The sequence below is a fragment of the Myodes glareolus genome, chromosome 22 (assembly GCF_982192425.1).
Source record: "Myodes glareolus chromosome 22, mMyoGla1.1, whole genome shotgun sequence".
Classification (NCBI taxonomy): Eukaryota; Metazoa; Chordata; class Mammalia; order Rodentia; family Cricetidae; genus Myodes; species Myodes glareolus.
In genome coordinates, this window is record NC_142047.1 from 24,978,745 (window position 1) to 25,049,729 (window position 70,985).

Here is a 70,985-nt window from a genome sequence, read left to right on the forward strand (position 1 = left end):
CTCAGGAGACTCCAGGTCTTAGAAGATACAGCCTGAAGGGATCGGGATCAACTTCTTCATCCCTGCCTCCTCACAAGATGAAGGACTAGATCTCAGGGCACAGAGGTCGCCGAAGTCAGTGACCATTTACCTTGGCAGCCTAACAGCTCAGCTGTCCTTGGCATAATCTAGGCTTCATAAATGTAGCTGTTTGCTTTGTTTACAACCAGTTCCTGCTCTGTGATCCACGCAGCCTTGAACATGTGGCAAGTCTGCCTGGGTGCTATAAGGACAGGTAAACCATATGCTTAACTGGTTGCTGAGGAAGGAGAACACAGTGCCTTGTGCCTGGATCATTTTTTTTTAAATTTGAGTTTGTTTTCTTTTTTGTTTGTTTGTTTTTTGTTTTTGTCTTTTCAAGACAGGGTTTCTCTGTGTAGCCCTGGCTGTCCTGGAACTAGCTCTTGTAGACCAGGCTGGCCTCAAACTCACAGAGATCTGCCTGCTTCTGCCTCCCGAGTGCTGGGATTAAAGGTGTTGGCCACCACCGCCCGGCCATAGTCTCAATTTTCACATCTCAACTAAGACCTCATTTGCTCCAGGAAACCTTCCTGATGCCTTGAAAGATGGGGCACCCTCTATCCCCCGTCTCACCACACTGCAGCTGTTTCCTTAGAGTAGCAGCCTCTGGTGAGTGCAGACACTATCATTCTTTGCTACTCCCAGCTGTAGGCTCAAGGCCGTGCACACAGTAGGTACTCAATGAGCATTTGCTGAGAGACTGAAGACAGGTGCTCTAGAAGTCATTAGATGAGATCCGCCTCACACAGCTTGTTTTCCTAAGTCCCAAACATTCACTTCTCCGTGATGGAGCATCTTCCCCTTTGGGGAGGAAGAAGCCAGGAAGTTCCAGTTCACACTTAAAGCTTAACACTTGGATAGATCAGACCCTGTGGTTCGAAAGCTAGACTCCTGCAGAAACGCAGGCAGAGGGCAGGGGAAAGGAAGGGGTTCCAGAGAAGTAGAGGCAATGGGAAGGCAGAGTGGCCTCTGAGTCCGGAGTCGCTGCTTGGGGCAGCTGTCTGGGTTAATAAGGGTCCGTTCTTCTTGTTTCCCAGGGCGCACATGCCTCGGACTCCCTCCACCTCAGCCTTGCTGGTATCTGGAGCTAGGCAGGTCTTGGTCATGGGCTGCTCTTGCTCATTGTTCTGCAGCAGCGTGAGTTGCATGGTTTCTTCCCTCAAATTCAGGCCCACTTGGAACGCCCAAGGTGACCCTTGGTTAGGACAAGGACGTTCACAGGTGTAATCAGAACAGAATCTGGGCATGAAATACTTAGGGATTTGGAGTTGGCTCTTAGTGTAATGTTCTGTAATATTTCTAGTTTTTGATTAAAAAGGAAATGAAGGGCTGATGAGATGGCTTGGTGGGTAAAGGCTCTTGCCCCCGCCTGATGACTTGAGTCCAATCCTCAGGACCCACAAGCTGGAAGGAGAACACCAACTCCCGGAAGCTGTCCTCTGACCTCCACATGTGCACTGTGGCACACGCATTCATGAGCACAATTAATCACTTAAAGGAAACTTAAAAAATAAAATTGAAAAGGAAAAATAAACATGAAAAAATAAACTTATGAAAGTAGAGGACACAAAGAAACAGGGCAAGAGAGGAGGAGGTGTGTGATGTGGGGTGATGTAGCCAAAAGCCAAAGACCCCAAAGAGAGCAAGGAGCCACCAGAAGCCAGGAAAATTGGGAACAATTCTTCTCTAAAGGCTTCAGAGGGAGAAGAGCATTGACACCTTACTTTGGGACGTCTCAGAACTGTGAGAGAACCAAACCCTGCTGTCTAAAGGATTGTTTGTTATGAGCGTTCTAGGGAGTTAATAAGGACAGCAATTCTAGCACCACCTTCAGATGCCTGCGGCATCCTCAGATACTACAAAAGCAGCTCAGATATTTCCAGAAGTCTCCTGGGTGGTGGAGTTCCCACCTACTCACCCATTTCAGACCAAGGCAGTGAGAGGGCAGGTGGATTAAAGGAGGGGAGTGAGGTGAGCGAGGTTTAAATTTCAGCCCCGCCCAGAATGGCTACGTGACATTAAGCAAGTTGCTTAACTTTTCTGATCCTCAGTGTCCTCATGAGTGAAACAGGGCACATGGAGGCACCTGTATCTCGCAGAATCATCAATGCTGACGCAACAAGATGATGTACAGAATGTGTTCTTCACAGCATCGAACACACAGCTAGCATTGAACAAACAGTAATGATTGGTGTGCGTGCATTTATTAAGCAATAGTACTATTACCTAATGGGTAACAAATACACAAAGGGCTAACAATGACGATTTCCATTATTATTATTTAAATCCAGAAAGCTGAATCAGTCATGCAGTGACCTGTGCCGTGAGCGGTCTCCACACCCACCACCTCGGCAACGGCTCTTCCAGGTGAAGGAGATGCTGGGGTGTCCATCCTAGTTTCATGTTTTCTACATACTTTCCCTCACCCCATCCTAAGGATCATAGAAGTCTTGTGAGATTCATAGAGTAGTCACCGATTTTGCAGAGGTGGAAACCAAGAGGCAAAACCCTGGGAGGTTTACCCAAGCTGAGACAGACAGCCAAGCCATGGGTGGAACCCTGGCCTATTAAAACAATCTGCTCCTAGGGCTGGGGAGAAAGGTTCAGGGGGCTAAAGTACTTGCTACACAAGCATGAGGCTTTGAATTAGATCCCAAACGTCTGCATACGAAAGCTAGGCAAGGACACAGGAGGGTGCTGGTAATGCACAGGTCAATGCTGGGGGCAGAGGCAGAGAGAGCGAAAGAATAGCTGAGGCTTGCTTGTCAGGCTGCCTACCCAAAAATCAGCAAGGTCTGGGCACAGCGAGAGAACAGCACAGGGCACAGGCTGCGAGGAGGAAACAGGAGGGTCATGAGTTCAAGGTCATCCTTGGTTATATAGGGAATTCAAGGTCAATCTGGACTACGGGAGACCCTACCCCCAACAAAGCAAAAGCAAAAGTAGAAAAAGATGATTGGAGGCTGACCTGAAGGACAAGGGTATGAAGCAGCAGTCTATGCATTATTGCAGGGATGGGCTATGCATGCAATCACCTCTATATTCCCGGAGCGTCTTTAACACTAATCAACTTGCATGAGAGGTTGTCTGGGACTGAGAAGGAGCAGAAAGGAGGAGGCAGACTTGAAAGGAAATTGAATCAAAAAATAAATAAATAAAAGGCCAAGGGATGAGCCATGTGGTCATTTGAGGAAAGAGTGTCCTGTTGTCCTGGCAAGGGAACCGTCAGGGTAAAAGTCCAGAGGCAGGAACCTGCCTGGCCTGTTTGAGGGACCTGCCAGGGAACCCCGTGACCAGACAGAATTAAGTCAGGAGATCTAGGTAAGAACTGAGGCAGGAGAAGAAATAGCAAGGCCACTGAGAAGGGATTCTTCTTCAGTTCAACTGAGAATCTGGGCCAAGGAAGCATGACCCGCTTTATGTTTAACCTGAACCTTTGCTGAGGGGTGGATATACTGCATGATATGAAGGAAGAAGGGAAGCCTTTCCTCTCGTCCTCCCTCCCTCACATTCCCCCCCACTCCCCTCTCTCCCTTAGTCTTTTCTTTCCTCCTTTCTTACCTTCCTCTTCCCCCTGTCTTGTCCCTCCCTTCCTCCTCTCTTACAGCTTTATCAACACATTACAAGTGCACGGTGAGGGCAACAGCAGTCGGTTAGCTAAAAGATAATGGGGTTTAGACTGTGGTGGCTGCCTGCTGCAAGAAGACGTTACAAAGAACCAGAAGAATCTGGTGAGAGATCAGACGTGATGCTGAGGCAGGGGCATTCAAGGGCTGCTCTAGGATGACGCCCAGGTTTGCTAAACTGGGCTCATGGAAGGATGAAGTCATCGTCCGCTAAGATGAGAGAGAATGCGCCAAGAGTGGGTTTGCAGGGAGAGGGGGAAAAAAAGATCACGCTTTAGTGGGAACATGTGAAGTTCGACATGCCTGTCACACAGCCAGGAGGAGATGTTAAGTATGCAAGGGGAGGCTGAATGTGCAAGGCTGGAGTGGAGAAGAGAGCACCTTTACTGTATGATTGTATTGATTTATAATTGCTCTACAGCAAACTTACATACTAAAAACTACATGGTGTCTGTCTTTGGGTTTCTATTGCTGTGAAGAGACACCATGACCACAGCAACTTTTATAAAGGAAACATTTAATTGGGATGGCTGGCTTACAGTTTCAGAGGTTCAGTCCATTATTATCATGGCGGGGAGCATGGCGGGACGCAGGCAGACATTGTGCTGGAGAAGTAGCTGAGAGTTCTACATTTTGCAGGACTTTGAGAATCCTACCTCTTACAGAACTCAGACACTTGGCAGTATCTTGAGCATAGGAAACCTCAAAGTCTGCCCCCATAGTGACACACTTAAACAAGGCCACACCTACTCCAACAAAGCCGCACCTCCTAATAGTGCCCCTTCCTATGAGCTGTGGGGGTCAATTACATTCAGACTACCACAATGTCAAACTTGGTAAGTTCTAGTCTATTTATATCCATGGTGTATGTTCCTGTTCATTGTGTGGTCCTCTCTATCGTCCTGTCTCACTGTATACTCAGGTCCCAGGCAGCTACTGATCTGTTTCTGTCATTATAGATAGTATGTGTTTTCTAGAATTTCATAGAAGGAGTCTACCCAGCATGAATCTCCTGTTGTCTGACCTCTCTCACTCTCACTTACTTCTTTTTTTTTTCCTTCCAAAACAGTTTCTCTGTGTAGCTCTGGCTGTCCTGGAAATCACTCTGTAGACCAGGCTGACCTCGAACTCACAGAGATTCATCTGCCTCTGCCTCTTAAGTGCTGGGATTAAAGGTATGCGCCACCACCACCTGACTTGAAAAGTTTTAATGCTGTGTGAACATTCCTGTCTTTGGACTTGATGTCTTTAATGGACCTAGGTTCCTGTTTTTGGGTGAGCATCTCAGGGTGGCATGTCCGGGTCACATGGTAAAAAGTAGTTTAGATCCTGAAGAAACTGCTGAATGGCTTTCCAAGGGGATGTATCCTTCTACATTTGGACCAGCAGTGGGAATCTTCATCGACTGCTTGATCTTGTCAGGCTTCTGAAGTGCTGCGCACTCTACTAGTTTATTAGTAAGTTATAGCTTCCCTGCGCATTTCCATAAAGAGGAAAATGCAGAGCATCTGCTGCTATGTGGGTGGTCCATACATACATAGCTATGTGCTCCGTGTGGCAGTTGGGTCAAGAACAGACCAAATCTATGATGAGGTCCCATAGGTAGCAATGAGCTGACCTACGTTATTGTAACCATCCCAATATCATAGTGCAATACATTATTGGCATATTTGTCATGCTTTGGTGTGCTGCCAATGCATAACAATATAACAATATGACTGTGTATTATATATATTTAATAATGTTTTAATTCAATAACTGTTATGCTGGTTTAAGTAAAAAGTAGACCTTTTTCATTGTTAGAGTATATTCTTTCTGCTCACATAAGGAACTTTAGTGTAAAGCAGCACGCTCTGCTATGCCAGCAGCAGCTTCGTGGGCTTTGTGTTTACCCTGTCGCTGGGTTGCAACATTCTCTCTGGTGTTTGATTTAACATGGGGATGTTTAGCTCGTGGCCATGGGTGAGGCAGGCTGAACTATGAATATTTACAACCTTTAGCCCGGGAGTGCAGCAGGCCGCCTAAGTTTGTGTAAGTATACTCTATGGTGTTTGCCTAATGAGGCAATAGCCCAACAACACATTTTCCAGTGTTTCTTTACTGCTAAGCAACAAAAGACAATGTTCATCTATCTATCTCTCTGTCTGTCTGTCAGTCTATCTATCTATCTATCTATCTATCTATCTATCTATCTATCTATCTATCTATCTATTTATCTATCTGTCTGTCTATCTATCTATGTACCTATCTGTCTATTTTTGAGAGGGGGTCTCAGGTAGCCTAGGTTAACCAATAACGTACTATGTGCCTGAGGATGACCTTGAACTCCTGCCCCTCCTGTCTCCTTTACCAGTGGTGGGATTACATGTGTGTACCACCACACTCAGCTTGATTGTGCACATGTTTTTACATATTCTTTAAGCAGCGTTAGAATTTGATGTTGATCACTAATACAATCTAGGTACGAATATATACAGTATCTTTTCTCTCCCTCTTCCCCCTTAAACAGAAAAAAATCAAAATGTCCTTCATGGCCCTCTTGACCCTCTTATTGTTTTAAACAGACTGCAGCTTAGTCTTCTGAAACCCTTTGGACTGAAGTGTATCCACTAACAAATCTCAGGAAAGAATTCCTACAGATATTTCTGGTGGAGTCCAGGTAGTGAGGTAGTATCATGTTGATGGACTATAACTGGCTTTAAGATGACCAGGAAGGGGACGTCAGCAAACTGAAGGTCACTGGGAAACTATGTAGAGATAAACCCTGTCAACAAGGTATGGGCTTCTTCATTAAAGCTTCTGGAGAAGGCCACACATCACAGGGGACCCACTTACGGCTGCGGGTCAGGATGGCCTCTGTTCAAGTACCAATGACAGAGTACCTACCGGAGGTCTCCCCGCCTCTCTCTGGCTTGGACCACACTATAGTCAATCACGGAAGAGAGGCCTCCCCAAACTTCAACGCCAACTTCCAACTGCAGAGTTCTGGTTTCGACAGCTGTCACATTTGCTCTGGGTTTACTCCAGCTGGAGAATTTTGAAAACTTTTGACGGTTTAAAAGAGAACACCACCTGTGGAATCCTTGCAAAAACAAACAAACAAACAAACAAACAAACAAAAAAACCAAAAAAACCAAACCAAACCAAACCAAACAAAAAAGAACAACAACAACAAAAAAACCCTACCACCGTCTTATCCATAATTCGCCAGGGACAAGGCTTTCTCTGGAATTTTTCCTTCTTGACTCTAGCTGCACCGTTTTCTAAGTTCTAATGAAAGAAGGTTCTTTCCTTCCTCCCTCCCTTCCTTTTTTTCCTTTTATAGGGGCATCTTAGGGACACCATGCTACACTCCCAGCCAACATAAAGAATGAATTTCAGTATTAATGTATCATGCCAATTTAGTGACATATTAATTGTATGAATTAAGGTTTATGTTTTCCAAACTAACTACACCTTGAAACTCACACTGCTTTACATGTATTTAATTTTTTTAAAAGTGTTTTCCAATTACAAATCATAAAACATAACATCTTAACACCTTTAAGTGTATCGGAGAATGCCGTTGCTGTCGTCCTCCCAGGCTGCAGCTTGTTGGGTCGCCGTTATCTTGCTAACTACAAACCATTAAAGAGTGTGCAAAAGGTCTTCACCACACATCACCCCAGGATACTAAAGACGCACTTGTCTCGATCTCATAATTATTTTAAAACCAGACACGGTTTCTCTTTCTCTTCCAGCAATGAGAGACATTGCAAATATTACAAAAACTGCAGCTAGCATGTATGAGGCTGCACGTAGTGAACACGGACTATGCCATGGGTAGAGACTTCTAGCCTTCTGGATCTGGAGTTTCTGGCTGGAAGGATAAATAGAATTATTCATTACAGGGTCCTTGCAAAGATTTGATGAAATAGACTTAACATTGGCGCCAAGGACGGAGGAGGTGCTGAACAAACTCGAGTTGTTGTTGTGACTACCAATTTAGGAGTGATTCTTAGAGAAATGAGGTAGATCGCGCTCAGACATAGGGGTAGTCAGCAGCATTGCTCCACCTACGTTGCGCAGGGCGCAAGGAAGGGGCAGGACCACTGAAGCCCCGCCCCTATAAGCGGCGTTCAGTTGTCAAGGCAACGCGCCGCGGGGTCGCTGCCAGAGTGACGCAAGGAGTCTTGCTGAAGGCTCCCAGAGCACACTAGGCTGAGAAATGTCTGAGGAGGACTCCGACAACGCGGCCACCGACTCCCAGACGGAGAATGGCGAGCTGCCTGTCATCCAACTGTGCGGGCTGGTGGAGGAGCTCAGGTATCGGCACCGTGGGCCTCTGAGGCCTCAGCTGCAGCCCGCAGACCACCCAGGCCTACGCCCAACCCCGCGGGAGCGCAGCCCACTACGTGAAGAAGGAATTTCTTTGCCTGCTTACCCTTGCTTCTTGCCTAATCCTGAGCTGTCAAGCCTCTGATGGAGCCAGGACAAGGTGGTGGAGCAAGGGAGTCAGGTAGCCTTGCAAAGACCAGAGAGGATTTGGTGGCGGTAGAGCTTTGGCCTGGTGTGTCTCCCTGGTGCCGAGCAGCTGCTCTCCCGGTCTGCATCAAGTGGCCTCCTAAGCCCCTTTCCAAAGTTTGTATGACAAAATTAAATGGCAACTGGGTAGAAACGAAGCTATTGAAATGATTTGCTTGAGGCTTCGTGGGCTGAGTGAGGGTTTAAGCACAGAGGCTATGAGGAACCATTGGCCCAGCGCTCTGTCTTTTCTACAGCCTGTTTTCTACCTGCCGCAGCAAGTTAACTGAGTACGAAGACTCCATGATGGAGTTGAGGTTCCATGTACAATGTATTGATCTGAAACGACATCCTCTTTCTGGCAGCCTGAATAGGCGTTGCTTCTATCCGTCTATAAATAGTTAACACCAGAATCTAGAGATTAGTACTAATAGCTGCCATTTTGGGTGTCTGTCATATGCCACAGCCTTGTATGTGTATATCATATATATGTGTATGATACACACATATATCATATATGTGTATGTCATATGCCACAGCATAGGATTGTATGATACAACAATCCTAGGAGGTACACACTCTCTAAAGTTTCCTTCCTTAAGGTCCTGCAGCAGAGATTCAAATCCAGGGACCCATGGACTGCTCCACTGAGAATACAATATGTGCTTAAAAGGCAGGGTGCCTTGATTTCCCTCTCTTTCTCATTAGGCTTCTGTACTAATCTCAACTTCAGGAATTAGTTTAACAGCACACCTAGGCCCCAATGTCACTGTCTCTTCCACATGTGTATTTGTGTATGTACATACAGATAGAATGGGAAAGTTCAGGGATGTCGCTCAGTGGTAGAGTCCTATTGGTTCAACCCCAGTACTTCTCTCTCTGTCTCTGTCTCTCTCTCTTTCTCTCTCTCTCTCTCTTACACACACACACACACACACACACACACACACACACACACACACACATTAAAGTTGGGCATGGTGGCCCTCACCTTTAGTCCCAGCATCACTGAGGCAGGTGAATTTCTGTGATTTTAAGGTCAGGCTGGTTTACATAACACAAGTTCCAGGCTAGCCAGGACTACATGATGATGCCCTGGATCTTAGCTCCCTTTCTATTGCTGGGACAAAACACTATGACCAAGGCAACTCATAAAAGAAAGCATTTAATTTAGGGGCTCATGGCTCCAGAGGCTTAGAAGTTCATGATGTTCATGGTAGGGAGCATGGCAGCAGGCAGGCAGTCAGGCATGATGCTGAAGCAGTATCTGAAAGCTTATATCTGACCCACAAGCACAGGGCAGAGAGCATGCAGTAACTCGGAATGGCATGGGCTTTTGAAACATCTAAGCTCACCCCCAGTGACACACCCCCTCCAGTAGGGTCACATCTCCCAGTCCTTCCCAAACAGTGCCACCTGCTAGAGACTAATCATTCAAATACCTGAGCCTAAGCAGGGGGAGGGGGGAAGAGGCATTCTCGCTCAAACCACCATACATTGACTCTAAACAAATAAACATAAAAGGCAAGTTTCATATATGAGAAGTAGTACCTTGTATCTAAGTTGTATCTTGGCGTATATGAGCTAAGTAGATTTGCCATCTCTTGTTTGAAAGCCACAATTTAAAGACTTCTTCGTTTATGATAACCATCCAATGGGATCTCGAACCTGTTGGGTGGTGCCAGTGAAAGAACAGAGAAGCAAAAGCCACCATCTGAAGATGGGAGGGGGGTCTAGATAGCTTCCAGAAAGTTGTTTATTCAGGAGTACTTTTACAAACGAGTTAGATGATATCTGAAGACAGGGCCAGCAGTAACAGTCATCAATAGGACACCAGCACTCTGAAGTTTGTGGCTTGTTAGACACAATAACCAAGAGATCCAATACTCTGCCAGCAGTGCATGGCCAGAAGCTGTCCTCAGGCCATTGCGTTCCTCGCCCCTACCTTTTAAGAAAGGTGCTATTATTATACCCATTATAGGTGAAGAAAGGCAGATCCCAAGAAGCTACGTGTCTTACAGAAGGCTGTGTGTGACCAGTAATGTACTAAATACTGATTATTTTGGGGTGCTATTCATAGAATTTACTTAGGTACCCTGTATCTTGCAGCTATGGAAACTCTGCTCTCAAAACAGAAACAGAGATGTTTGAGAAATATTACTCTAGACTGGAACCCAGGGACCACCGGATACCACGGTTATCAGACCTTAAATTATCAGCAGCAGAATTTTCACAGGTACACAATGAAAGTTGAAAAATTATCTCATCCTGTTTGCCTCTGTCAATGCAAATCGTTGGTGTATCTGCCTTTGGTGTGCCTTCTTGGGTCAGGGGGTCATGGGACTTTCTCCCTGCCTTACTCAGGTTATTCCTTCTCTTGCAGTTTCCTTTCAGGTGAGGGAACCCCATCCACTTGGTAGCTGACTCTTCCAGAATACCTTAGTTTATCCGGAAGATTCCTTGAAGGCTGGTATGATAGGCAAGCACTCTAACCCCCAAGCTTCATTCCTAGTCCTTAGGTTTTTCTTTGAGACCTGGTCTTACTTTGTAGCCCAGGCTGACCTAAAACCCTGTAGCCTTCCTTTCTTGGCCTCTCAGCTGCTGGGATTACAGGTTTGTACTACCAGATTTATCTCAAAGGGCCAATCGATGGACGGTTATTTTTGGAGGATGAAAAAAAAAAAACCTTACTGTGAGATTCACACCTTATCTGAACCACTTTCTATGATCATTGACTTTGAGGGCCTAGAAAATTCATTATTCTTGTCTGTTTTGCTAAATACAGTGCCTAGATGGGTTGCTCTTCTGTGTCCATGCAGGAGCCCTGAACTCTAGGCCTTCCCTGGGCGATAACTGAGGTGTTTCTAAATTTCCTTTCCTGGGGAGATGTGAACTGTAACGATCCTATCTTCCTAGGTTCCAACACAAACCAAAGTATGAATCTACCACAGTTTGCCCTGAGGAGCCAGTGAGTCCATCTGGCTTGTTTACAGAGCATGGGTGACCCCAAAGAAGTTGCACTGCCAAGTCTTCACCCAGTATGCTCTCTTTAGCTGCATAGGTGGAGCCCCCGCTCTGTCCTGCTCTGTCCTCCCCAGTCTATGTACGCTTGTCTCTTCTGGACACCTCATGCAATTAAGGCCGAATTGCCTGGAAGTGACTGGGAGGAGTGGCCAGACACTCGAGTGAGGGTCCAGCGACCCTCTCTGTTCCTTCTGTGAGGGAACATCAACAGTCCACAGGCATGATTGTGACAGACTCTCCAAAGTGCATACAGCTGTTCTCTTGGATACAGCAACAGTTTGGTTAGTTCGTTACAATATTGGTCCGCAGCATTTCTATTTCTACCCTCGAGTTATTTCTGATATATTTCAACTCATTGTCAAGCATAAGCCTTGTGATAGTTAGTGCAGGGCCTTAGGATGACTCAGAAAAATGTCGTCTCAGGCCTAATGTCCAGCATCCTTTCACCGTGCCTTCTCCCTGCCTCCCCGCCTCCATCCAGAGCATCTTGTAAGTCTCAGAGCTCATTCTCATGACTCCCTAGGGCCGATTCATCTCCAGTTCCTCTCTGACCCCGCCTTGGTTTGGCTTGGGTTACAGTTCCGGAGCAGGCGTAAATCCAAGGCCCGCGCAGGTCTGGATCGTACATCAGGCCTCTCTGTAGTCCAGAAGCTTGAGCTCGTACAGAAGGAGCTAGAAGACACAAGAGAGGAAATACGACACATGCGGGCCAATGCAGAGCGAGACCTGCAACACCATGAGGTACTCGCTCCTCCCTGGGCTGCACCTCTTCACCTGGGGGGTGTCACGTCTTGCTGGTCCTTGAAAAGAAACCCAAGGATCTTTAAACTTGTTTCAATATAAAGTATCGAAAATGCTCCAGCATAGAGAACTGTCATCCCCAGCGACACCCAGCTATGACACTCATTGGCACAAGACCGCTCCCGTTCCCCTTTCCTCACTGGGATGTTAGGAAGTGAACTCTAGGTGTCTTGTCTACTGTAAGTATTTTATCATCTGTCTTTAAAATATGGTTCTTTTTCAAAGGCATAGCCACGGGCTGGAGAGATGGTTCAGTGGTTAAGAGCATTTGTTTGTTTTGGAGAGGACCAGGATTCAGTTCAATTCCCAGCACCACATGGTGGCTCATAACCATCTGTAACTCCAGTCCCTGGAGGTCTGACGCCCTCTTCTGATATTTGAGGGAACCAGGCACATATGTGGTCTACATACATACATGCAAGCAAAGCACTCATATACATAAAAATAATAAAATAAATAAATCTTTCAAAAAAACCCATAAACACAATGACTATTCAGACCCTCAAGTTTTTGCAATAATTCTTTAATAATACGAGGAGTTTAAGGTTTAAGTGAGTGAATCGTGTACAAATGCCCAAGTCAGTCTTCATATACTTCAGCCATGCATAGTCATGGGCATGACTTCTGAACTCCAACACAGCCTCCCCATTAAACCCGATAAAACCAGCCCTCCAGTGAAGAAATAATCCTGTTTATTTGGTTTCCCAGGCAATGAAGTTATTAGCTTGCCTTTAGCACAGGACTTGACAGGGCCGTGAAGAAGGATGCTCTTTGCTTCAGGCCAGGCCAGAGGAGCAGCACAGATGAGGTGAAAGTCAAGGAATTGATGTCGGCACCAGCTTGGCAGACTCTCATATTAAGGAGCCCTGTTTGGGAATCAGGTCAAGTAGGGTAATGAGGCCTGAGAACTGGGCAGGGGGTTTATCAAACCTTCTGTGTCTTAGAAAGCTGGATTCCCCTGGGGATAACTGAGCAGGAAAGCAACATGCTAAAAGCAGCATGCAAGGGACCTGGTGCTCCTACATGGGAAGACTAGAGTTTGGGATATCACCGAAGATGCTGTTTCCTGTTAGCAAACCAGGAAAGACTGGAATAGAATGATTTCCTGTGTGACCTTTCTCATGTTACCCTTTAAAAGTAGGTGTATATGCTTCAATGATGGATGAGGGTCATCTGTCTATGTGTTACTTTCATTGGTTAATAAAGAAACTGCCTCGGCCTTTGATAGGACAGCAGCTTAGATAGGCAGAGTAGACAGAACAGAATGCTGGGAGAAAGAAGCAGAGTCAGAGAGCTGCCTGCCATGAAGCTGCCAGGTCAGACATGCTGAATCTTTCCCGGTAAGCCACGACCTCGTGGTGACATACAGATTATTAGAAATGGGTTGAGACAAGATGTGAGAATTAGCCAATAAGAGGCTACAGATAATGGGCCAGGCAGTGTTTAAAAGAATACAGTTTCCATGCAATTATTTCGGGGTTAAACTAGCCGGGATCAGGGCAGGAACACAGCCCGCTCCTTCCTTTTACACTTCAATGTTCAAAGAAGACCGTATTTGTTATAAAATATTTTACTTTTTAAAGATTTATTTATTCTTATTTTTTAAGTGTGAATGATTGCCTGTGTGTATTTCTGTGCATTTCATGCATATGTGGTGCCCCTGGAGGCCAGAAGAGAGTGTCAGGTCCTCTGGAACTGGATTTACATGTGAGTGCTGGGAATATACCAAGGGTTCCCTGAAGGAGCAGTCAGTGCTCTTAACTGCTCTGCCATTCTCCAGTCCCATTATCCATCATCTTAAAATGTGCTATATTTTAATGTTCTATATCTTACATGCTGCTTTTAGCATGTTGCTTTCCTGCTCAGTTATCCCCAGTGGGATCCAGCTTTCTAAGACACAGAAGGTTTGATAACCCCCCTGCCCAGTTCTCAGGCCTCATTACCCTACTCGACCTGATTCCCAAACAGGACTCCTTAATATAAGAGTCTGCTAATATAATAATATAATATAATATAATATAATATAATATAATATAATATAATATAGGTAAGCTAAAGGAACATTTGAAAACACAGTGCTGCCATCTTAGCAGAAGTATCTACTCTCATTTGGATTTATTTCCTAGGGTTCAGATACATTTCTGTATACATATGAATTTCCTTTTAAGAGGTATTAAATTCTCTCATGAAGTATACCTTTTGCTTACCACTGTCTTTCTATGTCATTATCCATTTTTTCCTTATCTGCAGAGGACATGCTCCAAGTTGTCCCGTGGATTCCCAAAACCTTGGATAATGACAAACCATGTACTGTATTTTCCCCTACATACATATAGTAAAGTTTAACTTATACACTGGTTATAGTACAAGATTAACAATAACTAATATAGAATAAGACAACTTTAACAATAAACTTTAATAAAATGCCAGCATCATTTCTTTTGCGTTTTGGGGGCCTTTGTTAAGTAAAATAAGGGTTGCTAGAACACAAACACTGGAATCTGCCTTCTCCCCACAGTCAGTGGATAACCCCAGTGACTGCTGGTTGACTGACGTGAGCATAGCGTATAGAACAGCATACTCTGGAGAAAAGATGACTATGTGCCCCAGGTGGCACAGGATGGAAGATTTATGCTATATAGGACGATGCACAAACCTGAATTAGTTATTTCTTACACTTTCCATTTAATATCTTCAAACGGCTTTTCTGCAGACCCCGAGCATGCAGTTAAAAGCGACTTCTGTGCCTGTATATTCCTTTGTAGCATCTTTTCTTCAGGTTATGCATGCGTGTAAGAGCGCTTTATCATCTCCCTCACTAATTCACCATCTCTCTGGATTTAACTGAGACTCGTGCTTTGCTTTGTACCAGCTGGAGTTTTGGTGGTATTTGTTATTTTGAGGATGGGTCTCACTTTGTAGCCCAGGCTAGCCTCAAACTCACGGCAGTCCTCTTGCCTCATCCCCTCAGCTGCTTGGATCACAAGCGTACACCGCCACACCCAGGTTTTCCATATCTTTTATATGGCTTGACCTTTAGTGGATAATACTCCCAGTATGGGAATAGTCAGAGAGATCATTGGTCTTGTTTTCGTTGGCTTGCCAGCTTCTGTGGATGCTTTAACTTCCAAGGCATGCTTCAAAATAATAGTTGTCATAGAATCAGCTTCGTACTTTCTAAGCCCTAGAAGAAACACCCACCCTGAGACAGAGGCAGTGGGGACTTAGGTATCCTTCAAGGGTGTGCAGTTGGGAGTTTTTGGAAACCCTTCTCTCTTGGCTGACCCTTCCAGGCTATCATCGAGGAAGCTGAAATTCGATGGATTGAACTTCAGAGAGCAGTGCATGAATTTGAAAAAGATATTCTGAAAACCATATCCAAGAAGAAAGGGAGCATTCTGGCCACTCAGAAAGTGATGAAGTACATCGAGGACATGAACCGCCGGAGGGTGAGCTACTTGCAGAGCTTAGAATTCAAGAATCCATTCCTTTTCTTGTTGTTTGTTGGTTTTCTGAAACAGGATTTCTTTATGTAATGGCCCTGGATATCCTGGAAGTCACTTTTTAGGCCAGACTGACCTCGAACGCACGGAGATCCACCTGCCTCTGCATCCCAAGTACTGAGATTAAAGACTGTGCACACCTTTAATCCTAGTACTCAGGAGACAGAAGGAGGTTGATCTCTGTGAGTTCGAGGCCAGCCTGGTCTACATAGCAAGCTCCAGGACAGCTAGGACTATGTAGAGAGACCCTACTCCAAAAAAAAAAAAAAAAATCAATTCCTATGGCAGTGACACAGAAACGGCCCACATGCTGCAGCCTCTGCTCTGCCCTTAGTAATCACTGCTGTCATTATCTGGCTTCCCTGACAAGACAGCAATGCCCATGGGGTCAATAAACCACTCTAGAGACAGTTTCAGGGGCCATCATCCACTTAATCCCATGTGATCTCTAAGGAAGCCGTGATTGGTTAGCATATTACCTCGGATTGGATAGCGAGTGCTCTAAACACCAGGGAGGGTCTCTATGCCAAAGAAGACGCCTCTCTAGGCCAACTACCACCTGCTGCTTCAGGGTTCGGTGCTCTGGCTTCAGGAGCACGGTGAGCCATGCTTTGTATTTAGGAGAGCAGTGTACCAGGTAGGTTGGCCACCAGGTTATGCCTGCATTTTCTCCTACACTCCACCATAACATTTCCCACATATATAAAATACTTTTTAATCTCCAAGTATGTGTGTGTGTCTAAATTAAAAAAAAATTTATGTGTACAGGGTTCCTTTTTGTTTGTTTTGCCTAGGTATATTTATGTGTACCATGTGTATGGCCTGGTGCTTGTGTAGGCAAAAAGAGGGCATCAGATCTCCTGAAACTGGAATTATGAATGGTTGTGAGTCTCCTCGTGGGTGCTGGGAATCAAACCCGGGTCCTCTAGAGGAGCAGCCAGCACTCTTAAGTACGGAGCCATCTCTTCAACCTCTTACCCCCAAAGCACGTATTTTACATAAAGCAAAGCCTAAAGAAAACAGCAACCGACTGGGCAGGATGAGTATTTGTGTTTCCTCTTGCTTGTTATCTGTTTCACGATGAGTGTGTTTCCTCGAGAAAGGTGTGAGCTAGTCAGGTTGCTGCATAGGTGAGAGGTCCCTCTCAAGCGCTTTTCATCTCCTTCCTATAAGGTGGACTCAGACACGAGAGAGGAAGGGGACCTCTGAGGAGAGTATGCTTTCAATTGCAGAGAGCTGGTAGCGTGTTAAACTTTGGACCCTGGGGTAGTTGAGGGTCCTTAATCCTAACACACTATGAATGATAACACTGCAGCCTACCATATAAACATCAAAGAGTCCCAAGATTATTTTACCAGTAGAGTCCTCTATGGTAGCACAACACCCCAATAATGACAAATGCAGAAGTATTGTGACACTGGCATGGGGCCAACCCAGTTTCCTCTACATCTTGGCTTCTAGTGAAATGGCATCTCAGCACCTGTTTGAGCAGAGTCGAGAGGACTGAGAAGAAATGACCGAAGGCTAGGGCTCACGGTCTGGTTTGTAGGCCCAGATCTATTATTCAGAGCAACAGGGGTAAAGATGAGTAATTGATTAAAATGTTCTTTCTTCCTTTCTTTCTTTCTTTCTTTCTTTCTTTCTTTCTTTCTTCCTTCCTTCCTTCCTTCCTTCCTTCCTTCCTTCCTTTTTTCTTTCTTCTTCCTTCCTTCCTTTCTTTTTTTAGGATAATATGAAGGATAAATTATGTTTGAAAAACGTCTCTCTCAAAGTTCAGAAGAAAAAGATGCTTTTGCAGTTGAGACAGGTATGTGGTTTTCTTTCTTTCTTTTTTAAAAGGTAGCCTGAGTATTATTCCCACTCAGCAGCTCTCCCGCCCCTGACAGAGACTCCTGACCTAGTCACTGGGATCTTCGAACAACTTACTTTACACAGTAGAAGAACTTGGCAGTTGTTATTGATTTAGAGGTCTTAGGAAGGGAAGATGCTCTAGCTTCGTTTCTGAAATAAAGGAAAAGAAATTTAGGGTAGAAGAGATTTTTTTTTCAGCTTATAATTCCAGGTTACAGGCCATCATTGTGGAGAAGTGGCAGGGACTTCCAACAGCTCATCACTTCCACGTCCACAGTCAGGAGCAGAGAAAGATGAAGAAGTACGTGCTTGTTGGCTTGCTTGTGCTCCGCTGCCTTCTGCACTCTTAATACAGTTCAGGACCCCCTGCCTTGGGGATGGTGCCACCCACAGTGGGCTGGACCTTCCCATGTCAATTGGCCTAATTAAGACTCCCCCACGGGCCAGCCCAATGTAGACAAACCCTTGTTGAGACACTCTTCCCACGTGATACTAAGTGGTGTTAATTGGACATGTAAAGCAAACCCATGCAGTAGACAATCTTGGCTTACCTGGCTGCACCCAACACCACTTCCCTCCTCTTGAGAGAAAAGAAAGAGGGTGAAAGGAAATAGAATGAGCAGGGGTCATGAGCCAAGGAGCGCAAGCAACTTCTAGAAGCTGGGAAGAACAAAGAGATGCTCTTACCAAGAGCCTCCAGAAGGAATAGCATTATGATTGTAGCCCCAAACCTAGTCAGACCTTCAGCCTCCAGAATGGGGAAGTAATACATACACGTGTATGGTTTTAAGCCACTAGGTTTGTACCAACTTGTGGCAGCAACCAGAAGAAACCAATATAGCTAGTGGGCAGGCAAATTCGAGGCTTTCTGTAGAGAAATGGCCCATGTGGCTTTTTGAGGGATGTGGCTGGGTGGCATCATTTCACTGAGCAGGGGTAAGTGTGTCAACAGATGACGTCAAGATCTCCTAGTTAAAGGACAGGAGGGCTACTGTGGGGCACAGGTTCTGTAACATGGTCTGTGACTTCATCCTTTCATTGCCTGGTGTTTTTATCCTTATATCAAATACGGGCACTGATGACATATGCCTCAGAGGTAGCCATGGCAGTGATGTGGGACTGGGCAGGACAGAGTTCATGTCAGGCAACTATTGCTTGGTTGACTCAGGATCCAGAAAGACCTCGACAGACCGGAGCAGCCCTAATGTGACTAAGGAGAAATGCAAGACTCCCAAAATATCTGTGCAGGCACAGGCTTAGATGCAGACACTGTGACTATCAGCAGGGGTGCAGGCTGTCCTAGAAACACGAACCAGAGCAAGGAGGGACTGGCTCTGCTCTGTCCTTGCCTGGGGCAGCACTGCCAACATGAACTCCATAGTTGAAAGAAGCCCAGTTTGGCCATGGCAAGAGGAGGAGGGGCGGTTGGCTATCTGTGCTTAGGGCTGCCGTGGAAAGGCAGAGCCAGTGAGGGCTAGAAGAAGGATCGCTGTCCAGGGGCTGCCTGCAGGTAGTGAGCTCCTGGTCTCCAGGGCTTCAGGTTCAGGCACCATGATGGGAAACTTGGAGTAAGAGTATATGGATGACCTTTAACCTGTATGCCATTGCTGCACAGAGACAACAGAGATGTGAGCCCTATCCCTAAGAGCACAGGCCAATGGAGAGTAATGACCTGATAGGGTGGGGTGAACACAGCTCTGTTCCTCTGAAAGGGAACAGAGGTACGAGGGCCTAGGATTATGGTGTCAGAGGCTCAGTGGAGAGCAGGTTTGCCCTGGGAGCAGAAAACAGGCTATGCAGTGTTGCTGGGTGGATGGTATCTGGATGTAAGGAAATGGACCCCACAAACAAGAGGGCATGGGCCTGGACAGAAAGTGGGGGCACAGTTTAGAGAGGGACCCCATATACACGCCTACAAAACTGTTTACTCAAACAAGGGGAAGTTATGGGCAGCCATTTGTGGCTTTCCAGGTTTGGAAGTTGAATTTATTTATTTGCTTTAGAGACAAAGTCTTGCCACATAAACTTACTATGGCTTCACTCTTCCTCAGCCTCCCAAGTGCTGGGATTGCAGGGTTATGACACCAAGCCCAAATTAAAAATCACTTCCAAATGACTTGCTTTTTAGTTTGCCTTCATAGCTCTGTCCAAGTACCGTATTCCTTATGGGCAGTCTCCTAGGCCTGGCCCCAGGGCACCTGTGTGCTCTGTCCTTCCCTTTGGTACTAAACTGTTACGTTGCCATCTTTGGCTTTTCTCTGGTCCCCTGAGTCTGGAGGCATTGTGTTAACTTAATAACCGGCCCTAGTGCCTGCTGCCATGCCAATGCTCAGGATGGTTTTAGCGGATGGTGGCAGGTCTCTGAAATCCCACCTGACCTTGCCTCTGCTCTTTGGGAATTCCAGAAGGAGGAAGTGGGCGAGGCCCTGCACGACGTCGACTTTCAGCAGCTGAAAATCGAGAATGCTCAGTTTTTAGAGACGATTGAAGCAAGGAATCAGGAACTGATCCAGCTGAAGCTGGCCTCCGGAAACACCATGCAGGTCCTCAACATCTACAAAGTAAGGCCCACCCCAGGGCCAGGCACCCTGCCAGGCTTCCTCCAACCACCTGCCCCACCGCAGGGAGGTCCCTGTGGACACAAGCGACTCACCCAGACTGTAGGCGTTTCCTGTTGTCCCCTGACTTCTCTTGATTTGGCAAAGCTGGGTCTCATAAAATCCCCAGAATGCTCTCCCAGTCCTAACTGTCCACTAGTCCCACCTGGGTGCCTTCTCCTTTTGAAAATGTATGTCTATGCTCTGATCCCACCCTGACTGATTGAATTGGGGGTGAGGGCCGTGGGTCTGGCTTTGTTTTGAATTCCCTGGGCGACTTTTATGTGCAGTGTTTGAAAGTGAACCACATGCAGGCCCCGTTTAATTGAGGGATGCAGCCTGTACTTCCCTTAAAACAGTCTCAGCCATAAATCAGAAAACTACTAAATTATTCATCGTCTGAACGCAACACTTTGGGGAGAGAGAAGAGGCACTATTAATAATTAAGCAGGGACTATGGGTATGAATAGGGCCTATCCCCAGCAGACCAAGCCATCTGGTCACCCAGTGAGTGATGGAGTATTGCGGTGGCCAGCGAGATGAGCGAGTGGGCCTCATCCCCATCCTAGCTTTCTCAGAGGAACACGTGCAGGAGAGCACTGAATGATGGAGAACACTGTCAAACCAGCTCAGGAAAACTGGGCTGTCTTCTAGAAAGTCCATATGTGTGTGTGTGTGAGTGTGTACATACATATATATATGTATATATATGTAAAATGATATGATTGTTATATGTCATATATATAAAAATAATACATATGCATCACATTCTATTATTTTCAGTGTGCACGTGTGTGTTTGCGGGCAAGTATGCCGTGGCATGCATGTGGAGATCAGAGGACAGCATACAAGAGTCAGCTCTTGCCTACCATGTGAATTGCAGGGATCAAACCCAACTTGTCAGGCACGGTGGCAACCAGGTCTCCCTGCAGAGCCACCTCACCGGCCCTATGTAAAAGTATTACACCCAGTTATGCTTTTATGTCACCAGTAAAGCACACGTAGGGCTCTGCAGGCTTTTCTCGTGTTAGCAGAAGGAACTATAGAGTGTGCAAAATGTTGCCTCTGGCGCTGCGAAGCTGAACATATATGCTATCTGGTCCTTCACAGAAAGGGTTTCCTGGCTCTTGGCCTTGCCCAGCACAGTGGTGGATGTAGCCTAGGTAGCTCGCATGTGAGCTTCATTTGACCCACAACAATGTGATTAGCAATTTGAATCTGTTCAAATTCCTGACTATTGCCAGGCATAATAACATGTGGGTGGGGTGGGGAGGGCAGCTTGGGCAACATTGGGAGACCTTGCCTCCAAACAAACAAAACCTCCCCAAAATCCTCCAACAAAAGGAAAAGCAAAGTGAATTTGAATGTATTAGACAGATTTACGTTGGCTCAACATTTTTCTTTAGAAATCACAAAAACCTAAAGAAAAGATGCTGAGTTTTGTTAAGCATCAAGTCATAAATAAGAACCAGGGGTACTGCCAGGCTAGCGTGGGTCCTGCTCGACCTCCTCTATCCTGCACAGAGCATGCAGAGTGACCGAGCCAGCTTCCTGATGCCCATGTGGGACTGCTCACGTTTAGCTTGTGCCATCTGAACAACTACTTCAAGCTGAGACCAGTCTGGGTGAATTCTGATCCTCGATCCTGGATGGCTGATCACCCTGGGCCTCGACCTTATCCCCTGGAGACGGTTCAGTGGCATGGGGCCTGCCTCAGCTTGTGGGATTTGGGCAGTGGAGCTGCAGTTTCCATGGTGAAGCTGTCAGGTTGCAGAACCTGGGCTCCACGGGCTGGGCTTAAGGTCGCAGTGTAGACTGCTGGCCAATGGGAGCAGCGGCACAGCGGGCCAGTCAGAGCACTGCCTGTGAACCTGTCTCATGAGAAGGTGTGAGCAAAGGTGGAGCTGAAGAGATGCACCGCGGAGCCTGAGGGTGGGCCCACGTAAGGAACTGTGGGAAAAGCTACCTCGCTTCTGTTGGCTTTGCCCATATCCCAGTTCTCAGCTCTTGTAGGGGAAATGGAGGCAGAACAATGGTCACTTGGGACCACTGGGACTGATGGTGATGATTTGTCATCTGGTATAGGACCATCTGCCAGAGACAAGGTGCACATCTCACCTCTGGATGAGCTTTGTGTGGTCTGTGCAGTGTGCCCAGCAATAGAAAACAAGGCCAGCCCAGAGCAGGTGCCCAGTGAACAGTGCTGACTGGCAGCAGTTTGGATGTGGTTTTGGTGGTCATGGGAGGGTGAAAGGAGGAGCCGTTTGGCACACGTCTCAGGCAGCCAAGCATGAGACCTTGTTGAAAACATTTGGATTAACTCCCCACTCTTGTCAAAAGTAACAGTGCCATGCATGCCAGGTGCAAGACCAATCGCTCAGGACACAGCTCTGATGCCAGTTAGGCAGACACACTGTTTTCTGTGACTTTCCTAGGTGAGCCTGAGTGTGAACAGTGCCGGTGTTTTCTCTGACTCCAGGCCCTCAGGCCTGGCTGGTGGGTCCACTGCTGTGAATCACCCTTGACTGACTTAAGTGCCCTGGTGCCCTGAGGAGAACAGAATTCTAAGAAGTTCCCAGCCCCATAGCAAAGGAGCACACCCCTTGTAATGCAAATCCAGACTGGGAATGCGATGGCTTAGGCGTGAAGTCATTTCTGAGATGCCCCTATGTGGCCCAGGGGACACTAAGATGAGGTGTCCGGGAGGCCTGATTCATCTCAGGAGCCACCGAAAGCAGATTTTCTTTGCAAAAAGAAGCCCAAGATGTGAAGCGTAAGTGAAGTTTGGGGGCCGGAATTCCTCCATCACTGCTTTGAAGATAGAAGAGGCTACATGGAAGGAATCTTAGTGGCCTCTAGGATTGAATGAACTACTGATAGCCAGGAAAAAAAAAACACAAAAAACACAAAAACAGTGCCCTGACTTCAAGGAAATAACCAACAACCACTGGGCCTAAGAGAGGTCCTCGAGACCCAGACACAAGCCAAGGACCTGGTCAGCTCCTAGATTTCAGTTTGGTGGGCCCATGGACAGAGAGGGTACTGCATTGTGCCCAAACTACGCCCCTGGGTAAACAGAGAGGAGTGGTTGTTGGTTTCAGAATCTGAAGTGTTTTGCTACCCTGGAAAGCTGGGTCTGTCTTTTCTGTAGTGACCTCAAGTGGCTGGCATCACCACTGAGTGTCACTTATGTGACTTGCATCCCCTGGCCCAGCAGAGCACAGCCCCTTCCCTCCCCTATCCACCCAACAATATGACCTCTTCTTCCAGCTCCTCTGGGACCCTCCTTCCCCTGACATTTTCCTTGCCTTCTCTTCCTTCCTCACAGAGCTAAGTGTGATTTTGTCTGTCAATGATCTATCCTCCTTGCTGTTGCGGGACACCCTCACCCCGACACATCTACTGTGTGCCCATCGGCACAGCTGCAGTCTTGGAATTCTTGCCGTGATTTTCGGCCTCCCTACCTCCCTTGGCATTGGTTGCGAATGAGCTTCCCAGAGGCAAGGCCTAGAATGTTTCACTAACTCGCCAGTGCCTGGGGCTGGGTGGGTCAGTTCTTGGGGTGTGCCTACTCCTCATCCAGGCAGAGCACATTCCAGCATTTTTGGAGACTTCTCAGCAGGGTAGGGTGCAGGGAGAGCTTTTGGAGACTTCCCGGTAGGATAGAAGAAGGCTCAGGAAGAAGGTTCCAGAGGAGGTCAATCTAATCAGGAGCCTGGGGGGAACTGAAGGGCAAATAATGTCGTGGGCATCCATGAGGCAGTGACTACAGAATTCTCTGACACCAGCAGGCCCAGCTCCTTTAGGCAGGGGTGTGTAGTGGAGCTCAGAGGTCAAGGAATCACACCACACCCATTCAAATCCTGGCTCTTTTAGTTTTAAGTGGGTTTGGACCCACCTCCTGTGGGGGTTCCTCTCTCTGCGCCCTCATGAGGTAGTCACGGCAGCTGCTGAGTGATCTGTACCTGTCAGGCACAATGCTCTGCTCCCTACCAGGATGTCCCCTTACAACCTAGAAAGGAGACCATATCAGTGTAAGAGAAGTTTGGCTGTTAAAAGTTTTTCTTTGGAACCAGTGGGGCAAGAGCTGAGTCCTGTTGTTGGATCACTCTGCATCTCCAGCAGACGCCAGGATCCCAAGGTCCTCTCCCTCTCTCCAGCCAGCTCTGAGACACCAGATCTGGACACGTCTGGGAAGGGTGGTCCCCAGCTGATAGGAATCTATGTAGACGGAATGATGGCCTCACTTTGTTCCCATCTCCGAGAGCTTCTCTTAGCGCCTGCCATTCTGGTGTGTTTCAGAACAAGCTTCATCGGGCAATGGAGATATACAACAGTCTGGACAAGGAGATCTTGCAGAGGAATGAGCTGCTTGGAAAAATTGAAAAAGAAACCATACAGGCGGAGGAGGTAGGAGGGCACAGCGCGCTGTTTCTGATGTCTGCCGTCTGTCCACAAAGGTCACTGTCCTTCGATCCTTGGTTAATCCAGACCACAAAAATCAAAACAGCTCTGAGCCACGATAGCAGTCACTGGCTTTATAGCTCAGGGATGTTATATTTACCACTGGGTGAGGTTCCAGGGTCTACTCACAAGGAAAACAGTCCACAGCACATGCCAGAGTACAACCTCCCAATTCTAAAGTTCTGTATCTATGACCTTACAAAATACATAAGGTGGGGGCTGGAGAGATGGCTCAGGGGTTAAGAGCATTGACTGCTCTTCCAGAGGACCCGGGTTCAGTTCCCACACCCACATGGCAACTCACAACTGTCTGTAACCCCAGCGCTAGGAGAATGGATTAGATTGCCATTGAAACATAAAGTCCTCTCTTTGGCGTCCTGGCCTTCATGGTTTAGTCCTATTTACTTTTCTCATTAACTTCTGTTTTTCAGTGCCAGGGATGGAACCCAGGGCTTTACACACGTTATACAAGGGTTACACCCCTAGCCTGTCTTAACTTCTTTTCTTTTGCTGTGATAAAACACCATGACCAAGGCATCTTACAAAAGAAAGCATTTAATTTAGGGCTTATGATTTCAGAGAGCTGAGAGTCCGTGATGGTGGAGCAAAGGCACAGCGGCAGGGACAGCTGAGAGTCTACATCTCCATCCAGAAATCGGAGACACACACACGCACACACACACACACACACACACACACACACACACACACAGAGAGAGAGAGAGAGAGAGAGAGAGAGAGAGAGAGAGAGAGAGAGAGAGAGAGGTCCTGGGAATGGTGTCTTTTGAAACCTCAAAGCCTGCCCCCCCCACCCCCCAGTGACAACTCCTCCAATAAGGCCACATCTCCTAATCTTTTCCAAACAGTTTCACCAACTGGAGACCAGGTATTCTAATATATGAACCTATGGGACCATTCTTAGTCAAATCGTCGCATGGCCCTTTGCTTACCTTTTTTATTTTATTTTATTTTTGAAATAGGGTCTCACTATGTAGCCCTGGTTGGCCTGTAATTCCTTATGTAGACCAGCTGGCCTCAAATTCACAGATGTGCCTGCCTCTGTGTCGTGAGTTCTAGGTTTAAAGATGCGGTATTATCATGCCTCATTCCTTTGTTGGCTTGTTTTGTGTTTTGTTTTTTTGACACAGGGTTTCTCCGTGCAGTACTGCCTGTCCTGGAACTCATTCTGTAGAACAGGCTGAACTCGAACTCAGAGATCCACCTGCCTCTGCCTCCTGAGTGCTGGGCTTAAAGGGATGTGACACCGTTGCCCCAGCACCTCTCTCTCTCTCTCTCTCTCTCTCTCTCTCTCGATGCCGCGAAGTACACGAAGTAGGTGGCAGTGCCTTAACCGTAACCATCATTGTCAATGGGAGTGCTAACCTTCTCTCCTTTCATACCACACATCTCTTTTTGTTTTTAATAGCACACTGAGTCCAGTTTGTGCTGACCAACATGCTCCTAGGTATGGGCTCATCCACTGGAGTGTGGTGAACCTACCAGGAGCTACACTGCTTCTCACTTCCCTAGAAGCCATCAGCTATAAACAGCTTCTTGTTAGGGTTGAAGTCTCAGGAGCCCCTGCCTCCAGGCTAGAGCAATGGCTGCTTCACTTCTGCAGGCTTTGTGCAGGCAACCACAGGTCCCGGGAGTTCATGCGTGTGGTGCCCCAGCGTGTCCAGCAGTCCTTGTTCTGTCCTGGCCTTCCTAATCTCTGACTCCTCAATCTTTCCTCCCCTCTTCCACGGCAGTCCCTGAGCCTTGGGTGTGGAGGGATGTGGAGGTTCCATCTGTGGCTGAGCCTTCCACTAACCCTTATTTTCTGTACTTTATATCCGGGTTTCCTAAGTGGGTTCCAGGGATTGGATTCAAGTCTTCAGACTCGCATGGAAAACCGTTTTGCCCACTAAGTCACCACACTGGCCCTTCTATACGTTCTCGCCATCACACTGCCCTTCTATGCGTTCTCAACATCACAGTGGCCTTCTGTACATTTTCACCTTTACCCTGGCCTTCTATACGTCCTCACCACCACACTGGCCTTCTATACGTTCTGGCCAACACATCACTCTTTCTTTCAATGGCCCTCCAAGTTGGTTGAAGTCATGTGCCTTATTATGGATTTTATTTGAAGTTCTCTGATGACTAATGACACGGAGCCCCTTTTCCTGCTGTGGCCACTTGCCTGTTATTTTGGAGAAATGTGTTTTCTTGTCCTTTGCGTCATTTTTAATTGAGTTTTCTTTAAAAATTGAGTTGTAAGAATTCTCGGCGTATCCTAGATTCATTCTCTTATCACATATGCTATTCTGTGGTATTTAGTTAATTTTCATTATTTTTATTCTATGCATGTGAGAGTGTTTGTCTGCATATATGTGTGTGTACCAGGTACCTGCCTGGTGCCCAGAGCAACTAGAAGACAGAGTGGGGTCCCTCTGAACTAGAGTTACAGATGGTTGTGAGCCACCATGTGGGTGCTGGGAATTGAGCCCAGATCCTTTGGAAAAGTAGCCAGTACTCTTAACCACTGAGCTATCTCTGTAGGCTTCTCTCAGTCTTTAAAAAACAACAAAAACCCTTTTATTGACTCTTTGTGGATTTCACATCATACATCCGATCCCTCTTATCTCCCCATTCCCTAGCATTTGCCCTCTGCCCTTGCAACCTCCCCCCTAAAACAAAGCAAAAATTAAAACAAAAATGAAAAACCAAACAAAACAAAGAACCAAAACCAAAATAAAAATAAAAACAAAAGCAAAAGGCAGAATCTCATTGTGGAAGCTGTGGTGCTGTGCTGTGAGTCACACAGCTCACCCTTTAGTCCGTTGTCTTTCCTTGTGTGCACTGCTGAGCCATGGGAATGGTTTGAGGTCTCTGCTTTCTGCTACACCACCCACGGGTAATGGGCTCTCACTGTTCTTTCAACTTGTTAGTGGTGTTGTTTATAGCGCAGATTTTACATTTTTTGTGAAGTCCAATTCATGTTTTCTTTTATAGTGTGTTGTGAGGTTGAAGGCACTAAGATCTAGCCAGGCATGGTGACGATCTGCCCTACTCTGCTCAACTTATAGAGCCTGATTCTTACATCTAAGTTTGGAGATAATTGTTTAAATGGTATGAGGAGAGGATTCAAGAGCTGATAGAAAAGAGATAAAGTTTGGTGGTAAAACGTGTGCTACTAACCATATTTGACCACATATGGTCTCCTGGTCACTCTCTGTGCATTTGAGCTGCCCTCTGAAATTACTTCTCTCTCAACACGGCATTCTTCCCAACCTGTGTCCTCTGTACTGCCACTGTTCAAATTATTACATTTTCCTTTTATAGGGCATAGACTCCAAACACAATTATGTGTGTGTTTCCTATATGCTTGCGTTTTAATTAGCTAAGAGACCTGTGACAAGTGCTAATGGCTGACATGATTGTTTGTTTTAATGACGCCTTCCAGTCCTCTGCTGTCTCTGTTTTCAGTCTGAGCAATTTCCTTTAGTATTTAGTATAAGGCAGACATGCTAGCTTTCTCTGGATTTTCCTTGATGTAGGAATCTTTTTTATTACTCCTTCATTTAAAAAATAGCCCCATGCTAGGCATAGTGGCGTACAGCTTTAATCCCAGCACTCAGGAAGCAGAGACAGGCAGATCTCCATGAGTCAGAGGCCAGCCTGATCTACATAGACATTTACAGGACAGTCAGGGTGACATAGAGAGACCCTGTCTCAAAATAAAACAATAACAAAAAATAAATAGCTCTTATTTTGTAAATTTTATATTTTGGGGAAATTACAATATTGTCTTTTATACCCCATATTTGTTTTCTCCTATTTTAACATTTAGTATCAGCATGCTTGTTACAATTATGAACAGTATCATTTCATTATTATTGACTAAAGTCCACGTTTTTATGTATACTTCCTTTGTTTTTGCTTGATGCCCTCTGATTGTTGCAGATCCCATCTAAGATATATTTATACTCAAATGTCATATCACACTAGGCTTCTTTTGGACATCCTAGTTTTAGAAGATGCTGTGTGCTTCATCTTGGACAAGTCTCATTCCATATATCAAGGAGTCCTGATCCCATTTAATTGATAATGGCTTTAGAAAGCAAGCGCCCAGGGCTGGGGCGACGGCTCAGGCAGTAAAGCACCCACTGTGCAAACACGAGGACTTGCGTTTGGATCCCCAGCACCCTTATGTGCACAGTGGTACAAATCTGGAACCTCAGTGCTGGTGGGCAATGGCTGAAGACAAGAAAATCCCTGGAGATCATGGGCTGGCCAACTTATCAAATGGACGAGAGAACCTGTCTCAAAAAATATGGTGGGATGTAAGCAAGAAAGACATCCAATATTGATCTCTGCTTCCATATGCACCTGCTTGAAAATATGGACACACACACTAACACACGTAGAACACACATGTACACTTACATACACACACAACTCATTGACAGTTTTTCTTTCTCCCACACTTATGTTGTATCCCATTGTCATGTGGCCTCTGTTGTTTCTGATGAGAAGTCAGCTGTCGATCTCACCAAGCTTGTGCACAGGATGGACTTTTTTTTCTTGCCATCTCAAGCTCCTCCCTTTGCCTTATCAATGTTATGAGAGTGCTGTGTTTGGGTTAGGTTTCTTTGCACTTAATCCTCATTGGAGCTTATTAAAATATCTGAATGTTTAATGTTTTTTAAAATAAAAAATTGGGAGATTCTCATCCATGGAACCTTTGAGTAGCTTCTCTGTGCCTCTCTCCCCGTCCCCTTCTGTCATTACCACCGCATATGCCGCACTCGGTGCTATCCACATTTCCTGGAAATGCTTAGCTTTTCTGTGTTCACTTCCTCTCTTCAGATTGCATAACCTTTATCAATCCATCTTCAGGTTCAGTACTTGGTTCTTCTAACAGCTTGAACCTACTGCTGTTTCTCCCAGATAATGCAAGGTTTCCTTTCCATTGTATTGCAAAGGTCTCCAGGTGCCCCGCTTCCTAAAGATTTATTTTTCTTAAATTATACATACGTGTGTATGTCTGCCTGTGGGCATTGCGGTCAGTGCAGGTGCCGACAGAGGCTGGAGTTGGCAGAGCTCCTTGGCGCTGGAGCTACAGGTGGTTGTGAGTTGCCTGAATGAGATGCTAGAAGCTAAGTTACGTCCTCGTGGAGGTCAGTATAGTGCTCTGAGCCACTGAGCCATGGTCTAGCCCCAGACTCCCCATTCAAAAATTAATGATGTACCAGGCATGGTGGCTCATGCTATAAATTCCAGCACCCAGGAGGCAGAGGTTGGTGGATCAACTTAGGTTGAGGCCAGCCTGATCAACATAGTGAGTTCCAGGATAGCCAGAGCCATATAGTGAGACCCTGTCAAAAAACAAACAAACAAACAAACAAACAAACAAAAACAGCGATGATGATGCTGTCATCTTTTTATTAATATCTCTAATTAATTAAATGCTCTCATACATTTGCAGCTTGATTTCTAATTGGTCTTAATAGTAAAAACCCAGAGTCAGATATTATGGGGTGAGAACGAAAAGATCAGAGAAGCAGAGCAGCCAGCCACTGGTTTTTACCTCTATGGAATCCTCAGACAGAATGGGTGATCCTTCTCTACAAGTCCTCAGACTGAATGCTTTGAGCTCCTGTCTCCTCCCACCTTATATTCCTCTCTCCCCCCAGCCATATCATTTTCCAGCTGCACCTCCCTAGTGCCGGGATTAAAGGTGTGAGCCACCATTGCTTGGCTCTGTTTCTCTATTAGACCAAGTCAATCTTCTGGAGCCCAGGGTGCCCTTGAACTCACAGTCTGCCTCTGTCTCCTGGGTGCTGGGATTAAAGGTGTGTGCCACCACTGTCTGGCCTCTGTGACTAACTAGAATGGCTAGCTCCACACTCTGATCTTCAGGCAAGCTTTATTTGTTAAAACACAAACAAAATCTCACCACATATTTTATTGACTTAAATCTGTTTGCAAAGAGTTTTTGAGGGTCTGGAGAGATGGCTCAGTGGTCTAGGTCAGTGACTGCTCTTCCAGAGGTCCTAAGTTCAATTCCCAGCACTCACAAGGCGACTCACACTGTCTGTGATGGGATCTAGTGTCTCCTTCTGGTGTACATGCAGACAAAGCACCCATATGTATAAAATGTGTAAATAAACCTTTTTCTTAGGAAAAAAAAAAGATTTTTTGGGGGGAGGCAGACAGAATTTTGCAGCCCAGGGTGGCTTCAAATTCCTGATCCCCCTACTTTAGCCTCTGAGTGCTGAGTCTGGAAGGGCTGCATAGCCACACCCAGCTCTCCATGAAGTCTCTAACTATGATTTACTTTGGATAATTGAATCGCCGCTTTGAAACTGTGCATTTAGTCCACCATCTGGACTCCTCCAGGGACAGTTTATGTTGCCTGGTTTTCTTTCCTTTTTTTCCCTTCTGTGTGGGTCGAATTCTCCTGTTTCTTTGCCCATCTCATAGTTTTCAGAAAACTGCACATTTTAGGTACTACAGCAGCTCCTGTCATGGTGCTGTCGTTGTTCGGTGATTTGGCTGGACCGAGTCAGTAGATTCTGCTTCCCCTATTGTTGCCAGTGGGCACAGCCTTGTCATGGCCAGTCTGACAAGCAGATTGTTTGGTTGCTGTGTCAGCTGAGTTCTCCTTGGTCTTTCATCTTCCTGCTAAAACCTCTTCTGCTGGTGTCTCACCAGCTGCTAGCCCCGGTTAGTTACTGCCCAGTCTCTCTATCGCTTTCAGCAATACTGCAAGGTACTGTCTTACATACTGATCCACTCTCATGCCTGGCCTCTTTCCAGCAAGGTATTGTCAGTTTTTGAGGCTTGCTCTAGACACAGGGAGGCTCTTCTTGGTCTGTTTGTCTAGTTCTGTTAAACATCTGCCTGGTCAACTGTTTTGTTTGTTGCCGCTTGTATTATTGAATCTCTGGCTAGTTTTATATCTACTTGATGCAAAGCTGGAGTCATTTTGGAAGGGACCTCAACTGAAAAAATGTCTCTACCATATTGGCCTATGGGTGCCAATATGCGGTGGTGCATTTTCTTGATGTATTATTGATGCAGAAGTTCCCAACTCACTGTGGGCAGTGCCACCCCTGGGCTGGTGGTCCTGGGTACTATAAGAAAGTAGGCTGGGCAGCTCAGTGGTTAAGAGAAAGCACTGCTCTTGTAGAAGACCTGAGTTTGGTTCCTGGTATCCACATCCAGATGCTCACCTGTAACTTCAGCTGTAAGAGAGTCAATTCTTCTGAGGATACTGTATGCATATGCACATACACATGCCCATATACATATAATAATAACATCTAAAAAATACATAGAGGGAGGGAGAAGGAAAGAAAGAAAGAAAGAAAGAAAGAAAGAAAGAAAGAAAGAAGAAAGAGAAGAAAAGAAAGGAAGAGGGCTGGAGAGATGGCTCAGAGGTTAAGAGCACTGACTGCTCTTCCAGAGGTCCTGAGTTCAATTCCCAGCAACCACATGGTAGCTCACTACCATCTGTAATGAGGTCTGGCACCCTCTTCTGGCATGCAGGCAGAAATGGAAGGAATGTTGTATACATAATAAATAAATTTAAAAAAAAGTTAAAAAAAAAAGAAAGAAAGAAAAGGCAAGGAAAGAAGGAAGGAAGGAAACAAGCAAGCAGGCTGAGCAAGCCATTAGAAACAACGCAGTAAGCTGTTTCTGCTTAAGTTCCTGCCCTGACTTTCCAGGATGACAGATTAAAAACTGCAAAATGAACCAGGCGGTGGTGGCACATGCCTTTAATCCTAGCACTCAGGAGGCAGAGGCAGGTAGATCTCTGAGTTCAAGGCCAGCCTGCTCTACAGAGTGAGTTCTAAGACTGGCCCCAAAGCTACAAAGAGAAACCCTGACTCGGAAAAAGAAAAGAAAAGAAAAAGAAAGCTGGAAGCTGAAATAAACCCTTTTCTTCCCCTGTTGCTTTTGGCCATGATGTTTATTAGAGCAACAGAAGCCAACTAAGCTCTAGCGTGGCTAACCCAAAGATCGCCATTGTTTCCTACAAAGTGCTCAGCCATGAGCCCATCTGCCAAATAAAGTCAGTCCCTTAGGCCGCTGACCAGTAGATAAATGGACATAGAATGGGAACAGTAGATCACCTTTCGTGTAGTGGCATCCCTGATGTACAGGTGGGATGTTCTACAGGTACTGTGGTCCTTGGCCTTCACAGCATGACCTCGCAGCTGTAATACATTCTGATGCTTCCTTACCCTCCCCTTCCCTTCCAAGACAGGGTTTCACTATGTAGTCTAGGCTATTCTTAAATGCTCAATCCTTCTGCCTCAGCCTGCTGAGTTTTGGGGTTACAGGTGAAACTCAGATATGATGAGAGAATCCTGAGTATTCTCATTTTCCTTATGAGAAAGCAAGTGTGCTGTGCTTCTGGGCTCAGCCTTCGATGCTACCACAGTGGCTGCCTGTGGGAATCGGGCTGGATTACCACCTTCTTTGTTCCGTTTTCTTTGTTGTTTTTGTTTTTGACCTTTGTTTTGTTTTTCAAGACAGGATTTATCTGTTTAACAGGGCTGACTGTCTTGGAACTCACTTTCTAGGCCAGACTGGCTTCAAAGTCACAGAGATCCACCTGCCTCTACTTCCCAAATGCTGGGATTAAAGGCGTGCGCCACCACCAACCATCTTGGATTATCACCTTCATAAAACATGTTAATAGTTAATTGTTTTTATTAGTTTGTGTCACAGTGGATCAAAACAGTGCTTCTCAACTTGGCAACTGGAAACCAATCCCATGAGCTTGTTAGAGTTCAGAGTGACAAGATGGGTCTGGGGTTGTCAGCTCTGCATTTCCCACCAGGTCCCAGTGCCAGACACAGAAGGAGCCCAAAGGCGATCCTCAGCGAGGAGGTGACCTATGACACGATAGCTTCTCAGTTGGACGTACCAAGGAGTAGCTCGCCTCCCCCACTTGTGAGGGTCATTATGTGCTACATACAGGCCTCAAACATGTATGTTCCCAAGGATGAATTCAAATTCCAAATTCTCCCGTGTCTACCTCCCAAGTGCTAGGATTACATATGTACTTAATGCCACTGAACTATGTACTTAAAATGGTTAAAATAGAAAGTTTCATTATGTATATTTTACAATACAGGAAGATAGGAAATGAATTGAGGCTGGTGAAATCACAGTGTGTATAGCTATATAATCTCACGCATGAAAGCACCATAAGAAGATCTAAACAAGAGGAAGCACAGTCCTTAGTAAAGGAGAGAAACGAAATAGAGAAGAAAAGAAAGGGATGAAAACCGTAGTGTCTGGTATTTCTGAACTGGATGGAAACATCCTGATCTGCTAGGAAAACCCACATTCTTGAGAGGGCCCCACGCTCTGTGACCGTCACTATCAATTTTGGAACTGTATTGAAATTGAAGCTCCCAGAACTTCATGGACTAATGGGTCCTTCCCAACAGGACAGAGCCAAAGCCCATACCCTGAACAATAGGTTACGGAAGCAGCTGGCAGAGTTCCGGGCTCCCCAGGTGATGATGTACGTCAAGGAGAAGATCTTGAATGGGGAACTGGAGAAGACCATCAAGATGTGGGAGAGGAAGGTGGAGATCGCAGAGGTGAGTCTGTTGTCCCCAGGCAGGACTGAGTCGCTGACCTGGCCTTGGTGACAGGGGATCGCCAAGTATCTCAAACCACCAACATCTTCCTTCAGGATTTGTTTATCGGGCTGAGGTTATAAGGATGTTGGACGTGTTGTGTGCATGAGAAATCTCTGCAGTTGTTTCAACTGTTCAACCAAAATGAATGGTGCATCCCCCCCCCCCCCCCCCCGCCAACTAAGCTCCCACTTTTAATGGTTAAGAACAATGTCCTTTAGGGTCTGGGAGAGAGAGATTCTTGTTACCCAAGTGTGTTTAGTCGCTTGCTTCTGCGATGAATTCTAGAATCTTGTGAATGCCTCCATACTGTGGGTATTTAGTAACTACTACTTCTTCCATGGAGAAGGCAGTTTTTAAGCAAAGGAGAAGCTGCACACTTGGTGGCAGGCCCCTTTAGTCCCACGCTTGGAGGCAGAGGCAGGCAGATCTGTGTTTGAGGCCAGGTCTCCATAGTTAGTACATAGTTCTACAATGTACTCAAAACTACAGAGTGAGGTCCTGTTTTAGAGAGGAGAGGAGAGAAGAGGAGAGGAGAGGAGAGGAGAGAAGAGGAGAGGAGAGGAGAGAAGAGGAGAGAAGAGGAGAGAAGAGGAGAGGAGAGGAGAAGGAAAAAAGAGAAAATAATGGGTTTTTAATGGCTCTCAGAACACAAGTCCATGCATTTACATAGTTACTATGGGTCTCTATGAGTCGACGTGCGTGTAGATCTCATGGTGGTCTGCACACGCAGGGTATAGATTAAAACCTGTGTGAGCTGCTGGGGAAACTGAGATCTTTCTACATCTAGACCCCAGTTCCATTTCCCTCGTGTGGTCGTTGGTGACAGGGAGGATGCGAGGGCCCTAACTTGGCATACAGTATACCTGAAAGTGAGCAGAGACTCCAACAGGGGCCTGCACCATCTCGCTGTGGGCAAAAATACGCTCTTTAAAACAATCTTTTGGGTTATTTTTTTTCTGCTGCTGCTTTTTTCTTTTTTAATTTTTTTCTTTCTCTCTCTTTTTTTCCTTGGGAGACAGTGTGCCAGGGTATCCCAGTCTATTGTCCCCTAATTCTGCCTAATATGTAGCTAAGGATAAGCTTGAACTTTGACCCCCTCTCCCACCTCCTAAGTCCATCACTACTCCAATGTATAGCGGGTGCTGTGGATTAGACGCAGGGCTTTGATCATGCTGGGCGCGCACTATAGCAACTGAGCTACATCCCGGGCCCTAGAAAGGTCTTCTGGGTCTCCATTGCTCTATGATGTCTGCCCGTAGGGTGCACCACGGGACCTTGGCCCCTCACAGGGTCATCCGCATGGCCAGCAGTTTGTAGATGGCGGTGGTCAATAGCACAGACACACACACACCATTTTTCCCAAGTAACCTTCTCCCACCCCCACCCCCCTTTTTTGTTTTGTAGATGTCTTTAAAGGGGTACCGAAAAGCCTGGAATAAAATGAAAACATCGGATGAGGAGCTACAGACGATCCGGCCCCCAGGGAAATAGCCAAGAGCAGCCCATAGCTCGCAGACCCAGAAGTGACCTATTAAAGTACTCTAGTGTTTTCCAGTAGTGGGGTTCTCTCACTGTTTCCTGTGCCCAAATAGTGTTTATCCCCCCCTCACCCGTCACTACTAAGCCACCAGCAGGGCCACATCTACCCATGGGAACATCTTCCCAGCCTGGTCCCTGGAGCCATAACACTGAAAGAACCACAGGGCACTCTAACGGTTTGATACTTGTTAGCCCACATTTAGTTCACAAGCGTAAACGAAGTGACCTTCCCACATATGGGAGTGGGACAGAGCAGGGAGAGCCAGCCCAGTGATGCTGTGGGCCTGCCTGTGGTCTCCCAAGTGGCACCTATCAAAAGCGGACCCCAGAACAGGACCGTGGACGCCTAGCCCCGGGCGCTCCGAGCTTCTTGTCTGTGGGGAGATTAGCTGCTAGCTAGACACCGCTGCCCAAGAAACAAGCACGAGGGACATCAAGATCCTTTCTTGGGGCCAACACAGCCTGCTCTGGCCAGCTACAACCCCTTCCTCCCCCGCCTCCCCCCCGTAGTAGTCGTAGTACATGGGTTCAATGGCCACTTTTGCAGGCCAGCCTGATTCCTGAAGACCATTTGCCCTGAAGTTCTCCCCATTGTCTGTTGACTGGTTGTGCACAGTGGACAATTTTGGTCCTTGGGAATGGGATTGGGGCCGTTCAGCATGGCCATGTACAGAATACGCATTCTTTGTCCGGGCAATATTTGATTCGTCAAAAAGGAACTCAGGGGGCAACTTCTCCCAGGACTGGAGCGAGGACAGGGAAGTGCCAGCCTTCCTCGCCTTGGCCATGATCCAATCACTGTAGTCTTCCACACTGGTATACAGAAACATGCCAGGGCACGAGTCGCCTCCATAGGTCATGATTCCTTTGAGGACCCAGAGATTCAGCTTCTTTACTTGGCACATCACAGGGCTTCCTGGTTCCCCCTGCAATAAAGGACAGAGGGCTTAGGTTTGAGAAAACCTTCTTTTTCCGTAGATGCCAGAGGTCTGTTTTAGAAGGTTTTGTATTGATTCTCTCTGGAAACGGGCAAATTATAGTCTACCATTTCAAATTTAGACAGCCACCACCAACCACACCATGGGGATACTACTAGTCTCTCCTCTCCTCTTCTCTCCTCTCCCTCTTTCCTGTTTGCTTGTTTGAGACCTGCTCACAGATGACCTTGAACTCTGACCCCCCCTCCACTCAACCTCCTCATGCTGGGAGTACTACAACTGCTTTTTTTTAATGCAGAACTGGGGATCAAATCCCTGAAGCCAGGGCTTTATTTAAGGCAAGCACCCACCAGCTGAGCTACCTCCCCAGTCCAATTTTTCTTTGCATTATGCAAATTATTTGTGGCCTTGGCACCCAGATTGCCTGTAACTTCCTGGTTCATTTTTCACTGTCTTGGGTTTGCTAGCACTCTGATCTGGGGCTGTTGTGGGTCTCCCGTTCCCTAACCCACGCCCCAGCCGCTAGTAACTCCTGCTCACCAGCCCCGCCGTCCTGCCGCCTTCCCTTTTCCTGAGTAGTCCCCTGGGTCTCAGGCGCACACACCTTAACTCACGCAAGGTGAGAAGGCAGAGGCTTAGCACTCTGGACTGGATTTGGAACCTGCGCAGGTGACCTGATCCAATAGTGCCTGTAGCACATGCGGCGCAGGTACTGGGCACGCAGCGTGCAGTCAGTCAAGTATTAGGTATGACCGTCGCGAGGGCTCACAAAGGCTCTAACTTTTCTGTAGGGAGTTGAGGGAATGCAGAAAGTCCCAAGGTAACTACTAGGTTTCGTTTATTCCACGCCAGCCCCACCCCCCTTTCAAGCGCCAAACCTCCACTCGTACCTCCTGGTCCATCTGGGTCCGAGATAGGGGCGGACTATTCACCCTCCTGGATTGTATGGCCCCCTCGACTGGAAAAGCCAGGCAAGCTGGCCAACGGTACGTTACTCTTGCTGTTTGGACTGAGCGAGCAGTGAGCAGTGTGGCAAGTGATAACAGCAAACAGTTTGCACAAATTCAAGGGTGAGCAGCAGAGAGGCAAAGGTTGACCTTATCAGCCCCTTCTCATCTGCAGCCCCCCCCCCCCGGGGAATGGCCTGCCTGGCGTGTCCCCTCCCTGGATACCTCCCCTTGCTCAGGACGTGTGGGTAGAGCAGAGGTGAGGGTGAAGGGTAGGAGGAAGGGGTGCACTGAGAGCACGGCAGAGCTGAGGGGTGTGCTTTAAGACACTGTCACGCCTGGGTAGTCGTGAGAAGGCCCACGCCGGTTCCTGGGCGACGCAATGTGTGCGTGATTCTGTGCTTCACCCCAGGGAAAGGGCACACAGCAGCCCCGCATTTTCTTTTTTCTTTTCTTTTCTTTCCTTTTCTTTTCTTTCTTTCTTTCTTTCTTTCTTTCTTTCTTTCTTTCTTTCTTTTTTTTTTTTTTGTAGTCTGCTGTGTCACCTCACTCTGCCAGTTGGCAGAGGGTTCAAATGTTGTTTAGAGTTTTGACTGGTCACTTGGGATTGCTGAACGACCATTGCCCGTGACACACTCAGGCTGCCTGGGGCGTAGTGAAGAAGGGATAGTCTCCACCCTTTCACGGGTCCCACCCCAACTTGGTCATCCTTGTGCTCGAGGAGGAAAATGGATGGGATTTAGGACACACAGTTTGATGTTTCTGACACAGTTGTGGGTACTGATGACCCCATCGAATGGTTTTGCTACTAACCCCTGGTACAGAAATAACCTCGTTTTTTGTTTTTTTTTCTTTTGTCCCTGCCCCTACTTCTTCCCCACCTGACAGAGCTGTGATTTCTGGTTTCTGAAGTAAAGGGATCAGAGGCCACCAACCCAGGGCCTTCGAGGCAGCTCTGTCTTACCTCCTGGTGTCTGGGGCAGCTGCCACACAGAGGAGCCCCTTTCACTGAGTGGTCCTCTCCCTTGACACCCCACAAAACCTCTAAGGGTTGTAAAAACTGAAAGGGGAAAGGTAAGGAGCAGTTCCACTGGGCCAGAGGGACCCGGTAGTCCGATTCAGAAGCTGGAAGTGTCTTCTCTGCCTGAGAAGTGCGGTGTTCAGGATCCAAACGCCAGAGCCCATTTCCACGAGGGGAAGCTTTCCAAATACTGAAGTCACCAATAGATATTTTGTGAGCAGAATTCAGTTCAAAAGCTAAGGGTTAGTGGCTCAGGATGGCTCCGGATACAGTACACGCTGAACCAGAGTGAGGGCAAGAACTTGGGTACTGAGAGTCCATGTGGGCTCAGGAGGCTGACGGGGACACACAGCCAGACTAGCGGTATCAAGGGACCACACTGTAGGGTTCTGAGGACTTTCTGCCAACTGTTATTCCTACCAGAGACACGAACCCGTGGCACCGGCCCTACCGTTCACTCCCCATTCTGTAAGGAAGAGCTCCCAAGACCCCTTGGTGCAGCCAATGATCAATGATTACTTTCAAGAGCTAGCTTCTACTGTGTCTTCTTACCAGGCAAACTTTGTATTCCTTATTCGTGTGACTGGCACATTCTGTTTTCTGGTCTCTTTGTAAAGGACACAGGTCAATGTCTTTCACGGAGATTCTCCTCAGGATACTCATTGTCATGTGATTTCCTGTCTGGACCATGCAACAGAGAGCCCAAGAATTACTAACAAGAAGGCAGTCCTGAGTCAACCCACTAGCAACTCGCATAGCCAACCAGGAATCAACAGAAAATGTCCCTATACGTCCCTTTTACCCATAGAAATCAGAACTTGTGTCTGAGTTTTTACTGGAAACTATCTTTGCTTTGAATTGAAATCTGCAAGCAAGCAGAGAACAATTCACCCTTCCTTCACACTTAAAGAACATACATTTTCGCCGGGTGGTGGTGGTGCACACCTTTAATCCCAGCACTCGGGAGGCAGAGGCAGGCGGATCTCTGTAAGTTCGAGGCCAGCCTGGTCTACAAGAGCTAGTTCCAGGACAAGCTCCAAAGCTACAGAGAAACCCTGTCTCGAAAAACCAAAAAAAAAAAAAAAAATTAAAAAAAAATACATTCTCTTGTTTCATTCTTGTCCGAAATGGGTGGCTTAGGTAAGAATGTGCTCAGCCCGAGTCCCCTTACTCCTCCCAGTGCTTGGTAGGCAGCATGCTGCCTGTATACTTCCTGGGTATAGAACTAAAAACAAAAAATATGGCCTGTGGAATATGGTACAAAAAAAGACCCCAGAAAGGCAGCCACTAGGAATCAGCTATAAAACCTCAAGTGTTCTGAACGATTAGGATAGGCCCTAGAGACGTTCCTCTGAGTCCCCCACCCCCACACACTGCCAGCACACACACAGCCTCCTCTAGGGGAAAGAATGCATTAACTGCAGACGTGGGGTTCCATCCCGCCACCCAGCAGTTCTTCAAGGTTGGTGGTTTCTGTAGCCTTTTGTCCAGGAAGCAGATGGCCTTGACCATGTCATCGAAGTGTATGGCAGATTCTGTCCTCAGGAGGGCTATGTCATTGCTGCTGGAGCTGTTAATGAAGTTCTCGTGGGGGATGATGGTGCTGACTGGGTACTCAGTGTGATCAACCTTTCTGGGGTCCATGTTCGCTATACCGACAACAGCAATGACCTTCTTCCTAGAGGGACAGACAGCAAAGGCCTTTTGAGAAGTCGAGGCAGCCACGAAGCTTCACACTTCCCTCATCTCTCATTTTTTCTTTTCTTTTTTCTTTTTATATACATTGGTGTTTTGGCCATGGGTGTCCAGTTCCCCGGAACTGGCTTTACAGACAGTTGTGAGCCAGCATGTGGGTGCTGGGAATTGAACTCAGGTCCTCTAGAAGAGCAGTCAGTGCTCTTAACCACTGACTCATCTCTCCAGCCTCATTTCTCATTTTTTATGTTTTTATTTCTCAAACTGGCATTCTCATCCAACTCAATCCCTGGGTATTTTGTCTTTGTTTTTAACGTGTGTGTGTGTGTGTGTGTGTGTGTGTGTGCGTGTGTGTGTGTGTGAACACACATGTGCATGTGTGTGTGTGAATGTGTGCCACTTGTGCCTGCCAGAGTCAGAACGTATTGGGTTCCTTAGAGTTGGGGTTAGCAATGGTTGTGAGCTCCTCGATGGTGCTGGGAACTGATCTTGGACTCTCTGGAAGAGCAGGGAGTGCTCTAACTGCTGAGCCATCTCTCCAGTCTCTAGTTTAGTTTTTACTCATACCTTTGAACTCAGTCTCCAGGGAATCTCTTCTGAATTTCTAGGTTGTGCTCTCTCTTGTGAGCCCAATATCTTGGGGGGATTCTTCTGTTCTGATAACCATTTATCTTATCATGCAAAGATCGTTTGTTCACATGTTTTTGGGTGACTTTTCTGTATGAATAGGTTTTTTTTTAAAAAAAAAAAAACATAGCTCAGTGGTTAAGAGCACTGCCTGCTCTTTCAAAGGTCCTGAGTTCAATTCCCAACAACCACATAGTGGCTCACAACTATCTGTAATGAGAGCTAGTGCCCTCTTGAGGAAGAGACCTGATCAGCTGTCCTCATCAACTTAGACCATGAAACCCAATATGAACAAGTTCAACAGAACTGCCATATACGGACTGCCCATACATGCTTCAGCATTGCCAGGGCATAAATTTCATTCATTCATTTAATTTCAATACAAAATATGTAGTCATGACTCTCACTCACTGCCTCAACACCTAACATCATTTTTTGTTGTTTTTTTTTGTTTGTTTTGGTTTGTTTTTGTTTTTTTGAGATGGGGTTTCCCGTGTAACAGTCCTGGCTGTCCTGAAACTTGCTTTGTATAACTGGGTGGTCTCAAATTCACAAAGATCCACATGCCTCTGCCTCCTGAGTGCTGGGATTAAAGGTTGACACTTCCACTTCCCAGTCACTTGGTCCAGCATCTCGCCTCACATACTCTGTGAGTGCATTTAGGGAGGATATGGCTTTATAGCAGCAGGAGTAAGTTGGGTGTTCTCTACCTCTCCCCTCGGGACTCATCCAAGAAATGATACCAATGTAAGGCAGATGCATACACCCTAAAACCATAAAGAGGACTCAGCACTCCGCCATCTGAGCAAGGGCTGGCGCACCCAGCAAAAGACAACCGGGAGTGGCAGGTGACACCTGCTGACGCTGAGCTCAGCAGCAGGCGGGTGAGAAGGCTCTCAGCAGAAAGACAGATAAGAGAGCAAGTCCTCTTCCAGCAGGAGGAGAATGGAAAACAATGAAAGACTTAGAAAGTGGGCTGGGAACAGTGACCAATGAGACAGAAGTCAGCTGAGTTGTCTTGTGTGTCTGCTTTCATTTTCTTTTGTATGTGTGCGGGACATGCATGTGTGTGCACATGTACGAAGGCCTGAGGTTGATGCTGGGAAGTGAAGGAAGCTGGTCCTTCACTTTCTTCATCAAGGTGTGAGCTCACGCCCAGAGCCCTCACACAGTCTCCCTAGGCGAGAAGAGTTAGGTCGGGCAGAGCTGTGTGGAGCTGGTGAGGGAACAATCTGTGCTTTGCCTCAGAGGCACATAGACCCTACTTCATCTTACCCCGCCCCCCGCCCCAGTGTCAGTCCTGGCACCAATGAAACCCAGCTGGAGCCAGGATGCCAAAGTAAATGCGCTGTCACCCACACCAGAAGACAGTGTTGATCACTAGTCACAGATGGGAGGATCTGGCATAGCAGGACATGCAGTCCAACGAAGATGAAAGCATTCTAAGGTTGAGCAAACGCTTCATTGTCTAACCCATGAAACTCATGAAGATGAATGAGGGTAATGGCAGAAGCTGGGATCGCAGGGTGAGCCAGGCATCTCCTGGGTAGATAAGCATTCATAACCATGCTGCTTAAAATCGGAGTCACCTCAGACGTATTTAATACCAGAAGCCAGGGTGGCAGTGGGAGGGGCAGAATGATGCCTACAGAGTCTTCCATGGTCACGGAATGTGAGTCATAAATAGGACAAAAATTGGGAGTGAGGGGGTTCTACAGAAATATCTTGCCATGATCTCAAAAAATGGGACCGCAGTTGGTAGCAAGGCCTTTATTTTCATATTTGGAGATAGAGGTACCTAGGGCCTAATCCAGTAGGACCAGTGTCCCCTTCCCTTTTAAAAAAAAAACTTTTCTTCTTTTCATATGTGTGTGTGTGTATATATATATATATGTATGTATGTATATATATACATATATATATACATATGTGGTGTGTATGTGTGTGTGTGTGTGTGTGTGTGTGTGTGTGTGTTGGAATGAGGTTGATGTCAGGAATCTTCCACGTCTCTCTTCTGTCTTACTCTCACACAGAGGAAAGTAGCCATGTGAACACACACCTAGAAGGCTTCTGTCCATACATCCAGAAGGCAGCAAACCTGCTGACCCTCTAACCTTGGACTCTCTGGGCTAAATCATCCAATTTATGATATTGTGTTATGGAAACCTAAGCTGACTAGGCGAGAGACTCCGGAGGGAAAAGGTAACCATCAATATCAGCCAGCTATAAACCCTGACCTACAACAGCAATCTGCCTGCAAAATATAATGCTGCAATAGTGGCACAGATATCATGGGAGTAACCAACTACTTTGGGGTTGCTGAATTTAAGGCCAATTCCATGAGTTAGAACCCATGCCATACACAGTGGCCAAGAACCTGAGACTAGATAGGTCATGGGCCTAGGGGGAAACCTAGTATAACTATTCTGCTAAAGGAACATAGAAATAAAATGACTCCTGATGGCATATTCATAGATCTGTGCCTTGATCAACACATTAGAGAAGAGTTTTCTTGTAGTAGGTGGGAGTTAAGACAGAGACCCACGACTGGACAATGTGCAGAGAATAAGAGACTTAGGAACATTCATTCCCAAATGGGATGTGTTCATTAACCCCCTCCTCTCAAGGCTCAGGGGTCTATGAGGAAGAGGAAGCAGAAAGATCAATAGTGATATTTTATTTATGTTTTACTAAATAAAGCTTGATCAGAAAGGCAAAGTTAAGCCACTAGAAGTCAGGGAGTGGTGGCGCACACCTTTAATTCCAGGATTTGGGAGACAGAGGCAGATAGATCAAGGCCACCCTGGGCTACACAAGATCAATGTAGAAATAAATCCAGGTGATAGTGGTCTACACCTTTAATTCCAGTACTAGAGAGAGCATAAAATGAGAGGAGAGAGAGGCTTAGTTCGCTTAATCTGTGGTAGCCCAGCCTTGGTAGAGGAAAGACTTCTCTAGTGGCTTGGATGCTTTGCTTTTCTGGTTTTTGAGTTGAACCCCTATTTCTGTCTCTGGTTTTTCATTATTTGCACTACAAGATTGTAAGAGTCAGAGATAATGGACGACTCCAAGGAACCAATGTCTTCCAGATACAACAGAACAGGAGCACATACGAAGTCACAGAGACGGTGACACCACACACAAGACTTGTAGGTTCCAGTCAGACAGGATCCCAACACTGAGAGGAGGGAGTGGACACAGAAAATCCAAGGTTAGAGTGTTAGCAGGCTTGTTTCCTTCTGGACTTACAGCCCTAACCAACCGCTAATCAGTTGGTACCTGCTGGCAAAGGGGAAATCAGTGTATCAACCACACTCCAGGAAGGCCCCATGCCCAGGAGTAGTTAGCCAACACAAAACCAGATCAGTGATGATAATTTTGTAGACTTTTGGTTTCATTTTGTTTTGGTTGGCATTTTTTTATCTTATTGATTCTTTGCTTGTTTGTTTTGATTTTTGTTTTTGAAAGAGAGAAAGAACAAAGTTGAGTAGGTAGAGAGGCAGAGAGGAGTTGGAGGAAGGGGGAAAACATGATTAAAATGTATTTTATGAAAATATTTAATAAAAAAATAAAATGCCACAGGAAGTCTATTATTTTATATGCATACTAGAAGAATAATAAATTTAAAAATACACAAAACAAGTATTAAAAATTCAGCAGCTAAAGAATATTCTAACAGGAGTTTACATTATAATTTCTTTAGCTGATTAAACTATTCTTTCAGGCTGGGGAGACAGCTCGGTGAATAAAGCACTCACTATGCAAGCATGAGGACCGGGGTTTGGATCCCTAGGATCCACATAAAAGCCAAGTGTCCTGCCTGCTATTCTAGCACCCAGGAGGCAGAGATAGGGAACTCTGGGCAAAGCCCAGCCAAATCAGTGAGCTTCAGGTTCAGTGAGGGACCCTGTGCCAGTAGAGAGCAATGGAGGAAGATATCCAATGTCACCCCAACACATGCACACATACACATCACACGCCTGTGCACATTACACATGCACATGCAAAACCATCACAGGCTTTATCTTTCGCATCTATTATAGTAGAAATTAAGCTAGAAAAGGTTAAAGCACAAGAATGTGCAAGACCATGCATACATCTGGCCATCAGGGTGATGACATCACAAAACTGAAACTTTCTATACTTTCTTTATATATGCAATGGATATCATACTCTTTCACATACAGCATGCATAAGGAATTATATTATCACTGCTTATCTGTGATAACTGGAAATTCACTTTTCTTTGGCTGCTTTTTTGTTTTGTTTGTGTTTGTTTTTGAGGCGGAGTCTCATATAGCCAGGCTGGCTTTAAACTCAACATATAGCTAAGGGTAAAGAAACTTGAATTCTTGACCCTGCTGCCTCCACCTTCCAAGTGGTGGGCTCCCAGACCTGTGTCAAAATCCCACTTAGATATTTACTTTTATATTCTAGCATTTTCTGTGTAATTAGTGAACAACTTTGTGCGGGATAATTTCTTCCCCAGAGGTTGAAATTATCCCCTTACTGCCAATCCTCGAAAGTTAAGGTCGGCTATTGGACTAGAAGTGAAGTTTATGAAAATATTTTAGAATGTTTGCCAAATATTTTCTTTAATCATATTTATGATTGTTTTCTTTCTTAGCTGTAAGAATTTGAGCTTATGGTATATAATTTGGAGAACACAGACAAGAACAATTGGAGAACAAAGTCATGCTCTGAGCACCCAGAGAAAAGCATCTAGAGGCATATCTGATTTCCTTCAGTTTTTCTCTGGGTTCTTCTGTCTGTAGCAGTAACATTTACAAGGCCCAAGGAATCCTGCTGACTTCCTTAACTTATCCCGGAAGGACACCTGGTGGATAGAATTAAAGAATCCGCATCTCTGTAGTTGCGGCAAAATCCCAAATGAACTTGCTAGATACAACACATGACGCCTTGCTTTTCACTGGTGCCACTTCTGGGTCCTCATAGTAAAGTCCCAAGAGCCGCTGGTGACCTCAGGACCTTGACTCAGGCGAGCACACCCGGAGGTGTGTAGCCCCCACTAGTCCCCAAGGCCTGCAGCGGACCCTCCCAGCCCTTCCTCTGGGGCACTAGCCTGTCCTGGAGAGCGGAGGCGCTGCTGAGGATCCAGAACTCGCTGAGAATGCAGCCGAATGTCAGGTGGGTGTACTCTTGGTCCTGTATGGACACCACCCAGGGGAACTCGGTGCTGCTCACGAGGTTCTCCTTGGACTCGTCCTTGATGTTGGCTTTCTGGATGCCGCAAACTGCAGGGGGAGCAAACGCCTCACTATGTGGCACCTGGGGGTCCGGCCATTTCCCAGCCCTCGAGACTCCTGCTCTGCGGGCTGTTTTGCTTGTGGTTGACTCTACAACCCTGATGCTTTTGTCCCTCCCCGGAGATCATCCACATAAAAGACGCTTGCTAATACCTCGGAATCCTTTCAAAGTCTTACTAGACCCTGCTTCTGGCACTCTTCGGCCGAGCGCAGTACCTCTTGGTGGGCCTTGTCTGGCATTTTTCATACAAAAGTGGGTGGCAACAGGACCTGTAGGCATCCTTGTCTAGGCCTGTTCTTAAGGAAAAAAAAAACTGCTGCTTGCTTTCCCAGGTCTCCTCTCACAGTGTGAGATGCAGTTTTCCAGCTTTGTGATGGCATCACCCTGACGGCCAGATGTATGCATGGATTTGTATATTCTTGCCCTTTAACCTTTTCTAGTTTCATTTCCACAACAATAAAGATAAAGAAAGATAAAGCCTGCGTGGGTACCTCTAATCACCAACTTGATGCAACTTAAAATCACTTGGGAAGAGAGTTTGGTTCATTTGTTTGTTTGTTTTCAAAGCGATTTATTTATTTTTGCTTTACGTGCATTGATGTTCTGTCTGCATGTATGTCTGCATAAGGGTGTCAGATCCCCTGGAACGGGAGATACAGACTGTTATGTGCTTTCATGTGGGTGCTGGGAATTGAACCCAGGTTGTTTGGAAGAACAGCCAGGGCTCTTAACCACTGAGCCATCTCTCCATCCCTGGGAAGAGAGTCTCAAAGAAGAATTATCTAGATAAGATTGGATTGATAGCATGTCTTAATTGCTAGTTGATATAAGAACAACCATTCTGCTTTGGACAGCACCAAGAGGGGGTCTTTAACTGTGTAAGAGTGAAGAAGCCCCGGGGGTGCTGGAATATGCCTTGAATTCCAGTACTCAGGAGGCAGAGCTGGGGGGCCTCTATGAGTTTGAGGCCAGCCTGGTCTACATGGAGAGTTCTAGCCACTCAGGAGCACATAGCAAGACCCTGTCCAAAGCAACAACAGCAATACAATGAAAGCAAAGAAAACCAGCTGAGTGAGCAAGCAGGCAGCATTCGAGCGTGCGCTCCTCTCCCCCTGCTCTTGACTCTGGTGTGATGTGGCTAGCTGCTTGAGCCCCTCAGGAGAGGTCTTTAGAATCTAAACTAGGACAATGCCCCCAAAGCAAAAGTGGTTTAGGGGTCCCCAAGAACTCAAGAACTCAACAGGTCTTGAGCATGGCCAGCATTTTTACTCCTTGGAACAACTCACCCGTAATCCCGGAGGTGGGCACTGCTAAAGTGGGTGGGAGCTCCAGCTTTAGGGCAGTGCTCTAGACACACCCTCCGCCTCGGATTCATGCTCCCCTTTCCCTGCATCCTCTGCATCCCCGGCAAGCAGGTGGCACTCATGGCTCCTCACACCCGATCTGTTTTGCTTGTCAGTGTGTCTCTAGGAGCTAGCGGGTGCCTAGTGTCTAGGTGGTGCTTGATAAGTTATCTGGTGCGTGAGTGAAATGACTCTACTGCTATCTACTCCCCGGCCTCCTGTCATGAAGGAGTTAAGTCCTGGCGTGGGAAGGTTGTCTCAGGTCCCCTTCCCAGTCCTGCTCATTCTCTGCCTTCCAGACTGTCCGGCGCTGAGCACCTTCTGGGAACCCTGGACTTTGCTCCTAGGGAGAGTCCCGTGGTGTTTAAATGATATCCCTCTTCTGCCAGCCTGAGTTTGGAGGGACCTGCATTGTTCTTAAAGTTGTATACTCATGCAAGCGTAGAGACTATTAGAACAGGAAAGGTCATGGAGGTAGAGAAGGGAGGATGAGGCAAGGTCAGAAACTGACTTCCTTACAGTGCTGGGTGGGGGTGAGCTGAGCCCCAATTTGCCAGGCATCCTAAATAAGAAGATGGCAACTTCATGAACTATGTTGCTCCCCAAAACTACTGACTCCCTCCGTTGGCCCATGTCCTCCCTCAGCGGTTTATATACTTTGTTCTGTTGAATTCCAATGCCCATGGGACTCCTTAGCTCCTGACGGAGCCAGGGTGTAGAGGTTCTCCACCCTAAGAGCATCTGCCATCTATCAGAATCTCCTGTCATCGCACCCAGGGTACCCTGACATAGATTTGGGAGGAGCCTAGAAGCAGACTTGAAAGTCGAGTCAGTCTGTTAGTATGCTATGAGATCTCAGGCAAGCCACTGTCCTCTCTGGTGCCGTTTCCTCTTCTGAAGGGTATAGTCATGGCCTATATACCACTTGGGATTGTTACCAGATCACAAGAGAAGATTATGGGAAAATGTAAACTCTATCTCTGTAAATGATAGTGCTGAGCCTTGGAGCAAAACTGGCAATCCTGTTTCCAAAAATGCAATCTTCCTGATTGCTTTCAAATCCCAAACTACAAACACTCAATGCTTACTTCTGGGTTGATGGCCTTGGGTCTCTATGCTGTGTAACAGACAGGCCCTGTGCCGTGGACTCCCAGTGAAGGCCTTTTCAGTCGTTCGGCCGCCTGCACAGAGCACTGGCTTGGGAACTAAGCTTGGAGGTATGGACTTTGGGAGTCCGTGACAGTGACACTTGAAGGACTGGTGTCTCTCCAGGGAGCTAGGACCCAAAGGATGTGCTGAGTATTCAGAAGAGAAAACAGGAAGAGTGGAAGGGCTTCTTCTGGTAGTGACCTAGGATGCTGGCAGCAGAGACATTTCCAAAACAGGGAGTACAGTCATCATTCACAGTGTTGTCAAGAACTCAGAGAGAGCTAGGTATGACAGTATGTGCCTTTAATCCCAGCACTTGGGAGGCAGAGGCAAGTGAATCAAGGCCAGCGTGGTCTCCCTACTGAGCACCAGGCTAGCCAATGCTACATAGTTGGACTCTGTCTGAGAAAAAAAGCAAAATAAAACAAATAACAAAAAAGAACCAGAGGACCTCTCATTATGGGGTATCTTGAGACCAAATGTCCATCCATAGACCCTTACACAGACTTCTGGGACAAAACTAAGAATACTTCAGAAATGCCAGCAATGACATCCCTTGTCTAGGGAAGATTTTTCTCTGGCAACATTGATGATTTGCAGTATTAGCCAATCCTTCCCAAGCCAAGAACCTCCATGTATGTGACAGCATTCCTTTTTCCAAAACGCTATTTGGGTGCTGGGGAAGCAGCTCAGTAGTAGAGTCCCTGCCTTGTGCCCGATTCCACTGCTAATGCCATGATGAGAAAATGTGGTCCAGACCAAGTGTTTGTTCTGGGTCTCAGCTATGGCTTAGTAGGAGAGATGTCATGTCTGTGTTTCTGAACATCCCTGGTCTCCTTGGCAGGGAAGAGGAGACTGAGGAAGGTGTGGGGTCTTTGCATAGTGTGTGTGTGTGTGTGTGTGTGTGTGTGTGTGTGTGTGTGTGTGTTCGCCGATCAAACCAAAGGCACCGAAGGTAGACAGAGCCTACCTGAGTCATCTGTCCCTTATACATCTGCCTTTTTCCAAACTGGGCTTTTTAGTCCTGAGCAGCCTACAGGTCATGGAGGAGGGGACCATAGCAGCCACTTCTGCTGCCCGAGAGCCCGAGACACCTCTGCTGCTGTGGTACTCGCTGGTCCTGATCAGGATCACAGTTTGCAGAGCCCAATGTACTCCAGGGGTGGGCAGGGTTGAACTGAGTGTAGGAGGTAGTCCTCACACTGACCCCTCTGCTCCATAGGCCATTCTGTGCCCTAGAACTGATTTTCCTATCTCACACCCTTAGAATCAGACGTACATGCAAGCCCTGGGGCTCTGCATTTCCTAGATCCTGTCATTCACACATGCCACCCAGGACAAAATTCTGGGGATTGCCTTCCTTGCCGAGTGAATCCCTCTCTAGGCATTAAGGGCCACTCCATTTTCCGGGATGATGCCTCCACCCCACTCACCCCACGGAAGGCCTTGGGAAGGGAGCAAGGGCCACTCCATTTTCTAGGATGACGCCTCCACCCCATCCCACCCCACGGAATGTCTTGAAAAGGGAGCAAGGGCCACTCCATTTTCCGGGATGGCGCCGCCAACCCACCCACCCCACGGAAGGCCTTGGGAGGGGAGCTGCACACTCACTGGCAGAAGACGAGCGGGCCACGTACAGCAGGACCAGCAGCAACCCTCTCATCTCTGCCATTCCCAGAGAGAAACGCAGCGAGCACCATGGGCAGCTGGGGAAGACAGAAGACTCGTGACTCCATCACCTTCCCACACCTGGAGGGGGAGTTCCCTTGGAAGAAGCCACCAAAGGTCCCCAGATGAGGCAGACTGACCTGTCACATCCCCAGCTCTGGGTTCTGTGCAGAAAAGGCGGGAAGCAACTGTCTGGCTCCAATGCTTGGCTAGCAGTTTGTGAGCGGGCCCAAGGAGAAAGGGTAGTCTGCTTTCTCCAGTTTCCTCCGCAGAGCAGCCTGGGGCCCTGGCTGTGCTAGAGAGTTGGTTCTCTAAAGAGGGTTGGCTTTTGATTTGTGGAATTCAACCCCTGCTTTAACTGTATAGCCAGAAAACACTGCTGGGAAAAAAAAAAAGAGAGAGAGAGAGAGAGGGTTTTGGTGGGCGTTCCCCTAGGGGTTAGTGTCTCACAGGGACACCCTCCCTATTAAAACTCACATCAAGTCTTGCTGGGATGTCTTCACTAGCAACAGTCTCAGCATTTAGCTCAGTCCGTTCATATAGCCACCCTAGACACAGGCGCTCTCATAATCCCCGTTTTTACAGACTCAGAAACTGACACTCAGAGACTCCGAGGAACAGGCCCAAGGTCACACGACAACTAAGCAGTGAACCTGGAAGGTGAGCTCAAAACTCTCTGAGCCTCTAAGCCAGTGGTGGCTTCACGTCACATCCTGGCCTCAAACCGTGCATCGTGACCTAAGAAAACCGTGTGCACAGTTCTAAGTCACCATGTTCCCCTCGTGACATGAGATGTTTCTTTTGCTCTTAGCATGGTGCTGCGAGTCCTTCTGTGAACTGTTCCCACTAACGAAGAAATGAACTCACTGTGGCCTTATGCAGGAGAGCTCTGCAGCGGAATTTCTTCTGCACCTTGGGAAGAATGTTCCATTGTGGTGTCATGGTTACCACGGCATCTCTCAGCAAACATTTGGATTTAAGAGAAACAGGGTGAAACCTGGCCTCGATGAGGTTATTCTGGAGGATGCCTTCTGGGTATGGCTGCAGAGCCTCCCCCTTTGCGAGATGACAAGGTCCTTGGTTGTAGCCGCAGGCTACCCTGCTCCTCACCTGCCTCCCCTTAGACAAACTGCCTGACAGACCGAGCGTGTCTCCAGTCCCTCGTACCACCAGGTTGGTTTCTTGGAGACGGAGCCTATTTTTCTTCCTCCATGATCTCAGCTTATGGGTCCAAGCCAAACCACTGGACAGGTCCTAGGAAACCTCATAGCCTGGTGGGTTCTGCTCTCCAGTTGCTGGGAGAAGCCTTGGTTTCCTACAACTGCTAGGACTGGATGAGTATTGACAACGTCATTGTAAAACAGAAACATCGGAGAGGGCTGGCGGGCTGCTGGCATGGGCTCTCAGGAAAGATTCACTTGGTGGGCAACAGTGACCATAGAGAGGTTTGGGGAGTTGGAATGGGAATCCTAAGAAAGTGGTGGCTGTCCCCTGCTCGTCCCTGATGTCCTCTGGGGAGTGGGTTTGGACACGAGGACTGATCTGTCCATCATTTGCGGCTGAAAGGCCTCAGGACATTTCCTGGGCATTTTCTTATTTCCCTGGAAGAACAAAGGAAATGCTCCCAAGAGAAGGACACAGTGGCCCAGGCCGGTCACTTCCACGGTCATCCACCTGGGGGTTGGCATGGGAAGGGTGAACCCAGATGCGCCCAGCCCAGAGGTGGTGAGCCAACTCTGTGAGTTTCCCTGCCAGGCTATGACTGCTTTTATCAGGGGTAGGAGCAGAGACAGGAAATGGGACAAAGCTACAGCTTCTCTCAAGGGGGTGGGGACTGGTAAGTGATCTTTTCTTGAGGAGTCTGTTTCTATTCACCCCAGATAGAGAGCATAGCAGCAGACAGAAGAAAGGATTTCATCCAAGTCTAGCCTGGTGAGCCAGCGAGTTTTAGGGTTACTCTCAGGAGGAGAGTGAAGCAGTTACTTGTCAAACCATGAACTTTAATCAAAAGCAATACTTTTTTGGAAAAGTCCGATACTTTTGAGGGAAATCTTCTCATTGATTCCTCTTTATGTTTCTGAAGCCAAGAGGCCACTGATCACCCCAAAGATGAGGTGTTTGGGAAATGAAGTGTTATTTCCTTTACTCTCCACTATATCTGATAAAAGAAAATAATAATTGCCTGACCTAGCAAATAATCAGCTCTTCAGTGCCATACTCATAGCAGACATCACTAATCTAACACTGCACCCTGACTTGAACTCCGTCCATAGAATACTCACAGCAGACATGACTAATCTAACACTGTACCCTTACCCCCCCACACCTGAACTCCCTTCATAGAATTCTTCTCAGAATAGGCAGTCATTACCAATCAATCAGTCATTTCACAAGAAAAATCAAAGACTCACTTTCTTCTTCACAGAAAAGAGGTTTATTCAGCAGCTTCCAGCACTGAAAACAAGAATATACAGCCTACTAGTTCAACTAACTCAAAATATCAATTTCTGGGGCTGGAGAGATGGCTTAGTGGTTAAGAGCACTGGCTGCTCTTCCAGAGGTCGTGAGTTCAATTCCCAGCAACCATATGGTGGCTCACAACCATCTGTAATGAGATCTGGTGCCCTCTTCTGGCGTGTGGGCATACATGGAGACAGAATGTTGTATGCACAATAAATAAATAAATAAAATCTTTTTTAAAATATCAATTTCCAAACTAAACATTGTAAATGATTTGCGAAAAAAGTGAAAAAAATCATGGTTATGTTTTTGGATTAATTAGAGAATACACGGATACTTGAACTAATATCAAGTTTGTAGTAGTTTGTTAGTTTGACTTTGGAATTCAATAGTTTGAAATGTTTTGCAGAAATACTTTAGGGTTTTTCTGGCTATTTATAATGCCATTCCCACTACTTCTCTGACCTGGCAACCTCCCGTCTACCCCGCATCCCTATGCATTTCCCTCCGTTGAACACTCATCTGAACTGGAACGTGCGCTTGGCAGCCTTCGGTGTCTGATGTCTTTTATATGGAATGATTTCAATGCTGACCAAGTTACTGTGTGTATCAGTGCTTCGTTTCTTTATAACGCTGGCTAATAGTACATATATGGACACATATGTATGGACATGCATGTAATATTGCCACTGTTTATCCTCCTCTTACAAGAGGCTGTTTCTCCTCTGGGGCTCCTGGGAATAAAGGAACAATTCCTATTTATTTGACTTAAGTTTGTTGGGCCCTTGTCCTCATGGCGTCATATTCTCATCATAGCTTGGGCTTTTCTGGCCATTGTTACCCTATTTCTGCCCCTTTATCTCTCTCCCTGCATTACATGTATGTTGATGTGCTCTTGGCATCCCTGTTCATTTGTCTTTGTTTCTCAGGCCTGCTATTCTTGATTGATTTAGGTTAACAACCGTTCCCTCTCTTCTAGCCGGCTCCTGAAATGCTCCATGGAATCTTTTGGGAGGATGGTGATTGTGCTTTTCAGCTCCCAAATTCCTATCTGTGTCCTTTTTTATATTCCAGCTCTTTAGCTATTAATATTACCTCTCTGTTTTCTCACTGTTCCCATAATTTCTTTTTCTATATCTAGTTCTTTGACTATTCTGGAAATAGACAGTTGGTCTAGGGAGTGTAGCTCAGTGGCTGAGCCTGGGTTCATCCCTAGTGCCACATGTAGGTCCCCTGAATGCAGATTGTCCTTTCTTGGTTCCCGTAATTCTTTGAAAGTAGGGGCAGCACTTGGATCAGTTAAGACACCACAGAGCTAACTTTCCTGTGGGCTGACTGTTTTTTTTTCTAGGCATTCTTCTTGTTCCTTTAAGACCTTAGTTTCCAAAGTTCTGAAAAACTTAATCCTAATGATTTTTACTAGATTTTTCCATTGGTTTTTATGAAAGGACAGTCTTTAAGAATTTTTTAAGTGCATTCTATGTGTGGACAGACTTACAGTCAAGTTCCTTACACTGCCATTTTTACTAGTTCACCTTATTCATTCATTCATTTATATGGTGATAGATACACTTAGAAGCTCCCTCATCACCTAAACCTTTTCAACGGCATTGCAGTGGTGTTAATATATTAGTGTTGGGCAACTATTAGCACGGTTCTTCTCCAGGGCATTCTTTTTCTGAAGCAGGATATATGTATTACCCTATGTAATACATATATAGTATGTACATCTATGTACTACTATGTAGTAGTCCCAGAGAGCTGGCCTGGAGCTTACGTAGACCAGACTGGCCTCGAACTTGTGGTGATCCTCCCGCCCCTGTCCCTGACATGCTAAAATTGCAAGTGTGCATCACCACACCTGGTTCCAGAGGTCTTTCATCTTTTTAAATGGAACTTCACCTATCAAACCGTAACTTCCGTCCCCTTTGTCCACAGACAACTTTCTGTTTTCTGTCCTTAAGAGCTCTGATTGCTCTTGCAGAGGACCTGGGTTCAATTCTCAGCACCCACATCATGGCTTCCCATCTGTAGCTCCAGTTCTAGGGGACCTGACACCCTTACACAGACATACATGCAGGTAAAAAAAACCAATGCACATAAAATAAAAATAAATAAATTGAAAGTACTGAATGAATGAAATTTTTTTAAAATTCTGGTTACTTGTGACCCTGCACATAAGTAGGTCCACCCAGTATTTGTCCCTTTGTGTCTGCCATTTCATTTAACACACTGTCTTTACTGTCCAGTTGTGTTGCGGCATGTATCAGAATTCCATTCTTTATGTATTTGGTGGGGTGGGGCAGCTGCGGTTGACATCAGGAGTCTCCCTCAGTCATTCTCCAGTGTTTATGAGGCAGAGTCTCTCAGTCAAATCCAGAGTCTACCAATGAGGCTAGAATCCAGTCAGCTTGCTCCAGGGATCTCCAGTCTCTGCCTCCTGAGCCTTGGGATTCGATGTGGGTCACCACAGCCACCAGGCATTACGTGGTGTTTGGACCTCAAGTTTGCACCTTATCCTCTGAGTCATCAGCCTAGAGGCTTCACTCCCTTCCAAACACCACCTTGTATCTGACCATCCTTGGGTGATGGATAGGGCGTGTCCATCCTTGGATGCTGGTGGGTAACTCTCCAGATTCTGGATTTTAATTTTGTTAGACATGTACCCAGTTACATCTTATTTGTCAACTTGCTTTTGGGGCAGAGCTCATCATCCCAGGATGACCTGAAGGTTGCTATGTGGCAGTGGATGACCTTGAACTCCTGATCCTACTGCTTCCACCTCCCAAGTGCTGCCCCGTACCATATTTATGCTGGGGGTTGAACCCAGGAGTTGGTTAAGAGCACCGACTGCTCTTCCAGAAGTCCTGAGTTTAGTTCCCAGCAACCACATGGTGGCTCACAACCATCTGTAATGAGATCTGGTGCCCTCTTCTGGCAGGCAGAGATGCATGCAGATAGAACACTGCATACATAATAAACAAACAAATCTTTTAAAAAATTAATGTTGCTAAAATGTTCATAACTATCAAAAATGTAATGGCTGCAAGTGTGGCAACACACGCCTTTTGTGAGGCAGAGGCAGATGAACCTCTATGTTTGAGGTTGGACTTGTTTTTAGAATGAGACCCTGTCTCAGAAAAAAAAAAATCAGTATCATTGTTTTTCATAGAAACAAAAAATTCCTAGCATTCAAATGGAACCAGAGAAATCCTATATAAGGCAAAATTTCTTTGCTCCCAAATAACAGAGCTAGAGGTTGTTCACTCTTTGGTTTCTAAATGTGCCACAGAGTTTCGATAATCAAAGTAGTGTGGTGCTGGAATTGGAATCGGTATTTAGGCCAGTAGAATACAACAGAGTCCACCTGTATTTGTGGATAGTTGATCTCAATAGAGCTGCCAAGGGAACACAACGATGATTCAGTCCCTTCAGGACACAGTGGGAGAAGCTGAATATCCACATGCAGAAGGAAGAAATCAGACCTTTTTCTCACACTGTATTCAAAAGTAACTCAAAATAGATTAAAGGCCTGAAACTGTAGACTGTAGTTCATAGAGGAAAACACAGGGGAAAGCTGACATTTTAGGATTTTTGTGACACAGCTCCAAAGCAAAACAACAAAATCCAAACTAGATCAATGGGCCATGAGTTTTGTACAGTCCTGGCCTGTGCAGAAAGCAAGCAAGCTAGAAACACTTGCAAAGTGTTTAAGCCTCCAGCATGGGAGCGTGTATTTGCAGGTGTGTATCTGGCAAGGAGCGAACATTCAGGACTCCTAAGGAAGTCAACTCAATAACCAAAAAAAAAAAATCATATGATTCAAAACAAATGGACTGAGAGTTCGGGGTCACAATGTGTGCCTGTAATGTCACCAAGCACTCAGGAGGCAGATGCAGGACTGCAAGCTTGACCTCAGCCTGGGCTATATTGGAAGACCCTGTCTTAAAAGAGATAATGCAATTTTAAAATTTTGAAATGTTCAAAAGAACTGGGTAGATATTTCTCAAAAGAAGACACACAAGTGGTTGGCAGGTATATAGAAATCACACTTAGCATTACCGAACATCTGTTAGGACAGCTGGTTTCAAAAAGACAGAAGACAAGTGTTGGTAAGGACGAAGACAAACGTTGAAGAGACAGAAACCCATGTGCAGAGATGGAAGGGTTTAAAATGATGGTGCTATTTTGGAAAATAGTATGTAGGTCCCTCAAGAAAGACTTACAAATAGAACCGTGCCAAAAAGAATGAAATCTGATTATCAAAGAGATAAATGCATCCCCCTCTCCCTGCAGTGTTATCTAGAGTAGCTACAAAGTGGAACCCACCTGGACCCATTTCCAGATGGGTAATAGGAACACGGTATTTATGCACCCTAGAATACTAATACTACTCAGCCTTAAAGAAGGAAATCCTGCCCCTTCTGACTGTACATGAATCTGTAGGACACCATCTCAGAGGAATAAACCACCCACAGAAAGACAGTTATTTCATAACATTTATGTATGGAATCTGAAAACCAAAGAAGCAAGGAACAGGATGCTGGATGCCAGGGGCTGGGGAGAAAGGGTGGGGTACATGGGCACCAAAGCTTCAGCTGGGCAGTCTGAGTGAGTTCTGAGAGTCATTGTACAACATGGTGGCTGTCATTAACAACAGTGAGTCCTGCACTTGGACATTGCTATGAGAACAGATCTTCAGTCTTCTAGCAGGTAAAATTAAGGATAACAATGTAGAGTTATGGACATGGTAACTAACTTGTTTGTGACCATCCTTTTACAGCAGATATGTATAATAAATAAAATATCCTGTTGAACTGGCGAGCATGAGGACCTAAATACAGACCATAGCACCCATGGAAAAGCTGGACACAAGAGTGTGTGTCTGTGAACCCAGTACCGAAGGGTGGAGACTAGGGAGTCTAGAGGCTCACTGGCCAACCAGTCTAGGCTAAGCAGTGATCTCGGGTTCCGTGACAGATGCTGTCTCAAATAGTAAGGTTCAGAGCAACAGCAGAAGACACCCAGTGTTGACCTCTGATCTCCACAGAGGCACGCACAGGTGAGCACACCTGCACACATGTATACTCACACAAACACCACACACACTGTGGTGGTTTGAATGAGAATGCTCCCCCCCATAAGCTCATCTGTTTCGGTGCTTGGTCCCCAGTTAGTGGAATTGTTTGGGAAGGATTAGGAGGTGTGGCCTTGTTGGAGGAGGTGAGCTTTGAGGTTTCAAGAGCCCACACCAGGCCCATTTTCATATTCTCTCTCTCTCTCTCTCTCTCTCTCTCTCTCTCTCTCTCTCTCTCCCTCCCTCCCTTCCTCCCTCCCTGCAATTTGTGGATCAGGTGTGAGTTCTCAGCTACTGCTCCAGCACCGTGTCTGCCTGCCTTTTGCCATGCTCCCTGCCATGATGATAATGGATTAACCCTCTGAAACTGTAAGCAAAGCCCCAAATAAATGGTGTATCCTATAAGTTATATTGGTCATGAAATCTCTTTACAGCAACTGAAGAGTAACTAAGACACACACTAAAAAAGAAACATCTTGTCCACTATATATATATATATTTTCTTAGTGTGTGTATATACATAGACAATTTTTCAAACTTCAAGCTGAGTGAAAAACAAAACAGAACAGGAAAAGGGGATGACTCTAAGTAAGAAAGGAAGAAGAGAAGGAAGGAAGGAAAGGAGGGAGGGGAGGGAGGAAGGAGAAAGAGAGAAAGAAGAAAGGAAGGAACAAAGGAAGGAAGGAAGGAGAGAGAGAGAGAGAGAGAGAGAGAGAGAGAGAGAGAAAAGAAAGAGTTCACAGATGAAGATAAGATAAAGTTTCCAATATGGCCCCATCCGGAAGTCCTTCCCCTTCTTATTGCTCTGAAGTCATCAGTAACAGAATGCTGGCAATTCACCAGTCACGTGGATCTAACAGGCTGTAGGTCTTCACGTGGTCTCACACACACACACCATTCTGTTCTTCTGTGGTTTAAGACCCGTCAGTTCCTTTCCAGTGCCATCACGTCTTCCATCCCGTAAGAGCACCTCTATTCGTTCTCTCGCTGCATTTGCTGCTTCTCGTCACTGTGATAAAGGACCTGAAAGACACTTCTTGAGGTAGGAAGGATTCTGGCTTGTGGGTCAAGAGGTACAGTACGCCATGGCTGTGAAGAAGGAATGGCACACTGCTGGGCAGTGGAGTGCAAGGCGCTGGTTCCATCACATGGGCAACAAGGAAGCAGAGAGCTTCAGAAGGAAGCAGAGAGCTTCAGAAGGAAGCAGAGAGCTTCAGAAGGAAGCAGGGCCAGGTTATATCCCATTGCTTCCTTCCCCTTCCATCCACTTTCTCCAGAGAAGCTCAGCCTTTTAAAGGGTCCACAATCTGCCCAAACAGCACCACGGGCAGGGGGGGGCTAAGGGTTCAGACGCATGCGCTTCTGCAGGATGTTGCACACTCAAGCAAAAACACCTGTTCATGGACATCTGAATTGTTACCAGTTAAAAACGTAAATTAACAAATAATCCTTCAGCAAATACAGGTCTTGGTGGGACCTCCATATTCCATGTGATGGCATTGTCCCACTGGAGACACACAGTCACTAGTCTATACCAAGAGTCTGTCTTCCTAGGTGGCGCTCTTCCCAGACATACACCAACTTGGGTTCTACTTCTCAGTGTTAACAACCAAAGGCCTGAAGGAAATGGAAAACTTGCCTCACCATGCTCTGCCGGGACTGTGGGCTTGCCCTGTAAGACTCCAACCTAGCTGCACCTCTGCTTCCCCAGGTCTCTGGTACTGGCCATTGTCCAGTTCCACTTGGGACCTCATTGTTTCCAGAGGAGGGTCAGAGTTCCCTTAAGTGAGAAGCACATGGTACCTGGCCACCAACCTTACAAAGGACAAAATTTGCTACCGGTTCCCCTCCCTATAAGGATCCCTTTGCAAATTAAATGGATGGTTTCGTGGCTAAGCTTTTCATATTTGAAGTAGCAAGCCTGAAGACCACAGTCCCTGTAGGAGCCTCGCTGTGTAGGAAATCTGCCCAAAGAACAGGGTGCAGTTCAACGTCTGTACCTCCAAAAGGCCATCCAGTGTGGAGACAAGCAAGCTAAGAAACAGGAAGTAGAACTGATATTTTTTTCCCCTCTAAACACACTATGAAAAGATCATCACTTCAGAGAATGTCTGACGGGCTATACATAGCCACACCTCACCTCCCATGGAAGAGAGTTAGGGATGTGGGGGTGGTGGGAAGGAGAAAGGGCTCTTTTATTTTTGGCTTTATTCAGTTTTGTACTTTTCCTTTAATAAGATTGCATGGCTTTTTTAGAGCAAGAGACATTTACAGGACACAAGCTGTCATCCTGCCAGCCTCTCTATGGTGTCCAAAGCAGCCCAGATCACTTTAAGAACATTCTAGTATAATTAGTAACAGAGATTAGTTTAAGTTTCAGAAAATAGTGCTATACCTGGGGATGTACTGCAGTTCCAGTCACTCCAGAGCTGGGGCTGCAGAGATGGCTCAGTGGTTAAGAGCACTCTGCTCTTGCAGAGGATGGAGCTTCATCACCAGCACCTACATGGTGGCTCACAACCACCTGTGACTTCAGTTCCAGGGATCAGATAGCCTCTTGGGTGGGCTCTGTACACATAGGGTACATGTAAACTCAAGCAGTCACATGAATGTACATAAAAAACCATTTAGGGGCTGCAGAGATGGCTCAGTCATTAAGAGCACCTGTTCCAGTACTCACAGCAGGCAACTAATACCGGTCTGCAGTTCCTACTCCAGAGGATCCAATACTCTCTTCTGGCATCTGTGGGAACTGCATGTATGTGGTACATAGACATGCAGCCAAAACACACATGTACATAACAAACCCTTTTTAAAATAATGAAAAGCTTTTTTTTAAAGTTAAAATGGAGGGCACTGGAGAGAAGGCACCATGGTTAAAGAGTGCTTGCTGCTTTTCAAGAGAACCCAGTTTGGTTCCATACATTTGCATAAATAAAAGATAAGTAGGAGGCTGATGATACAGTTCAACGGTAGCGTACCTACTTAGTAAGTACAAGGCCTTAGGTTCAATACTCAGTGCAGCAAAAACAAAACCCTACACACATACAGGTACACATTGCATCCATGAAAAGTGCTAGGAAGAAAAAGCCCAACCAGAAACAGATTACGTGCATGCTATTTCAGATCATGGTGGGCAGGGGCGAGCAGCTGTGTGAACAGTCCCAAACTGATTACTTCATCTCTGGAGCAATACAGATGATGGCAGAAGTTCGGACTGCAGAGGTCAAAGTGGGATTTATCAAAGGGGGATTTATGGAGATGTAATTGGCTTTGAAATATATTTAAAAGAAAGAAGACAAAGAACCCAAGGATACCAAAGACAGAGCTGTCCTGATTCTGTTTTCTTTTGTTTCACCTTGTGACACCAAACCTGGCCTGTTGATAGGTACCTGAGGTTGACCTTGAACTTTGATCCTTCTGCCTCTACTTCCCAAGTGTTGGGATTCCAAGTGTGTGCTATCCTGTCTGGACTGTGAAGTGCTGGAGAACAAACCCAGGGTTTCATATACATTGGGTCATGGCTCTAAGTGCTTCCTAGAGAACAACTAGATAATGACTTTAGCTTCATCCTGGCTCCTGGACTGGATCTTCACTACAACACACTCATGTTAGGTGTGTGTGCTTGTGTGTGTGCACGAGCATTTGTGTGTGTGTGTGTGTGTGTGTGTGTGTGTATGTGTGTATGTGTGTGTTTCATTTAAGATCTTGGATGATATCATCGAAACTATTATTAAATGTTTAGGCTAGCATACACAGTAATAGTTACACATGGCTTATTCATGTGTGTCATATTTTGTTCTCATTTATTCTCCCCTCCTTGTACCCCCAACTCCCCCACTTCCATTCTTTTCCCAACCAGTCCCTGCTTCTGCCCCCCATGGCATATTTTACATTACCTTCTTTGTTTTCCACCTTTCTAAAGACCTCTTCCTCTCTACTCATTTCTAGCTTTGTAACTCACACACACACACACACACACACACACACACACACACATAAACTAGTGAACCATGTGGTGTCTTTCTTTATGATTCTGACATGTTTTGTTAGAAGGTGCCATGAACTTCCAAAGGAAGGAGGCAACCAATAGTCATATTCAAATGTGATGTCTATGAACCATGTAACAACCAGCATGGCATGATAACCCTAAGGGTGCAGCAGTGGCATGCATCCCTTGGCTGTAACCAACAGCTCTCGAACTGGATTTCAGAACTGCTCAGCAAGAGGAAAACCATGCCCTAGTACAGAAAGTCTAGGTAACTATTCAGTGCTAGTTGAAATGATTATTGGAGAATCTACAATCCCCAGTTTACTAAACCATCATAATCCCTAACAACAAACCTATTTGTCCTTATAGCCACAGATAAGTGTAGTCTTCACCCCTAATGAAGAAGATTTCTCTTTGCAACTAATGGCGACCACTACAGAAAACCACAGCTAACCAACATATAGAGTTGTGGAGCCCAATCCCAATGGATACATATACAAAACACCCCTGTACCCAAGGCTCAGGGACTATTGTGGAAGCAGGAGCAAGAGTCTGAGGATGGGGGGATTTGGTCTGAGATTGTGTCTTCTAGTAACATCAGAAGCTACACCCATAAAGTGTCACCAACATGACTGCCCAAACCTGAGCTAACAAGGACACCAATGAACATGTTAAACTGGATGGGGGAAAACCCAAGAGGCTTCAACTCTACACAAACTGTAGGCAACTAAGGAAATCTGGAAGCAGGAGAAGTGGTCTCCCCTAAGAAGAACACACCAATTGGTTGTCCAGCACCAAATGGTCAACCCTGAAAACATACATACAAGTAACATTATATTGAACGGATTATATTTAGAAATATGTATATACATGTACAAATATGCATGCAGCAACAACTAGTGAAAAATTGGCAATGAATTTGTAGGAGAGCAGGGAGGGGTGTATAAGAAGGTTGGAGAGAGAAAAGAGAAGAGAGAAATTGTGCAATTAAATTATAATCTCAAAAAAATAAAAAGAAGAAAAGGTTGTGATGGGAAAAAGAATCACCAGCTTACCTATGAAGGTAAGTTTCTTTGAGCGACTTTTGGGGAATATTTATGCTACATTTTTTTTAACTCTGTGAAGCTGTGGTTCTTTCTACTCTTCTTTAAGATATTGCGTTTATGTAGCTCATTTAAGAATGTAATATATAGTTAAAAATACAAATAATAGTCATTTATAATAGTCAAACTTATAGCCATGTTAGTTAGGAATTCTAGATTGCAGAAATATATTTCAATATATTTCAAACACTTCAAAGATCTATAAAATATGACATTTAAAATGTTTTAAGAACATAGACTTTTCCCAACAGTGTGACATGTATGCTCCTGGCAAGACCAATTACTTAAGAGGATGGTGGACATTGAAGAAGCTCGTTAAGGAGTTTGTTTTCAGGTGGCAAGGCTAGCCATTTGGGAAGAAGCTGCTCTGGCCTGGACTGAACAAAGAAACTGCTCTTGCCTTTGGCTGCTGACTATGTGCTGTACAGACTGGATATGCAGGACCCACAGGAAAGTGACCGCTGCAAACTTTGCCAAAACAAAGCAGGGTGGGCATTCAGGGTTCCTGCTTCACAGAAGAAACTGCCAGACATTCTGCAGGACACAGAGAAAAATGACTGACAAACGGCCAATATAGGAGGGACAGTTTCAAATTTCCTGCTTCACTGAGAAGTCTGCCAGATACTATGGGCCTGTGGGCTGATGATAAATGCCCCAGCTTTACAGAATAGCTTTGAGTGATTGTTGGGTAATATCATTTTAAGGTGTGTTGCTTTTGTTTATGCGACATTTTTTTTTAAACTCTGTGAAGCTGTGGTTCTTTGCCCATCTAAAACACTTGATGGTCTAATAAAGAGGCTGAATGGCCAATAGCAAGGCAGGGGAAAGGAGGGATGGGGCTGACAGGCAGAGAGTATAACTAGAAGGATAAATGAGGAAGAAGAGGAGCAATGGGAGAACAAGGAGCGGAGGATGCCAGGGGCCAGCCATGGAGTCAGAGTGAAAGTATCTTATATGGAAGAAAAGGGAAAAGCCCGGAGGCAAAAGGTAGATGGAATAATTTAATAAAAGCTGCCTAGAAACAAACCAAGCTAAGGCCTAGCATTTATAATAAACAATAAGACTTTGTGTGTATGATTTATTTGGAAGCTGGATGGTGGGCCCCCCAAAGAACAAAAGACAAAAGAGTAAAACATTGCACTATATTTTGACATACCATTGTGGGGTTTGAATATTCAGCTAGAGCCTGAGAAAGCTGGAAAACAAAAAAAGAATATGACTACTTTAAGAGTTTGTGCCGGCTGGTGAGCCCTTGAGCAGCCAGTTCATTAAGTAGGAACAAAAAAAAATGAAGTAAAAATGCCTGCCATAATGCAAGCATCAGCATTCTAGAGCTCCTGGAAGGTTGATCGCAGTTCATAAACCTCCTGGCTGCAAGCTTTGGGCTTGGCTTTCACAACCTGACCTGAGAGCAGGCGGAGCCAGCTGCTAGAGTGCAAGGAGGATCCAGATGTAGCTTAACAGTCTAAAGTTAGCTGGTGAGGTCAAGAAAGGTTAAAAGATATGCAGTAAAAGAGGTCCAGATTGGGAAAAAAAAAAAAGAAGAAGAAAACTCTAAGCAGGTTCCAGTGTGTTTAACAATGTATGTAGGCTTAAGAAAGAAAGAAAATGGGTATAGGCAGAAATAGAAATAAATAGATTAAAAATAATAAAGTCTTTAAAGAGACAGGAAAAGTAATGTAAAAGAAAAGAGCCATGGGAAGCACACAGGGAGTCTGGATCCTGTATAGTATTGTGCTAATTTTGAATTTTTTTGATTGCTGAAAAGCAAAGGACAGCTGCTAAAAGACCTGGAATTGAAAGAGGGACTATGGAAATAGACCAGCCTAGATATTTTAAGAATGCTTTCACTTTAAAAAAAAAGTGAAAAAAAAATGTATCTGGCAAATGGAAATCAAAAATACTTTGGAGAAGAAGTTTTGCTTTTGTTTCCACAGGAAACAAGAGGCTGTGGATTCGTTCCAGGTTGATTTGGATCTGGTTTGATGGGGGAAGACCTCCTAAAACTTGGCAGGTGATATCTACCAACAAAGGTTATAACTGATCTTCCCAGGACTTGGCCGTTATCTTGACCTTAAAAATACTTCTCCCACATTCAGCAGGAAGCAGTCTAGAGAAACACTGCACCTACATTTCCAAGAGAAAAGGGAGTGTGGGTGGTTTTTTATTGGTTATTTTGTGGGTCATGGAAGTTTGTTATATTTAGGGGAATATAGGATAAAAAGACAACTAATAACCTCAGATAGTTTGCATTGGCATTGATTTTGTTATATGGGTACAAATTCAAAGTCAATTTTGTTACACTGTATATATGTTTTTTGCTCTTGTTGAAATGGCATTTGTATATTGATACAAATTTAAGGTAATTTTGTTACAGTACACAGTATATATGTTTATACTCTTGTTTAAAGGATTTTGCATATTGATACCAATTTGAGGTTATTTTTGTTACAACATATTGTATATGTTTTTGCTCTTGTTTAAGGTATTGTATCTATGCAATTAATTTAAAAATGTAAGGTAAAATTGAAAACTATTATGAACTATTTAGAATAATCAAGAAAAATAATCAAGTCTGTAGTTATTCATCTATAACAATCAAATTTGCAGCTATACTAGGTATGTTTTACAGATCATATAGAGATATATTTTTAGATAGATAGATGGATTCAAATACTTCAAAGATTCATAGAATATTGCATTTAAAATGTTAATTTAAAGTTTTCCTTTTTTTCTTTCTTCTTTTTCTTTTTTCCGAGGCAGGAATTCTCTGTAGCTCTGGAGCCTATCCTGGAACTGGCTCTTATAGACCCGGCTGGCCTCAAACTCACAGAGATCCACCTGCCTCTCTCTATCGAGTGCTGGGATTAAAGGCGTGCGCCATCACTGCCCGGCTAAAATTTTTTTATGACAATGAGACACATCTTCTCCTGGAAGCACCAATTTACTTCAGAGAAGATATGGGCATTGAAGAAACTTCTTATGAAGTTTGTTTTCATTGTGTCAAGGTGAGCCACTAAGCAAAGAAACTGCTCTTGCCTTTGGCTGCTGACTATGTGCTGTACAGACTGGATATGCAGGACCCACAGGAAAGTGACTGCTGCAAACTTTGCCAAAACAAGGCAGGATGGGCATTCAGGGTTCCTGATTTACAGAAGAAACTGTCAGACATTCTGCAGGACACAGAGGAAAATGACTGACAAACTATCAATATAGGCAGGATAGTCTTTCAAATTTTCTGCTTCATGGAAAAGTCTGCCAGATACTATGAGTCTGTAGGCTGAAGATGGATGCCTGAATTTTGGGTGACTGTCCAGGCAATCAGATGTCTCTGTCATTTCTAGAGTTTTTGGAAGTCATTTGCATTGTACTTTTTGTTTATTTAAATAAATTATATCCTTCTGGTACCTTTGATGAAGTTGAAGACTAGATAGTTATAGTTGCAGTTTTCCTTAGATATGACAGAAAGTAAGTTAGGTATAAAATTTTAGATTTACTAAGATGAGATATATTATGGAATATTTTTTTAATTTACCAGACAAAAATGAATTGGAATTCAATACATTGTGAATGCAATCTTTATTTGATAACTGTTCTTATTGTATACAATCTTACTATGTTAAAGTTAAAGCTTTTCATTTTTACTTTGAAAGAAAAAGGGAGAAATGTTGTAGAATATTATCTTAAGGTATGTTGCTTTTGTTTATACAACATTTGTTTAACTCTGTGAAGTTGTGATTCTTTGCCTGTCTAAAACACCTGATGGTTTAATAAAGAGCTAAACAGCCAAGCGCAAGGCAGGAGCATCGGCAGGGCTGGCAGGCAGAGAGTATAAATAGAAGGAGAAATGAGGAAGAAGAGGAGCAATGTGAGAACCAGGGGAGGAGGACATCAGGGACCAGTCACCCAGCCAGCCATGGAGCAAGCGTAAAAGTAGGATATACAGAAGTAAGAAAAGTAAAAGGTCCAGAGGCAAAAGGTAGATGGAATAATGTAATTTAAGAAAAGCTGATTAGAAATAAACCAAGCCAATGCTGGACATTTATAAGAAAGAATAAAACTCTGTGTGTTCTTATTTGAGAGCTTGGCCCCCCAAGGAACAAAAAGACAAACATCGCACTGTAGATGACTGTCCAGACAGCCACATGTTTCTGTCATTTCTAGAATTTAGGAAGTTGCTTACAATGCACTTCCTGTTTACTTAGATAATATAATATCCTTTTGGGGTCTTTGATGGAGTTGAAGACTAGATAGTCAAAATTAAGTTTTTCTTAGTTATAATAAAAATAAATTAGATATGAAATTTTAGACTCACAAAGATAAGATAGATGATAGAATATTTTCTTTAATTTTGCAAAATACAAATAGACTAAATATTGTAGCGGTAGTTATTTTTATTGCAAAGCTATTTTATTAAGGATATATTCTCCCAAGGTTCTTGCTTTTATTGTGTTATACATTTTCTTCCCACTCCTGTCCTTTCCCCCTTTTCCCTTTCACTAATAACTGTAATTCATGCTTCATAACTATTTTGTTATAGGTAATTTTACAATGTTAAAGTTAAAACCTTCCTTTTAATTAGACAGAAAAGGGGAGATGATGTGGGATGCTCATCTGTATGTTGTGAATATGTTTTATTACCATTGGTTAATAAAGACGTTGTTTTGGCTTATGGTGGGGCAGAACATAGTTAGGCAGAAAATTCAGAGATACAGAGGAAAAAGTAATCCAGAGACAAAGAGGCACCAGCAGCTGCCAGAGAAGGAAGATGTAAGGAAACAAGCCACGAGACCCTTGGTAAATATAGTGTGATAGAAATAGGTTAATTTAAGTTGTAAGCACTCATTAATAGTTTATTAACTAGCTTATTAGTTAACAGGCTTATTTCTAATAAGCCTGAGCTAATAGACTAAACAGTTTGTAATTATTATGAAGCCTCAGGATGGTTATTCGGGAATTGGTAGGCAGGAGCTAAAACCTCCAGTTACTTCAGGCTAGGCTATGTTGTGAGGCATTGTCTCAAAATTAAAATTAGAAACCTCTTCTCAGAGGATAAGTAAAATAAGTATTACTATATTAAAGGAGGTGAAGGGGTGCAGTCATTGCTGTGGTGAGGGAGGTGAAGTGGTGCAGTAATTGTTATATTAAAGGAGAAGAAGGGGTGCAGTCATTGTTATATTGAAGAAGGTAAAGGATGCAGTCATTGCTATAGTAAAGGAGGTGAGGGGTGCAGTCACTGCTATATTAAAGGAGGTGAGGGGTGCAGTCACTGCCATGGTAAAGGAGGTGAGGGGTGCAGTCACTGCCATGGTAAAGGAGGTGAGGGGTGCAGTCACTGCCATGGTAAAGGAGGTGAGGGGTGCAGTCACTGCCATAGTAAAGGAGGTGAGGGGTGCAGTCACTGCTATAGTAAAGGAGGTGAGGGGTGCAGTCACTGCTATGGTAAAGGAAGTGAGGGGTGCAGTCACTGCTATGGTAAAGGAGGTGAGGGGTGCAGTCACTGCTATAGTAAAGGAGGTGATGGGTGCAGTCACAGCTATAGTAAGGAGGTGAAGGGTGCAGTCACAGCTATAGTAAGGAGGTGAAGGGTGCAGTGTGCCCTTTATCAGTATAGTCTTCACCTCCCCATTTTGTCTCTGATGGGTATCATCCACTGAGGGAAAGGCACTGGGGGAGGGGATCCCAGATAAGGCCCTGGGTCATTTTCTTTCTGGGACCCCTTTATGAGGAGGCCAGTGAAGGGGATGTGCTGAGCAGATATCCCCCTCCTTCTTGAAGTGACAGCAGGGTGCAGAGAAGTTACTTTTCCTTCTTCCTTCCTTCCTTCCTTCCTTCCTTCCTTCCTTCCTTCCTTCCTTCCTTCCCTCCTTCCTTCCTTTCTTCTTTAATCTTGTGTGGTTTTGGAAACTGTATACAATTTAGAGGGACCCAGTACACATCCCAGGGCAATTCCAGAAAATAAGTTTTAAAGATGATTGTCAAAACATGAGTCCATTAGGCATGGTCCCCAGGGCTCTATTTGGGCAGGAAAGATAATTAAGCCTCTGTTGTAAAAGGTCAGTTTTAGCAGGGTGTGGTGGCACATGCCTTTGGTCCCAGCACTCAGCAGGCAGACAGGCAGATCCCTGAGGTCAAGGCCAGTCTGGTCAGCAGAGTGAGTTCTGGGACAGCCAGGGCTGGTACAAGAAGAAACCCTGTCTCAAAATCAAAAACAAAAACAAAAGGTCACTTTTAACCAGTCCATGAAACAAATGGCTGCAGTCCCGTCAGCCTCATCCTGTGTCTATGGCAACAGACATCTGAGCTGTAATTAATCATGAATCAGGGACCACTACACTAGTCCCAGCAGCAGCTGCAAGTGTGCACGAGAACCAAGCAGCAAACCACATGACCTTTAAGGACCCCTGACCCTTTACAGGGAATACAACGCCGTCAAAATTGCTGTCCAACCTGTCTGCTTAAGGGCACGGTCCCCACCTGCTCTGGGGACTGTTACAGGAGGACAGCTCTCCACCTTGACCACTTTCCATTCGTGGGCTACTTGTAAATCACAGCAAGACCTAAAAGGAAAGGACGGAATTGGCTTGGGGATACTATTTTTAATGTAATACTTTACTTTTGTGTGTGTGTGCACGCATGTGCATGTGCGTGTGTGCACGCATGTGCATGTGTACACGTGTGTGGCCATGCGTGTTGCATGCATAAGGAAGTCAGAGGACACCTTTCTGTTCTCTCCAACCATGTGAGTCTCAGGGATGGAGTCCAGGGCCTCATGCTTGGCAGCAGGTGCCTTAGCAGCTAATCCTGTCTCGAGCCTCACATTGGGCATTTTACTTGGGCTCTGGGGACCAAACTATGGTCATCAGGTGCTTGCAGCACTTTTATCCACTGAACCATCTTCCCAACCCATAATTATATAGTTTTAAAAACAATATTCTTTTTTTTCAATTTCCTAGAATTCAGGGCAAGGAGAGGAATGATTCAGCTGGGGTAAAGTACTTGCTTTATAAGGTGAGGGTTTTTTAAAATTTATTTATTTATGTGTTTATAAAAATTTCCACTTCCTCCCCTCCTCCTCATACCCTCCCATTCCCCCCACTCCCTCTCCTCCTTCCCCCCATTTGCTCTGCTCCTCCCTCTCCAGTCCTAAGAGCAGTCAGGGTTTCCTGCCCTGTGGGAAGTTCAAGTTCCTCCCCTCTCCCTCCAGGTCTAGGAAGGTGAGCATCCAACCAGACTAGGATCCCAAAAAGCCAGTACATGCAGACAAAACAAGACCCAGTGCCATTGTCAATAGCTTCTCAGTCAGCCCCCATGTCAGCCACATTCAGAGACTCAGGTTTGATCCCATGCTCGTTCAGTCCCAGTCCAGCTGACCTTGGTGAGCTCTCATTCGATCAGTCCCCTTGTATCAGAGGGTGAACGCACCCCTCACGGTCCTGATTTCCTTTTTCATGTTCTCCCTCCTTCTGCTCCTCATTTGGACCTTGGGGGCTCAGTCCAGTGCTTCAATGTGGGTCTCCGTCTCTATCTCCATCTATCGTCAGATGAAGGTTCCTTCTGGTTCTGTCTTTCTTGCTCACGTTCTCCCTCCTTCTGCTTCTCATTTGGACCTAGGGAGTTAAGTCCAGTGTTCCAATATGTGTCTCTGTCTCTATCTCCATTCATCGCCAGATGAAGGTTCTATGGTGATATGCAAAATATTAATCAGTATGGTTATGGGCCAAGGCCAGTTCAGGCACCCTCTTCTCTGCTGCCCAGGGAACAATCTGGGGACCTCTCATTTGTTCAACTATGTTTATAGCAGCACTATTTGTAATAGCCAGAACATGGAAACAACCTAGGTGCCCCTCAATAGAAGAATGGTTAAAAAAGGTGTGGAACATATACACATTAGAGTTTTACTTAGCGGTAAAAAACAATGACATCTTGAATTTTGCATGCAAATGGACAGAAATAGAAAACGCTTTACTGAGTGAGGTAACCCAGACCCAAAAAGAGGAATATGGTATGTACTCACTCATAAGTGGATTCTAGCCATAGTTAAAGGTCTTTGAGCCTATAATTCGTGATCCTAGAG

The 70,985-nt window shown here is 45.6% G+C and overlaps 2 protein-coding genes and 1 pseudogene across 7 annotated transcripts; 1 reads left to right on the forward strand and 2 right to left on the reverse strand.

The window, feature by feature from the left end:
- The first annotated feature begins 7,816 nt into the window (after positions 1–7,816).
- On the forward strand, positions 7,817–35,639 carry Cfap263 (cilia and flagella associated protein 263). 2 transcript variants are annotated; one of them, XM_087900289.1, is made up of 9 exons: positions 7,817–7,991; positions 10,299–10,425; positions 11,793–11,954; positions 15,308–15,463; positions 17,244–17,324; positions 19,774–19,929; positions 24,268–24,375; positions 33,885–34,040; positions 35,487–35,639. In XM_087900289.1, exons 1-9 carry the CDS (start codon positions 7,894–7,896, stop codon positions 35,571–35,573), a joined length of 1,131 nt encoding a protein of 376 aa, XP_087756415.1. In that variant the 5' UTR covers positions 7,817–7,893; the 3' UTR covers positions 35,574–35,639. The 2 variants fall into 2 exon arrangements, with proteins under 2 accessions (XP_087756415.1, XP_087756416.1); XM_087900290.1 differs by lacking the exon at positions 11,793–11,954.
- LOC125399378 (U6atac minor spliceosomal RNA) lies at positions 25,779–25,834 on the reverse strand (annotated as a pseudogene).
- Positions 35,640–35,798: 159 nt separating the features above from the next.
- On the reverse strand, positions 35,799–51,198 carry Prss54 (serine protease 54). 5 transcript variants are annotated; one of them, XM_087900287.1, is made up of 7 exons: positions 51,145–51,198; positions 50,418–50,653; positions 50,221–50,315; positions 45,933–46,104; positions 39,947–40,205; positions 39,080–39,208; positions 35,799–36,547 (listed from the first exon to the last, which is right to left on the reverse strand). In XM_087900287.1, the coding sequence occupies exons 3-7, from the start codon at positions 50,279–50,281 to the stop codon at positions 36,014–36,016; spliced, it is 1,155 nt and encodes a 384-aa protein (XP_087756413.1). In that variant the 5' UTR covers positions 50,282–50,315; positions 50,418–50,653; positions 51,145–51,198; the 3' UTR covers positions 35,799–36,013. The 5 variants fall into 5 exon arrangements, with proteins under 5 accessions (XP_087756413.1, XP_087756412.1, XP_087756410.1 ...); XM_087900286.1 differs by having other exon boundaries at positions 50,418–50,656; XM_087900284.1 differs by having other exon boundaries at positions 50,755–51,178.
- Positions 51,199–70,985: the final 19,787 nt, after the last annotated feature.

Bases quoted from the DNA above. Each gene is read 5' to 3' on its own strand.
- Cfap263 (XM_087900289.1), top strand. From the start codon at position 7,894: ATGTCTGAGGAGGACTCCGACAACGCGGCCACCGACTCCCAGACGGAG. The intron at 15,464-17,243 runs GTGAGCTACTTG...TTCTTTTTTTAG, and splicing joins AGGACATGAACCGCCGGAGG to GATAATATGAAGGATAAATT. The intron at 34,041-35,486 runs GTGAGTCTGTTG...TTTGTTTTGTAG, and splicing joins GGAAGGTGGAGATCGCAGAG to ATGTCTTTAAAGGGGTACCG.
- Prss54 (XM_087900287.1), bottom strand. From the start codon at position 50,281: ATGGCAGAGATGAGAGGGTTGCTGCTGGTCCTGCTGTACGTGGCCCGC. The intron at 46,105-50,220 runs GTGAGTGTGCAG...CTCCCCCTGCAG, and splicing joins GGCCCGCTCGTCTTCTGCCA to TTTGCGGCATCCAGAAAGCC. The intron at 40,206-45,932 runs GCTAGTGCCCCA...CTGTCCCTCTAG, and splicing joins GCCTCCGCTCTCCAGGACAG to GAAGAAGGTCATTGCTGTTG.